Below are 71,895 nucleotides of genomic sequence, written 5' to 3'. Positions count from 1 at the left end.
ACAATACTCTCTGACGCATGTCCCCCAACAAAATGTCTGCTCACTGATTTTGTTGACAGTGGTCAAGTAAGTCTTGTATTTCTCCAGCAAAGGGTCCAGGTCCTGCAGGTACACATCGACGTACGTGTTGATGGAATCAACTTGAGTTTGCCTCAGCCGTCCAGCCTGATGATTCAGTCGAGCCTCGTGGATCAACATCTGGAGGTGGAAGGAAGCTCCATTAACCCAGATTTTAAACCCACGTGAATTCATGTGTCCGTCAAACAGCAGGGAGTTCCTGAGGACGGTGAGATGGCCGCTCAGCTGCGTCTCTAACCTGTTGAGCTCCAGTCGCAAACGCTGCTGATCTTTCATGAATGTGCGATGGCGTCTCACGTACTCTGTCATCGTGTCCCGGACAGACGAACCTTTCTCTTCAGCAAATACTCGTCGGAGCAAGCTGTACGAATCCTCGCTTGCTTCTGCCGTGCTCTTGACGATGATCTCCAAGATCATGGAAATCACCAACGCACCGAGTCCAACAGCATTTGGGACAGAAGTGAACGGGGCCACAAAAGATCCAAATCTGTCAGCGAAGTCCGGCACGCTGTTGATCAGCTCATTCGAGAAACTCTGAAGCTCAGCGTTGGAGTTTGCTCCAGAATATTTCAGCATTGACTGATCGATGCCCACATCTGGTAAGAGGCATGGGTTCTGTAAAGCAACGTTATAGTAGATAACAGAGAATCCATCAATTTCTTCCTGTGAGTATCCACCGCCCATGTTTTCACACTCGATCTCTGAGACTCGGCCCCACGACCACCAGACTGAACAAGTCAGGAAGCATGAAGATAAAGTCCAGAGGCAGCTGCCACGTAAGGAGGACGGACGAGGACACCAGCGACCAACCAGGTCTGAGGAGAGTCAGGCGTATTTGTTGATTCTTCTGTCGAGTGCCAGTTTGTCAAAGTCCAGAAGTTTAGAGCAAATATTAACTTCAACAAAACTCACAAAGTGTGTTTGTATTATTTTTGTGGACATTTGAAAGTTTTCACTTGTCCTGCTGATGATGAAGTATAAAGTATAGAGTTCTATTCAAAGTAAGTATAGTGTGTGATGTATATGTTTATTAGTGTTTGTGTGTATTAGTGTGTCTGAGTGTGTGTTTGTGTGTAGTCAGTGTGTGTGTGTGTGTAGTCAGTGTGTGTGATGAACACGTCCCTCATGTTAATTCAGGACAATAACAAACTTTTCTTGATTTTTTAAATAACGGACGTGTTTGTGTGATTTGTTGTTTTTTATTATCATTAGTCTGTGTGTTTATGTGGTTGTGTTGCTTTTAGTTGTGTGTTTTCTGGATTCGTACTCGTCATGAACTTGGTTGGGTTTTCTTTATCATTATGTTTTTGTATTTTGCATTTTGTGTTGAATCGTTTTTGTTTAAGTGTAAACACGGTTCTGTAAAAGAGAAAGAACATGTGACTTTATTTGTAATTTAAAATCAACTCACAAGCTGTAAAATCAGCAACAAAACTGCACTGACACAATCTTGTTGATTCATGGTTTAATTTTCTTTAATTCAACAATGTTTGTGCCACAGTTTGGTTCATTCATCTGTTTCATATCAAGTGAACCGTCAACAGGAAACAAGTTATCAAGAATTTTCATCAAAGAGACAATTAGTGGAATTAGTTGGAAGTTTTGATGGATCCAAGTAGCCAACACATTTAGTTTTCTGTTTGTGTGACAAATGTTTTCTACATATTTTCCTGTATATCTTCCAGGCAAAACTCATCAAGAACATGATTCCAGAAAAGTGAAAAAGAAGATCTGGTCCAAGGCTGAGGTGGCTGCAGTAATGCAGCACTTCAAAAGTCACATAATCAAAGGAGGACGAGCCACCAAACATGAATGCAGTCACTGCAAGATGGTCGAAGGCTCCGTGTTAGCACAACGAACGGTGCAAAATATAAGGGACTTTGTGAGAAACCGGGGAACAACTGCAAAGAGGCAGGCACAGCAGCAAAAGCTGTAAATCCACTGACTTGTGTTCATTTGTTTTTGTTTGCATTGTGGTTTGGCTGATGCCTTAACGTTTTAGAAGGCACTATGTTTCTAAAAATGTCTTATTGTAAAATGGATACAAGTTATACTTCAGCAGACAAGCTAATGGAAGTTCATAATGGACGTGTTTTTGTTTGTAGCGTGTGTGGCTGCTAAGAAATTAGGTTTTGCTTTATGCAAATCCTGTTTAAAATTGCAATAGTTATTTAAAGTTCGCTGCAAAGAAATGCAAAAAACCTCCAGTTCTGTTATTCTTCATCATGAGGTTAAGCTCAGAATTGAGATCACTTATTTTTAAGTGATCTCTGTTTTATATATATATATATATATATATATATATATATATATATATATTGTGTTCTTATTTGTTCTTATTTGAACAAATATCTAAGGTTTAACCTCATTTTATGGTAATAAATGAGGTCCCCTTATGCTGTGTTCTGTCAGGTGTGTGTTTTATGATAATGAAGAGCTATTTAAAAGGTGACGTCATTGTCCCTTTAAAGTCCCAACATTGTTTGTTGTGTCCTCAAATGTCACACATTTGTCAAAAAGAGAGATGTCTGCAAAAACCACAACCCAGTCAGGGTCGTGTGTATAGAGTTGTGTAGCTCGTATCTTCAGCCTGAAGTGAGCTGATGTGTTGTTCAGATTGTTTGCAGTGTGTTGACCTGACTCCCATAGGACCTCGGGAAAGGGTAGTCCCCGTAAACCACCTCCGGGCTGGTTTGGAGAAAAAGTCTGTCTATACCATATAGACCCGTAGCTGTGTGTGTGTGTGTGTTCTGTATGTGTGTATTAGTGTGTGTGTGTTTGTGTAATAGTGTGTGTGTGTGTGTGTGTGTGTGTGTGTTTGTGTGTGTGTGTGTATTAGTACTGGTATGTTGTGAGACATGTATATGTATGTTTAACCACTAGATAGGGTGTGATCGTGTAGTCGTGTGTGTGTGTGCGTGTAGTCAGTGTATGTGTAGTCAGTGTGTGTGTGTGTGTGTGTAGTCGAGTGTGTGTGTAGTCAGTGTGTGTGTGTGTGTGTGTGTAGTCAGTGTGTGTGCGTGTAGTCAGTGTGTGTGTGTGTGTGTGTGTGTGTGTGTGTGTGTGTAGTCAGTGTGTGTGTGTGTAGTCAGTGTGTGTGTGTAGTCAGTGTGTGTGATGAACACGTCTCATGTTAATTCAGGACAATAACAAACTTTTTCTTGATTTTTTAAATAACGGACGTGTTTGTGTGATTTGTTGTTTGTTATTATCATTAGTCTGTGTGTTTATGTGGTTGTGTTGCTTTTAGTTGTGTGTTTTCTGGATTTGTACTTGTCATGAACTTGGTTAGGTTTTCTTTATCATTATGTTTTTGTACTTTGCATTTTGTGTTGAATTGTTTTTGTTTAAGTGTAAACACGGTTCTGTAAAAGAGAAAAAACATGTGACTTTATTTGTAATTTAAAATCAACTCACAAGCTGTAAAATCAGCAACAAAACTGCACTGACACAATCTTGTTGATTCATGGTTTAATTTTCTTTAATTCAACAATGTTTGTGACACAGTTTGGTTCATTCATCTGTTTACATGAACTTTGTTTGAGTCCAGACAAATAATATTTCTCACTTTATTAAAATCCTCATACATGCAGAGGCGTTCTGTGTCTAACTTCTGACTCAGGATCATAAAGAAATGTCAGAAACTTTGTTCACTTATTTTCATGTTAAAATCATTAACAACAAGCAGCAGAAACAACACAACAAAGTCACAATCACGTTTCTCACATCTTTAAAATGACAATACAGGAAACAAGAAGAGCTCAACTCCACATGTAGATGAGAGGATTAAAGTAAACCAGCTTGAAATGACACTTTGAGTTGATCCTTCCTCATGAACTGGATTCACTCGGTCATGTTGCTCAGTGATTAACTATCAGACGACGTCTTACGATCGTTCTCCTGCTCTTTGCCTCACTACGATGTTACGTTTGCACAGTTAGACGTGTTGACGGTGAATAAGATGAAAACGTAAACTGGCGTAGGAGACTGATCGGAGGTCGTTTACCACAGACTGAATGTGTCGTGTTGGTTGATTAGAACGTTGACGTTGTTCTTGACGTTTATAAACTGACTCTTCAACCCTGCGATTGGTGGATATTTTGAGACAATCTGATTTACATAGGCCTTCGTCAAAGCTTCACCTCCACATGGGTTTCATTCCTCATTATGATGTATATCACAGTTGGACTCACTATTTTTATAAGACAATCGTCTCTGTAGCATCCATCCTTGGACAAGTCATCACCAAACTGATTTTGTTGACAGTGGTCAAGTAAGTCTTGTATTTCTCCAGCAAAGGGTCCAGGTCCTGCAGGTAGAAATCGACGTGCGTGTTGATGGAATCAACTTGAGTTGGCCTCAGCAGTCCAGCCTGATGATTCAGTCGAGCCTCGTGGATCAACATCTGGAGGTGGAAGAAGGCTCCATTAACCCAGATTTTAAACCGACGGGAAGTCATCTGTCCGTCAAACAGCAGGAGTTCCTGAGGACGGTGAGATGGCGGTCAGCTGCGTCTCTAACCTGTTGAGCTCCAGTCGCAAACGCTGCTGTTCTTCATGAATGTGTGATGGCGTCTCACGTACTCTGTCATCGTGTCGACAGACGAACCTTTCTCTTCAGCAAATACTCGTGAGCAAGCTGTACGAATCCTCGCTTTCTACTGCCGTGCTCTTGACGATGATCTCAAGATCATGGAAATCACCAACGCCCGAGTCCAACAGCATCTGGGACAGAAGTGAACGGGTCACACGGTTTCCAAATCTGTCAGCGAAGTCCGGCATGCTGTTGATCAGCTCTTTAGAGAAACTCTGAAGCTCAGCGTTGGGTTTGCTCCAGAATATTTCAGCATTGACTGATCGATGCCCACATCTGGTAAGAGGCATGGGTTCTGTAAAGCAGTGTTATAGTACTGAACAGAGAATCCATCAGTTTTTTCCTGTGAGATTTCAGCGCCCATGTTTTCACACTCGATCTCTGAGACTCGCCCCACGACCACCAGACTGAACAAGTCAGGAAGCATGAAGATAAAGTCAGAGGCAGCTGCCACGTAGGAGGACGGGCGAGGACACCAGCGACCAACCAGGTCTGAGGAGAGTCAGGCGTATTTGTTGATTCTTCTGTCGAGTGCCAGTTTGTCAAAGTCCAGAGTTTAGAGCAAATATTAACTTCAGCAAAACTCACACAGTGTGTTTGTATTATTTTGTGGACATTTTAAAGTTTTAACTTGTCCTGCTGATGATAAAGTATAAAGTATAGAGTTCTATTCAAAGTAAGTATAGTGTGTGATGTATATGTTTATTAGTGTTTGTGTGTATTAGTGTGTCTGAATGTGTGTGTTTGTGTGTAGTCAGTGTGTGTGTGTGTGTAGTCAGTGTGTGTGATGAACACGTCTCTCATGTTAATTCAGGACAATAACAAACTTTTTCTTGATTTTTAAATAACGGACGTGTTTGTGTGATTTGTTGTTTATTATTATCATTAGTCTGTGTGTTTATGTGGTTGCGTTGCTTTTAGTTGTGTGTTTTCTGGATTCATACTCGTCATGAACTTGGTTGGGTTTTCTTTATCATTATGTTTTTGTACTTTGCATTTTGTATTTGGTTTTTGTTTAAGTGTAAACACGGTTCTGTAAAAGAGAAAAAACATGTGACTTTATTTGTAATTTAAAATCAACTCACAAGCTGTAAAATCAGCAACAAAACTGCACTGACACAATCTTGTTGATTCATGGTTTAATTTTCTTTAATTCAACAATGTTTGTGCCACAGTTTGGTTCATTCATCTGTTTCATATCAAGTGAACCGTCAACAGGAAACAAGTTATCAAGAATTTTCATCAAAGAGACAATTAGTGGAATTAGTTGGAAGTTTTGATGGATCCAAGTAGCCAACACATTTAGTTTTCTGTTTGTGTGACAAATGTTTTCTACATATTTTCCTGTATATCTTCCAGGCAAAACTCATCAAGAACATGATTCCAGAAAAGTGAAAAGAAGATCTGGTCCAAGGCTGAGGTGGCTGCAGTAATGCAGCACTTCAAAAGTCACATAATCAAAGGAAGACGAGCCACCAAACATGAATGCAGTCACTGCAAGATGGTCGAAGGCTCCGTGTTAGCACAACGAACGGTGCAAAATATAAGGGACTTTGTGAGAAACCGGGGAACAACTGCAAAGAGGCAGGCACAGCAGCAAAAGCTGTAAATCCACTGACTTGTGTTCATTTGTTTTTGTTTGCATTGTGGTTTGGCTGATGCCTGTAATGGCAGATTTGGCATTTGTGTAATGTTTAATAGAAGAACAGATATGTATTTAGAAGAAGTAGATAACAAATGTCTTTCTGTGACTTAACTACGGAAGTTGCAGAAGGAAGTGTTTATGGCCCTCACATGTGTGTCTTAGCAAATGCTTCACTGCAGGGGTTACTTAGTGTGTCTGATAGAGATGGGTGGGGAACTCTGCATTATATACAGGACTGGGGTCTTTGATGTTGTAAATCTAGATAGGGATCTCGAGACAGATTGTCTCACACCAGAGAGGCACACCAGGTTTAGGACGGAGATCTGAGACAGGAACTCTGCCCAACCTGGTCAGACATCAAGAGACTGAAGTATACCTTTTGCTCCTCAGGGAGGGGCTTCTGATTGTATAAGTGAAGTGATTCTCCTGTGCTCTGTGCTCATTCTATACACGTCACACTAGGTGGCTGTGTGGGGTGAGCCCACCTGCAGGTGATTTAGTTGAACTTTCCTAGAGACAATGTTATGTGTGTATTATTATACAATAGAGTATCATTATTAAACAGAAACTGCCACCACAATTTTGGCGTTGTTGGCAGGGTCACTCGTGTGAGCAGACACTCTGGATCTCAATGCTGAGGAAAGTCTGGGACTCATACCTCAACAAAATGAGGGCCGAATGCTTGAGAGCCAGGAGTGCACTCACTGAGGTGATCCAACGGACCTGGTCTGGAAAACAAGCATTGTCTCTCGGGTAAGTAAAATTAAAACGTTTCGATCTTTAGGAAAAGGTCCAATGTTGTGATCTATTAGGAAAAGATCCACATTTGTTATGACCTTTAGGAAAAGGTCCAATGTTATGACTTTTAGGAAAAGGTCCAGGAAAAAGAGATTCACTCATTCATTGTATTGAGGGACAGACGTGTCTGCATGGCAAGGTTTTGGAAATCGGTGTAGGATCCAGGAAGCTTCGTTTCGATCTTTAGGAAAAGGTCAAATATTATAAATAAGATTGGGCTCTGATGTCGGGCTCATGACTAGTAGTTATTATTAATATATAGTAATATTATTATTATTTTGCAATAGAGGTGTAGCTGGGACGGAAGGACCAAGGCCAGGTCCGGATCGTCTCAGTACAGCAATCTGTTGAAAATCTGATAATTCCAGTACATTTTATACCTGCATGCGAGGTGCTAAAGAGAAGTGTGAATATGAGATTTCTCTAAGGCATTATATCAGGCAGAGTATTTAAAATGTATTAAGGAATCAAAAAGTAGGAACAATAATTGAGAAATTTGCCAAGTGATCAGGAATTACAAGAGGTAATTACAATTGACAACATTATATTGAGATGGGTTTTATTGTTCCTTACAAAGCATTTTTGAAGGTTGGTTGAAGGTTTAAAGCATTTTGGTGTTGGTTGAAGGTTTAAGGTTACTAACACTAAAACACTAATAAACTAAAAACTAAACAAATTTTGTTGATGGATATGTGTGACTGTGAAAGAAGAAACATGTAGAATTTGATGAAACTAAACTGAGTATTTAAGCTGAGGATTTCAGCTGAGAAAGCAGAGGAGAAAAGAAAAAGAGAGGAATCTGAGAATCCTCAAACTGGAGAAAAAGGTGAGTATATGTTTAAATATATTTCGGGTATAATTGGTTTTTTTTAAAGGCTAATAGTAAATGGAAAAATAAACAACCTCATAACAAATCTTAAAATAAATTTTTAAGAGATAGAAACGATTTGGTTTAAAAATTAAATTAAGAGACTTTTAAGTTCTTTTCCCATATAAGCAGAACTTTATTTTCCAAATTTCGTATTCTGCTGAACAAAACCAGAGTTTAAATTTATAAAATAAGAGTCGGGTTCACAATTGCTGAGACAACCTATTTGAGAAAATAGGTTTAAAATAGAGAGGATGACTGTCTTTTCGAGCATGGGAAGTTTGAGTTTAAATTATCTTTGGTAATTCAAAACTAAACTGCGTGTGAAAAGAGAGAAATAAAAGAATAAGAACGAAGTAGAGAGGACAAAGAAAAGGAAAATGAAAGTAGGGATATTTGTGCTGGATTGAAGAGTGTATGGATGTTGTTTAACTGAAGTGAATATGCAGGAACTGAAATAATCTCCAGTCTCAGTGTTTCCGACTAGATTCTGATCTGGACTCCACCAAGAGGTGGGCAAGAGAATGCCCTGGGAAGCAGCGCACACAGTGCGATTGATTAGCGGTGAGCTGGGGACAGTGAAGGAATTCATCTGGTGCGGACACTGAGATGGAGAGAGAGAGTTTCAAGCACGTCACTAAAGTAAGAACACGGTTACACACACACCATGTGAATTAATGTTAGACATAGAACAGATGATTAAGATTGCTATTGACCATTGTGAGCTTGATCAGAAGATCAGTAGAGAGAGGCCTACTGTACTTTATGCTAAATATTTTCACAATAATGTGTATAAACTAATGCCCGAACACACAAATCACAGTGAGTGGTAGAAACATCACATATATTTGTAGATTCAGGAACCGGAATCAGTTAATAAATGTGAAGAGTGTGATTATTACTCCTAAAATGAATGTTGGATATCTCATAATGATTGGAGCAACAGGTCTATCAACAGTGATAGAGAGATGCACTGTACAATTGCTATTTTTCATGATGTGGTTGAAGGAGATTGTTTAAGATTCATTTTTGTTGTTACCACACTGCCTGATAAATCTTATGGGTAAAGATTTGATGTGTTCATTGAGTGGTATGTTAAATTTAAACACCGCAGGGCATTAGAGGTAACTGGAGTCTAAATAACATCTGCATTTGTTAGATAGAGAAAGGGGGATTTGACACTAGCATATCAATGGGAGGTCTAGACTCTTTTCTACTCTCTGGAAGTAACACCCTCTTGCGAAAGGCAGAGGCAGAGAGACTTCAGACAAATGTGAACATAGATGTTATTTACTCAGAGAAGCGGACTTTTAAGTAAGAGCAAATTAAGTTTAAGAAGGTTATAGAGGATGTGAATTAAAGAAAGGATAAAGTAAGTTGGTTGTATTGAGATAGTAAACACTGTGTTGTCTTAGTAGTTTTGATAGACTCATTGGCTAAAAGATTTGTTAAAATATCAACTTTTGATTATAATACTACTGGAGGGGAAAAGACATTTAATACCAATAAGATATTTTAAAAGAGGGTTAAAGGTTAATCGCAAACGATTTTCCATAGTGATAAATGAAATTAGGAATGTTGAACTCATTCCTGAATGTGGTAAATTTTTTGATAAAATATATTACGATTTTTAGTTTTGGTGTGAACATTAATGATATTCCTGAGTTGAAACAGGTACCGTCATGTTTGTGGACCGGGCACAAATATGTTTTGGGTCTGATCAAGGGATAAGACCCAAATAGAAAAGAATATCTGAATCCTCGTATGGAATATGTAAAGATTGTCTGTTAACACACTACTTTTTTCCTGTAAGGAAAAACAAAGGAAGCAGAGCTTCAAACAATGTTTTAGAGTTTCGACAACTGCTGAGAGAGCTGTGATATTTGATGTGTGATATGTGACGCTGTGATATATGACTTTACTGGTGCCAATATGCTGATAGGATGATTTTGCTTGAGCAAAATACCTCCCAACCTTTAACAACCAGGTGGCTCAGATGTGGGACAGTATTGCCTTAGATGATAGACATCACTATTTAGAGATGCAATGTTTTAACTATGCATCTCTTCCCTACATCAGTAGGGATAGCCACATGATTGCGTAGCAGTTTTTCTTAACTAAAGAAAAAAGGTTTTTTTCTCCTAGGTTAGAATTAGATTTTAAGAGATAACCAGCTAATTATGCAGGAGTGATAGTTGTTTGGTGATAAGTTCAGCATCAAAGGATGCAGCAGCTGAGATAACCAAGTGGGTTTACGACTGTGTGATACAATAGAGGCTAAACCACTCCCATCACACTATTGTGCATTGACTGAAGAATGCAAATATGCTAGTGACAAGAGTGTTAAGAGCAACACTAATAGCAGGTTTGCATGGGGTGGCAAATGATTTTGGCCGAGTTGATTGAATAGGAGATTCATGAACCTATTTCACTTCACACTCATCTGTGTGCTAATAGATGCTGTGTTATTATGCAAACTGTATGCAGTCTGCAAATGAGGAGAGCGTATTAAAGATTTTTAATGATAACACTTAATGTAGGTTATAGGAGCTATAAACAAGGGTCAATCGCAATTAAATAATTTTTTTGTAAGAATACAGATTTAATTTAATAAATTTAAGGAATAAATTGTTGGTGGATAACAGTCTGTTTGGTGGTTGACAGACTTATGATGTGGGTCGCATGGATGATATTGTTTAACTTATGTATGTTTCTTCATTAGTTTGAATTGACACATGACTGTAGTCAGTGTGTCAAAATGGAGGAATATAGATAGATATATTGGGGTGTACAAAACAACACTCTAAACAATACTCAATAAAACTTTTTTATCTGAGTCGTGTAATTGAATTACAATTAAAATAGGTAAAGAAATCCAGATTCCACAAAGTGAAAATCCACCAACAAACAAACAGTTTGATCATTTATAGAGGAATTTGATAAAGATTAAATTGAATTGAGTAAGTTAGATAAATAAATAAATACTGTCTTGTTCTTGTTGACATGTATGCTATGCAAGTAGAAGCTTTCCCCACATCTAAACAGGATTCTTCAGCAGTGGCGCAGACACTGCTCGGAGAACTCATTCCACGTTGGGAAATTCGAAAAAGATGTCCACTGATAATGGTACCCCATTTGTAAGCACAGCTTTGAGGATGCTGGTGAGTATGGGTATCGACACGAGGCAACATCGTGTCTATCATCCCGCCAGTGGCGGGCAGTGGAAAGAAACAAACAGTGGAAGGAGACAACAGCACATTGAAAAACGAACTGGTAGATTATTGTGTAAACCTATCCCTGTACTCTTTAATAAAATCCACAGGCAGGTGATGGACTCCTACCGAAATCCATAGACAGGGAACTGCATGATCTGAGACCAGGAGACTGGATTGTGGTGAAGGACGTGAGAAGGAAACCAGGAGAGCACGTCGATGGAACGAGTGCAAACCAAGTGCCTCTCACCACACAGACGGAAGTGAAGGTCAACCTGGAGACATGCAAGCCATTGAAGGAGGATTTCCGAGCCACGAGTGGATTCTACAGGACGGAGCGTGGCGTTGTGTCAGTGTGCGAGCCTTCAGCCTTCAATTGTTTTGTGTTTGCAAGCAAGGAGAGGTGTGGAAATGATGAGGGCCACACGTCTCTAATCTCAAGAAGAGGCAACACTTTGAAGAGGGGGTTGGCGAGGCACTGCTGATACAATAGCGCCGAAGGGGAAAACAACGACACCTGATGGGACGACTGGGATGCAGTTCGAGGAAAAGATGGTTTCCCTGTTCATGAACACCGTCATCGTCGTCCTGCCACCAATAATATGGCATGTGAAACCTTGGCAGGAAGAAAACGCGAAATATAACCTGAGCATCAAAGTCAGGACAAAAGGAGAACTCATGTTCAATTTCCCTGATGAACTGACAAAGCCTGGAGAATGCATGGTTTGAGACCATGAAAATATCAGAGACCCAAGCTCATTTACAGATTCAACTCATTGTGTGTAATCAAGAGATGAGAGTTCCACAGTGTGAGTGTCTCCAGATGAAAGGTTGTGGAGGACTTGCCCCGGGAGCACTGTGAAGAACACACACAAACAGATGAGTTTGCTCTGGAGATGGGAGATTAACATCTTCAGAGGGGGCTGGGTTTTCAACTCTTTCTCCCACTGTCTAGGGTCAGGAATGACTCTGCATCACAGGATGGCTTTGAGAAAAGATGCTAGCCAAGAAGGTGTTTGTCACATAATCAGGACGAATTGTGGCACATACACAGTATTTTTGACAATATGATGCATATCGTTTCAAATTTTAAATGACCTATTGTCCAGAGAAAGAACAAGGACACTTAGATTCCTGAAGGGCGGAATTGATGGTCACGCCTACTTTTGAATGATTGCAAAATATGTTATTGAAGTTTGTTGAAACCTATTTGAATTTTCATGTGTGTACTAGTGTTGTTGAACTGTTGTATTGTCTTTTGAGTTTAAGACTATGGTTATTTCCTTAATCAGTCTATGATTGGACGATATGTTCAACTTCCTGAAACTCATCTATCCTGGATGCTTCCCTTCCAGGATGATGAGATGGTATAAAGATGTATAAAGGATATTGAGCCTTTTAGGCTCAAAGGGGGAATTGTAATGGCAGATTTGCATTTGTGTAATGTTTAATAGAAGAACAGATATGTATTTAGAAGAAGTAGATAACAAATGTCTTTCTGTGACTTAACTACGGGAAGTTGCAGAAGGAAGTGTTTATGGCCCTCACATGTGTGTCTTAGCAAATGCTTCACTGCAGGGGTTACTTAGTGTGTCTGATAGAGATGGGTGAGGGGAACTCTGCATTGTATACAGGACTGGGGTCTTTTGATGTTGTAAATCTAGATAGGGGATCTCGGAGACAGATTGTCTCACACCAGAGAGGCACACCAGGGGTTAGGGACGGAGATCTGAGACAGGAACTCTGCCCAACCTGGTCAGACATCAAGAGACTGAAGTATACCTTTTGGCTCCTCGCGGGGGGGCTTCTGATTGTATAAGTGAAGTGATTCTCCTGTGCTCTGTGCTCATTCTGTACACGTCACACTAGGTGGCTGTGTGGGGTGAGCCCACCTGCAGGTGATTTAGTTGAACTTTCCTAGAGACAATGTTATGTGTGTATTATTATACAATAGAGTATCATTATTAAACAGAAACTGCCACCACATGCCTTAACGTTTTAGAAGGCACTATGTTTCTAAAAAGTGTTATTGTAAAATGGATACAAGTTATACTTCAGCAGACAAGCTAATGGAAGTTCATAATGGACGTGTTTTTGTTTGTAGCGTGTGTGGCTGCTAAGAAATTAGGTTTTTGCTTTATGCAAATCCTGTTTAAAATTGCAATAGTTATTTAAAGTTCGCTGCAAAGAAATGCAAAAAAAACCTCCAGTTCTGTTATTCTTCATCATGAGGTTAAGCTCAGAATTGAGATCACTTATTTTTAAGTGATCTCTGTTTATATATATATATATATATATATATATTGTGTTCTTATTTGTTCTTATTTGAACAAATATCTAAGGTTTAACCTCATTTTATGGTAATAAATGAGGTCCCCTTATGCTGTGTTCTGTCAGGTGTGTGTGTTTATGATAATGAAGAGCTATTTAAAAGGTGACGTCATTGTCCCTTTAAAGTCCCAACATTGTTTGTTGTGTCCTCAAATGTCACACATTTGTCAAAAAGAGAGATGTCTGCAAAAACCACAACCCAGTCAGGGTCGTGTGTATAGAGTTGTGTAGCTCGTATCTTCAGCCTGAAGTGAGCTGATGTGTTGTTCAGATTGTTTGCAGTGTGTTGACCTGACTCCCATAGGACCTCGGGAAAGGGTAGTCCCCGTAAACCACCTCCGGGCTGGTTTGGAGAAAAGTCTGTCTATACCATATAGACCCGTAGCTGTGTGTGTGTGTGTGTTCTGTATGTGTGTATTATTGTGTGTGTTATATAGGTGTGTAATAGGTGTGTTTGTGTGTGTGTGTGTGTGTGTGTGTGTGTGTGTGAGTCAGTGTGTGTGTGTGGTGTGTGTGTGTTATATAGGTGTGTAATAGTGTGTGTATGTTTGTGTGTGTGTGTGTGTGTGTTCTGTATGTGTGTATTAGAGTGTGTGTGTGTTATATAGGTGTGTAATAGTGTGTGTATGTTTGTGTGTGTGTGTGTGTGTGTGTTTGTGTGTGTGTGTGTATTAGTGTACTAGTGTATGTATTACGCGTGTGTAGACACCGCTGTATAATGTAAGTGTATGTTTAAACCACTAGATGGCAGCAATGTGATGTAGTTGACTGCGTGTAGTCAGTGTGTGTGTGTGTGTGCGTGTAGTCAGTGTATGTGTAGTCAGTGTGTGTGTGTGTGTGCGTGTAGTCAGAGTGTGTGCGTGTAGTCAGTGTGTGTGTGTGTGTGTGTGTAGTCAGTGTGTGTGCGTGTAGTCAGTGTGTGTGTGTGTGTGTGTGTGTGTGTGTGTGGTGTGTAGTCAGTGTGTGTGTGTGTAGTCAGTGTGTGTGTGTAGTCAGTGTGTGTGATGAACACGTCTCATGTTAATTCAGGACAATAACAAACTTTTTCTTGATTTTTTAAATAACGGACGTGTTTGTGTGATTTGTTGTTTATTATTATCATTAGTCTGTGTGTTTATGTGGTTGTGTTGCTTTTAGTTGTGTGTTTTCTGGATTTGTACTTGTCATGAACTTGGTTAGGTTTTCTTTATCATTATGTTTTTGTACTTTGCATTTTGTGTTGAATTGTTTTTGTTTAAGTGTAAACACGGTTCTGTAAAAGAGAAAAAACATGTGACTTTATTTGTAATTTAAAATCAACTCACAAGCTGTAAAATCAGCAACAAAACTGCACTGACACAATCTTGTTGATTCATGGTTTAATTTTCTTTAATTCAACAATGTTTGTGACACAGTTTGGTTCATTCATCTGTTTACATGAACTTTGTTTGAGTCCAGACAAATAATATTTCTCACTTTATTAAAATCCTCATACATGCAGAGACGTTCTGTGTCTAACTTCTGACTCAGGATCATAAAGAAATGTCAGAAACTTTGTTCACTTATTTTCATGTTAAAATCATTAACAACAAGCAGCAGAAACAACACAACAAAGTCACAATCACGTTTCTCACATCTTTAAAATGACAATACAGGGAAACAAGAAGAGCTCAACTCCACATGTAGATGAGAGGATTAAAGTAAACCAGCTTGAAATGACACTTTGAGTTGATCCTTCCTCATGAACTGGATTCACTCGGTCATGTTGCTCAGTGATTAACTATCAGACGACGTCTTACGATCGTTCTCCTGCTCTTTGCCTCACTACGATGTTACGTTTGCACAGTTAGACGTGTTGACGGTGAATAAGATGAAAACGCAAACTGGCGTAGGAGACTGATCGGAGGTCGTTTACCACAGACTGAATGTGTCGTGTTGGTTGATTAGAACGTTGACGTTGTTCTTGACGTTTATAAACTGACTCTTCAACCCTGTGATTGGTGGATATTTTGAGACAATCTGATTTACATAGGCCTTCATCAAATCTTCACCTTCACCGTCACAGGGGTCTTGATACTGAATGTAATGATGTATTTCACAGTTGGACTCACTATTTTTATACGACAATACACTCTGACGCATGCATCCATGAAACAACCTATCACCGAAACCATTTCGTTGACAGTGGTCAAGTAAGTCTTGTATTTCTCCAGCAAATGGTCCAGCTCCTGCAGGTACAAAATGACGTACGTGTTGATGGAATCAATTTGAGTTGCCGTCGGTTGTCCAGCCTGATGATTCAGTCGAGCCTCGTGGATCAACATCTGGAGGTGGAAGAAGGCTCCATTAACCCAGATTTTAAACCCACGGGAAGTCATCTGTCCGTCAAACAGCAGGGAGTTCCTGAGGACGGTGAGATGGCCGCTCAGCTGCGTCTCTAACCTGTTGAGTTCCAGTCGCAAACGCTGCTGATCTTTCATGAATGTGCGATGGCGTCTCACGTACTCTGTCATCGTGTCCCGGACAGACGAACCTTTCTCTTCAGCAAATACTCGTCGGAACATGCTGTAGGAACCATCTGTTTGTGTGCTGCTCTTGAAGATGATCTCCAAGATCATGGAAATCACCAACGCACCGACTCCAACAGCATCTGGGACAGAAGTGAACGGGGTCACACGGGTTCCAAATCTTTCACGAAGTCCGGCACGCTGTTGATCAGCTCTTTAGAGAAACTCTGAAGCTCAGCGTGGAGTTTGCTCCAGAATATTTCAGCATTGACTGATCGATGCCCACATCTGGTAAGAGGCATGGGTTCTGTAAAGCAGTGTTATAGTAGTTAACAGAGAATCCATCAGTTTTTTCCTGTGAGATTTCAGCGCCCATGTTTTCACACTCGATCTCTGAGACTCGGCCCCACGACCACCAGACTGAACAAGTCAGGAAGCATGAAGATAAAGTCCAGAGGCAGCTGCCACGTAAGGAGGACGGACGAGGACACCAGCGACCAACCAGGTCTGAGGAGAGTCAGGCGTATTTGTTGATTCTTCTGTCGAGTGCCAGTTTGTCAAAGTCCAGAAGTTTAGAGCAAATATTAACTTCAACAAAACTCACAAAGTGTGTTTGTATTATTTTTGTGGACATTTGAAAGTTTTCACTTGTCCTGCTGATGATGAAGTATAAAGTATAGAGTTCTATTCAAAGTAAGTATAGTGTGTGATGTATATGTTTATTAGTGTTTGTGTAGTGTTCGATATGTGTGTATTAGTGTGTGTGTATGTGTGTGTGTGTGTATGTGTGTGTGTGTTGTGTATTAGTGTGTGTGTGTGTATTAGTGTGTGTGTGTGTGTGTGTGTGTGTGTGTGTGTGTGTGTGTGTGTGTGTGGGTGTGTGTGTGTGTGTGTGTGTAGTCAGTGTGTGTGTGTGTAGTCAGTGTGTGTGTGTGTGTGTAGTCGTGTGTAGTCGTGTGTATGTGTGTGTGTGTAGTCAGTGTGTGTGTGTGTGTGTGTGTGTGTGTGTGTGCGTGTAGTCAGTGTGTGTGTGTGTGTGTGTGTAGTCAGTGTGTGTGTGTGTGTGTGTGTGTGTGTGTGTGTGTGTGTGTAGTCAGTGTGTGTGTGTGTGTAGTCAGTGTGTGTGTGTGTGTGTAGTCAGTGTGTGTGATGAACACGTCTCTCATGTTAATTCAGGACAATAACAAACTTTTTCTTGATTTTTTAAATAACGGACGTGTTTGTGTGATTTGTTGTTTGTTATTATCATTAGTCTGTGTGTTTATGTGGTTGTGTTGCTTTTAGTTGTGTGTTTTCTGGATTGGTACTTGTCATGAACTTGGTTGGGTTTTCTTTATCATTATGTTTTTGTATTTTGCATTTTGTGTTGAATCGTTTTTGTTTAAGTGTAAACACGGTTCTGTAAAAGAGAAAAAACATGTGACTTTATTTGTAATTTAAAATCAACTCACAAGCTGTAAAATCAGCAACAAAACTGCACTGACACAATCTTGTTGATTCATGGTTTAATTTTCTTTAATTCAACAATGTTTGTGCGACAGTTTGGTTCATTCATCTGTTTCATATCAAGTGAACCGTCAACAGGAAACAAGTTATCAAGAATTTTCATCAAAGAGACAATTAGTGGAATTAGTTGGAAGTTTTGATGGATCCAAGTAGCCAACACATTTAGTTTTCTGTTTGTGTGACAAATGTTTTCTACATATTTTCCTGTATATCTTCCAGGCAAAACTCATCAAGAACATGATTCCAGAAAAGTGAAAAGAAGATCTGGTCCAAGGCTGAGGTGGCTGCAGTAATGCAGCACTTCAAAAGTCACATAATCAAAGGAAGACGAGCCACCAAACATGAATGCAGTCACTGCAAGATGGTCGGGCTCCGTGTTAGCACAACGAACGGTGCAAAATATAAGGGACTTTGTGAGAAACCGGGGAACAACTGCAAAGAGGCAGGCACAGCAGCAAAAGCTGTAAATCCACTGACTTGTGTTCATTTGTTTTTGTTTGCATTGTGGTTTGGCTGATGCCTTAACGTTTTAGAAGGCACTATGTTTCTAAAAATGTGTTATTGTAAAATGGATACAAGTTATTCTTCAGCAGACAAGCTAATGGAAGTTCATAATGGACGTGTTTTTTGTTTGTAGCGTGTGTGGCTGCTAAGAAATTAGGTTTTTGCTTTATGCAAATCCTGTTTAAAATTGCAATAGTTATTTAAAGTTCGCTGCAAAGAAATGCAAAAAAAACCTCCAGTTCTGTTATTCTTCATCATGAGGTTAAGCTCAGAATTGAGATCACTTATTTTTAAGTGATCTCTGTTTATATATATATATATATATATATTTATATATATATATATATATATTGTGTTCTTATTTGTTCTTATTTGAACAAATATCTAAGGTTTAACCTCATTTTATGGTAATAAATGAGGTCCCCCTTATGCTGTGTTCTGTCAGGTGTGTGTGTTTATGATAATGAAGAGCTATTTAAAAGGTGACGTCATTGTCCCTTTAAAGTCCCAACATTGTTTGTTGTGTCCTCAAATGTCACACATTTGTCAAAAAGAGAGATGTCTGCAAAAACCACAACCCAGTAAGGTCGTGTGTATAGAGTTGTGTAGCTCGTATCTTCAGCCTGAAGTGAGCTGATGTGTTGTTCAGATTGTTTGCAGTGTGTTGACCTGACTCCCATAGGACCTCGGGAAAGGGTAGTCCCCGTAAACCACCTCCGGGCTGGTTTGGAGAAAAAGTCTGTCTAAACCATATAGACCCGTAGCTGTGTGTGTGTGTGTGTTCTGTATGTGTGTATTAGTGTGTGTGTGTGTTATATAGGTGTGTAATAGTGTGTGTGTGTGTGTGTGTGTGTGTGTGTGTGTGTGTGTGTGTGTGTGTGTGTGTGTGTGTGTGTAGTCAGTGTGTGTGTGTGTGTGTGTGTGTGTAGTCGTGTGTGTGTGTGTGTGTGTGTGTGTGTGTGTGTGTGTGTGTAGTCAGTGTGTGTGTGTGTGTAGTCAGTGTGTGTGTGTGTGTGTGTGTAGTCAGTGTGTGTGATGAACACGTCTCATGTTAATTCAGGACAATAACAAACTTTTTCTTGATTTTTAAATAACGGACGTGTTTGTGTGATTTGTTGTTTGTTATTATCATTAGTCTGTGTGTTTATGTGGTTGTGTTGCTTTTAGTTGTGTGTTTTCTGGATTTGTACTTGTCATGAACTTGGTTGGATTTTCTTTATCATTATGTTTTTGTACTTTGCATTTTGTGTTGAATCGTTTTTGTTTAAGTGTAAACACGGTTCTGTAAAAGAGAAAAAACATGTGACTTTATTTGTAATTTAAAATCAACTCACAAGCTGTAAAATCAGCAACAAAACTGCACTGACACAATCTTGTTGATTCATGGTTTAATTTTCTTTAATTCAACAATGTTTGTGACACAGTTTGGTTCATTCATCTGTTTACATGAACTTTGTTTGAGTCCAGACAAATAATATTTCTCACTTTATTAAAATCCTCATACATGCAGAGACGTTCTGTGTCTAACTTCTGACTCAGGATCATAAAGAAATGTCAGAAACTTTGTTCACTTATTTTCATGTTAAAATCATTAACAACAAGCAGCAGAAACAACACAACAAAGTCACAATCACGTTTCTCACATCTTTAAAATGACAATACAGGAAACAAGAAGAGCTCAACTCCACATGTAGATGAGAGGATTAAAGTAAACCAGCTTGAAATGACACTTTGAGTTGATCCTTCCTCATGAACTGGATTCACTCGGTCATGTTGCTCAGTGATTAACTATCAGACGACGTCTTACGATCGTTCTCCTGCTCTTTGCCTCACTACGATGTTACGTTTGCACAGTGAGAACGGTGAATAAGATGAAAACGTAACCGCAGGAGACTGATCGGAGGTCGCTACCACAGACTGAATGTGTCGTGTTGTTTGATTAGAACGTTGACGCTGTTCTTGACGTTTATAAACTGACTCTTCAACCCTGCGATTGGTGGATATTTTGAGACAAACCTGATTTACATAGGCCTTCGACAAAGCTTCACCTCCACATGGGTTTTCATTCCCATTATGATGTATTTCACAGTTGGACTCACTATTTTTATAAGACAATCGTCTCTGTAGCATATCCCTGAACAACATCATTAAACTGATTTTGTTGACAGTGGTCAAGTAAGTCTTGTATTTCTCCAGCAAAGGGTCCAGGTCCTGCAGGTACACATCGACGTACGTGTTGATGGAATCAACTTGAGTTGCCGTCGGTTGTCCAGCCTGATGATTCAGTCGAGCCTCGTGGATCAACATCTGGAGGTGGAAGAAGGCTCCATTAACCCAGATTTTAAACCCACGGGAAGTCATCTGTCCGTCAAACAGCAGGGAGTTCCTGAGGACGGTGAGATGGCCGCTCAGCTGCGTCTCTAACCTGTTGAGCTCCAGTCGCAAACGCTGCTGATCTTTCATGAATGTGCGATGGCGTCTCACGTACTCTGTCATCGTGTCCCGGACAGACGAACCTTTCTCTTCAGCAAATACTCGTGGAGCAAGCTGTACGAACTCTCGCTTTCTACTGCCGTGCTCTTGACGATGATCTCCAAGATCATGGAAATCACCAACGCACCGAGTCCAACAGCATTTGGGACAGAAGTGAACGGGGTCACAAGGTTTCCAAATCTTTCAGTGAAGCCCGGCACGCTGTTGATCAGCTCATTAGAGAAACTCTGAAGCTCAGCGTTGGAGTTTGCTCCAGAATATTTCAGCATTGACTGATCGATGCCCACATCTGGTAAGAGGCATGGGTTCTGTAAAGCAGTGTTATAGTACTGAACAGAGAATCCATCAATTTCTTCCTGTGAGATTTCAGCCCCATGTTTTCACACTCGATCTCTGAGACTCGGCCCCACGACCACCAGACTGAACAAGTCAGGAAGCATGAAGATAAAGTCCAGAGGCAGCTGCCACGTAAGGAGGACGGACGAGGACACCAGCGACCAACCAGGTCTGAGGAGAGTCAGGCGTATTTGTTGATTCTTCTGTCGAGTGCCAGTTTGTCAAAGTCCAGAAGTTTAGAGCAAATATTAACTTCAACAAAACTCACAAAGTGTGTTTGTATTATTTTTGTGGACATTTTAAAGTTTTAACTTGTCCTGCTGATGATGAAGTATAAAGTATAGAGTTCTATTCAAAGTAAGTATAGTGTGTGATGTATATGTTTATTAGTGTTTGTGTGTATTAGTGTGTTCGATATGTGTGTATTAGTGTGTCTGTATGTGTGTGTTTGTGTGTAGTCAGTGTGTGTGTGTGTGTAGTCAGTGTGTGTGATGAACACGTCTCTCATGTTAATTCAGGACAATAACAAACTTTTTCTTGATTTTTTAAATAACGGACGTGTTTGTGTGATTTGTTGTTTGTTATTATCATTAGTCTGTGTGTTTATGTGGTTGTGTTGCTTTTAGTTGTGTGTTTTCTGGATTCGTACTTGTCATGATCTTGGTTGGGTTTTCTTTATCATTATGTTTTTGTATTTTACATTTTGTGTTGAATCGTTTTTGTTTAAGTGTAAACACGGTTCTGTAAAAGAGAAAAAACATGTGACTTTATTTGTAATTTAAAATCAACTCACAAGCTGTAAAATCAGCAACAAAACTGCACTGACACAATCTTGTTGATTCATGGTTTAATTTTCTTTAATTCAACAATGTTTGTGCCACAGTTTGGTTCATTCATCTGTTTCATATCAAGTGAACCGTCAACAGGAAACAAGTTATCAAGAATTTTCATCAAAGAGACAATTAGTGGAATTAGTTGGAAGTTTTGATGGATCCAAGTAGCCAACACATTTAGTTTTCTGTTTGTGTGACAAATGTTTTCTACATATTTTCCTGTATATCTTCCAGGCAAAACTCATCAAGAACATGATTCCAGAAAAGTGAAAAAGAAGATCTGGTCCAAGGCTGAGGTGGCTGCAGTAATGCAGCACTTCAAAAGTCACATAATCAAAGGAAGACGAGCCACCAAACATGAATGCAGTCACTGCAAGATGGTCGAAGGCTCCGTGTTAGCACAACGAACGGTGCAAAATATAAGGGACTTTGTGAGAAACCGGGGAACAACTGCAAAGAGGCAGGCACAGCAGCAAAAGCTGTAAATCCACTGACTTGTGTTCATTTGTTTTTGTTTGCATTGTGGTTTGGCTGATGCCTTAACGTTTTAGAAGGCACTATGTTTCTAAAAATGTGTTAATGTAAAATGGATACAAGTAATTCTTCAGCAGACAAGCTAATGGAAGTTCATAATGGACGTGTTTTTTGTTTGTAGCGTGTGTGGCTGCTAAGAAATTAGGTTTTTGCTTTATGCAAATCCTGTTTAAAATTGCAATAGTTATTTAAAGTTCGCTGCAAAGAAATGCAAAAAAAACCTCCAGTTCTGTTATTCTTCATCATGAGGTTAAGCTCAGAATTGAGATCACTTATTTTTAAGTGATCTCTGTTTATATATATATATATATATTGTGTTCTTATTTGTTCTTATTTGAACAAATATCTAAGGTTTAACCTCATTTTATGGTAATAAATGAGGTCCCCTTATGCTGTGTTCTGTCAGGTGTGTGTGTTATGATAATGAAGAGCTATTTAAAAGGTGACGTCATTGTCCCTTTAAAGTCCCAACATTGTTTGTTGTGTCCTCAAATGTCACACATTTGTCAAAAAGAGAGATGTCTGCAAAAACCACAACCCAGTCAGGGTCGTGTGTATAGAGTTGTGTAGCTCGTATCTTCAGCCTGAAGTGAGCTGATGTGTTGTTCAGATTGTTTGCAGTGTGTTGACCTGACTCCCATAGGACCTCGGGAAAGGGTAGTCCCCGTAAACCACCTCCGGGCTGGTTTGGAGAAAAAGTCTGTCTAAACCATATAGACCCGTAGCTGTGTGTCTGTGTGTGTGTTCTGTATGTGTGTATTAGTGTGTGTGTGTGTTATATAGGTGTGTAATAGTTTGTGTGTGTGTGTGTGTGTGTGTTTGTGTGTGTGTGTAAGCAGTGTGTGTGTGTGTGTGTGTGTGTGTGTGTGTGTGTGTGTGTGTGTGTGTAGTCAGTGTGTGTGTGTGTGTGTGTGTGTAGTCAGTGTGTGTGTGTGTGTGGTGTGTGTGTGTGTGTGTGTGTGTGTGTGTGTGTGTGTGTGTGTGTGTGTGTAGTCAGTGTGTGTGTGTGTGTGTGTGTAGTCAGTGTGTGTGATGAACACGTCTCTCATGTTAATTCAGGACAATAACAAACTTTTTCTTGATTTTTTAAATAACGGACGTGTTTGTGTGATTTGTTGTTTATTATTATCATTAGTCTGTGTGTTTATGTGGTTGTGTTGCTTTTAGTTGTGTGTTTTCTGGATTTGTACTTGTCATGAACTTGGTTGGGTTTTCTTTATCATTATGTTTTTGTACTTTGCATTTTGTGTTGAATTGTTTTTGTTTAAGTGTAAACACAGTTTTGTAAAAGAGAAAAAACAACAACAATCTTGTTGATTCATGGTTTAATTTTCTTTAATTCAACAATGTTTGTGACACAGTTTGGTTCATTCATCTGTTTACATGAACTTTGTTTGAGTCCAGACAAATAATATTTCTCACTTTATTAAAATCCTCATACATGCAGAGACGTTCTGTGTCTAACTTCTGACTCAGGATCATAAAGAAATGTCAGAAACTTTGTTCACTTATTTTCATGTTAAAATCATTAACAACAAGCAGCAGAAACAACACAACAAAGTCACAATCACGTTTCTCACATCTTTAAAATGACAATACAGGGAAACAAGAAGAGCTCAACTCCACATGTAGATGAGAGGATTAAAGTAAACCAGCTTGAAATGACACTTTGAGTTGATCCTTCCTCATGAACTGGATTCACTCGGTCATGTTGCTCAGTGATTAACTATCAGACGACGTCTTACGATCGTTCTCCTGCTCTTTGCCTCACTACGATGTTACGTTTGCACAGTTAGACGTGTTGACGGTGAATAAGATGAAAACGCAAACTGGCGTAGGAGACTGATCGGAGGTCGTTTACCACAGACTGAATGTGTCGTGTTGGTTGATTAGAACGTTGACGTTGTTCTTGACGTTTATAAACTGACTCTTCAACCCTGCGATTGGTGGATATTTTGAGACAACCTGATTTACATAGGCCTTCGTCAAAGCTTCACCTCTACAGAGGTCGTCATCCTGCATTTTATGATGTATTTCACAGTTGGACTCACTATTTTCTATACGACAATTCTCTGTGCTGCATGCTTCCATCCAACAAACTGTGTTCGAAAGTATTTCGTTGACAGTGGTCAAGTAAGTCTTGTATTTCTCCAGCAACTGGTCCAGGTCCTGCAGGTACACATCGAAGTACGTGTTGATGGAATCAACTTGAGTTGCCGTCGGTTGTCCAGCCTGATGATTCAGTCGAGCCTCGTGGATCAACATCTGGAGGTGGAAGGAAGCTCCATTAACCCAGATTTTAAACCCACGGGAAGTCATGTGTCCGTCAAACAGCAGGGAGTTCCTGAGGACGGTGAGATGGCCGCTCAGCTGCGTCTCTAACCTGTTGAGCTCCAGTCGCAAACGCTGCTCGTTCTTCATGAATGTGCGATGGCGTCTCACGTACTCTGTCATCGTGTCCCGGACAGACGAACCTTTCTCTTCAGCAAATACTCGTCGGAGCAAGCTGTACGAATCCTCGCTTGCTTTTCCCGTGCTCTTGACGATGATCTCCAAGATCATGGAAATCACCAACGCACCGAGTCCAACAGCATTTGGGACCAATGTTAACGGGGCCACAAGAGATCCAACTTTTTCAGTGAAGCCCGGCATGCTGTTGATCATCTCATTAGAGAAACTCTGAAGCTCAGCAGTGGAGTTGGTTCCAGAATATTTCAGCATTGACTGATCGATGCCCACATCTGGTAAGAGGCATGGGTTCTGTAAAGCAGTGTTATAGTAGTTAACAGAGGATCCATCAATTTCTTCCTGCGAGTATCCACCGCCCATGTTTTCACACTCGATCTCTGAGACTCGGCCCCACGACCACCAGACTGAACAAGTCAGGAAGCATGAAGATAAAGTCCAGAGGCAGCTGCCACGTAAGGAGGACGGACGAGGACACCAGCGACCAACCAGGTCTGAGGAGAGTCAGGCGTATTTGTTGATTCTTCTGTCGAGTGCCAGTTTGTCAAAGTCCAGAAGTTTAGAGCAAATATTAACTTCAGCAAAACCAACAGAGACAGTTTATTAATTCAAATCTGAAGAGCACATTCTTATAATTTATTTCCAGGATTCCTTCCTGTTCCTGCTGTTTCACACTGATTCAGATTTCAGTGTGAAACATGAACAAACCTTTTCAGCTTTGACACTGAAACCAAGATTATAGCTTTTATTTCTTTATTTAAATCTTTCTATTTAAATCTAACTTCACTTTTGAAACACATTTGTAATGAAAAGGAAATTGTGTTTAACTACAAAGTCACTAAGGCTCGTACCTCCACCGACATGAAACCACTGGAAATCATACGGAAATTCACTGGAATCCAGATTCTTTATTTGGGTCTGCATCAAATCACACACACTCATAAATATCTGTCTGATTTGTTTGATGAATTAATCTTTGAGTCCAAGTGAATGTTTGTAGCAAATTTAGAGACATTGTCTCAATGAATTCTTGAGATATCGCGTTCACAAGAATCGGACGGACACACAAACGAGTGATGGACAAACCCAAAACATAATAACTTCTGCCACTGGGTGTCGCTGGTGTGGAGGCATTAAAAAATAAGCAGCAGCAAAATAACAACAGGGACAAGATAGACAGACAGACAGACAGACAGACAGACAGACGGACAGACAGATAGACAGACAGACAGACAGACAGACGGACGGACGGACAGATAGACAGACAGGCAGACAGACAGACAGACGGACGGACGGACGGACAGACAGACAGACAGACAGAGAGACATGTGTCTGGTCTTTTTGACCCTGACTGAAAGACAAACACACACAGACGACATGTTTGTGTCTCTGCTGCAGCTGCTAAACACCTGAGACATGATTCTTTCCACAGTTTGGATTAAAGCATTTTCACATTTACACATTTTATCGTCACTGTGTGAAATAGTCAACATTAGTTTCGTAAATCATTCAAACTTATATATAAATCACACTCGTGAACAGTGATGAAGAAAACTCCTGTGCTTTTACTTTTTAAAGGGCACTTTTTATATGAAGCTCTACTTTGCCTTTATTTGAATGTGATTATTGCCCTGCTGAGCTGTTTCCTTCTGTTGAGCCTTGACTGTTCCATCAAGTGGACGTTGAACCCACAGTGTTGCTGTAAACAGCTGTTTCAAACCTCTGTCTCTTGCCCCGGGATGACGACTGTTCGGAACCTGTTGCACCACTGAAGCCTCAGACAGACGCTGCCGAGCTTTAATCCCTGCCAGTGACTTCCAGTATGTTTCAGTGCAACAAAAGGTAAACCACAGTCTGCGGAATCGACCGCACCCACTGGAACTTTGCATCTGACGTCCAGCTCAAACCAACTCTGATTTGACTTCAGACCTTTGGAACATGAAATTCTCTCAGTGAAGTTTGGGAAGATATTGAGACTAAAACCATAAGAGACATTAATGAATCTGCTTCTTTGGTAAACAGTTGTGTTTAGATGGAATAAACACTTGTGCATATCTCAACTATAACATCTGTAACTTAGCTCCGCTCATCAGGTTCAGATGTTGTCATGTGGATTATCAGAGGAAGTGGACATTCAGTCTAAAATGTTATTTCTCTTTAGACGGACATGAAATCTTTCATTTACGTTGAGTAGGGCTGGGACCTTTTATTCCAAATTCGAACATTGATTGTAACGTGGGGCAGCTTGACCTCTTGACCCATCAGTAAAGTTGGTCAGTGATGTTACATTTCAAGCAAAGTGGTCCTGAGTGGAACGATCATGAGAGAAGCAGCGGAGGACGCAGCACAGACGAGCAGAGCAACGACAAGAAACCTCGTCTGACTGGTGTTTCAAATGCATTCGTCGTGGCAAACTGGTTTTAACTTTTATATAGATACCAAAGTTAATCACATAGACCTTAAATGAGCAGAGATATTCTCTATTCACTTTGGGCATGTGAGTTTGGAGCAGGGGCGTGAGAAGCTGAGATGTTAAAGGTGCAGGCTGAGAATCAGGTGAAGTTCAGGGAGCAAACACTGACAGTAGAAGATCTTTGTTTGCACAGACGCAGTAATTCATTCAACCCTGCTCCTGCCCATGCAGGTGACATACCAATGTTAAACCCTCGGCATGAAGGAATTTCCTCCTGCGAACCTGTCATGAGCTGTGGCAGAGAGCCTGAAGAGGAAAAACTCAAAAACAAGACGAGCGTGTGCATCACGAGTGTGTCTGGAAATATTTCTCGTGTATTAAAAACACTTTTGATCAGAAGAAACATGTCTGACTGTAACATGTGGCATCTGGTCCAAACCCACCGAGCAGTGAAGCAACTGAAGCCACTGAACCACATCCAAACATTATTGTTCAAAGTGTATTGGTGAGTGAAGTCGTGCTGCCCACAGGGCGTTTCCTCTCATCCTCCAAGAGCAATGGCGCTGCTGGTGAGTCAGCAACTTCATGCTAACGCTGAATATACGGACCCATCAGGAAGTAACATAACTGTGGGTACTTGTTTTCTGTTTTTTAATTTTCACTGTTTAATTTTCATTTTTTCAGTTTAGTTTTGCCTCAGATTTAATCACACTACTGAGAATCTTATGTTCTTAGTCAGCATCAACCCACCGTGACGTCACCTTCAGTTCGTCAGCTGCTGCTCTGGAGCCTCAGTTTCACATCCTGTTCAGCCATCTTGGTTATTTTAAACCAGAAGTAACCATATTTGGAGGAGCGGGGGGTGGAGCCTGACTGAGAGCTCGAGGACACGCCCACCTACACCTGCCACCTGCACCCATTGGACGGTACTAGCTGTCAATCACACTGTGGTATCCCCCCCCAACACACCCGGTGCTTTATGGTCTGTTTGACTCTAAATGATCATAATTCACTAAATGAACATCAGCTGTTTGAAGAAGACTTGAAACTAGAGACTGAGACAGAAACTCCTGAATGTTTACTGACGTTATAAAGGGAAGTTTTCATCGAGATTTCAGGCTGTGTTGTGTATAAAAGAGACAGAGACCTTGAGCATCTGGAGCTCCCAGAACGCTGGGCTGACACTACACAAGACTTCCTGAAGTGTTACACTCACACACACACACACACACACACACACACACACACACAGCAGAAAATAGCTCTGAGGCAGGAAACGCTGCATCCTGACAATAACATCAAGATGCACAACAAGCAGCCAAACGCTGCTGCTGCACATCAGAGTTTAGAAAGATGTTTGTTCATGATGCACTCGAGTCACAGCGACACAGAAAGCATGAACTCTAGTGGACGACGCTCAGAGAGCTGCAGCTGGACGAGGTAACACAAGCTTCTCTGGTGGAGTTACAAAGTCAAACACTGTCACTGGTTCTTATGTCACTCTGCTGGAGAGAGAGAGAGAGAGAGAATATGACATTATCTTCTATCAGAAAAGGTCAGTACCATAGACCCGCCTCCTCCATGTTAGCAGATGGGACATGGACCAAACTAAAAGATAAAACATTAAATAAATGTTTGTCAAAGATGTTTCTGTCATTTCAGGTCGTTCTTATCTCTCTGATGTTTGTTCAAGTGTTTCTGATCAGATCTGATCAGCTGCAGACTGTTACTGTGCAAGATGGCAGCGTTCGTCTTGAGGATATTTAGGCTTCATCTCTGGAGGAAGTGGAGACACGTTGTCCATCTTTATTGACACACATGGTCGATACCTGCTGTTGATTGGACGGATGCACACACACAAACGTTTTGTGATTGTCCGTGGTGTTTTGCACTTCAGGGCCACCGTACGTTTGGGTCTAAAGACCCAGTATTAAGAGCGATGATCTATTCTCAGATCCACTGACTGTCACACCCAGGGTTAAACCAAACAAACTGTGAAGTGGATGCAGCACACGCAGTAAAGAGACGCCGGGACGCCTCGGAGACATGCAGTAACCACGACGACCCAACAAAAACAACCAGACGTCCCATGACTGCGCCTACATGTCAAACAACAGACAGACGGCTCTCAGCTTTCTATAATCCTCCATGTGTTAAGGTGTTGTGTGCCTGAGATCCGTGGACTGAACGTTGTCACCCACAGAACAACTTGTCTTGTTAAATGTTCTCTGGTGGCTCAGTGAGGACGTTTGCAGAATTTAACTTCAGGGATCAACTCTCCACGCCGAGCCTCCGTATGATTTCCTGTCAGGAAATCCTGCGCAGGGCCTCGGTCACAGGCCGCAGCAGAAAACAATGTGACGGAATAAAAACTCCAACAGACAGAAATATTAACAATGGAGCATCCAAGAAACTGTGTCCCGAAAGAACTGGACAATCATATCACCACACTCCTTTGTTCATTCAAACCCCGAGACCAAAATATCTGTTTGTGCAGGAAACAAAGACAAAATGGAAGATTTTACATTTTTAGCTGAACTAAAGTTTTTATCTGATGATGGGGACAAGTTATTACATCATGAAATGCCATCCAAGTTGTTGAGACGTTCCACTGAGAACAAACATCAGACGTGGAGCTGGTAGGATTCATCCTCTGGAGAAACGATTCCACCCATATGAACAACCTGCAGCATCCAAATGGCAGAGATCCCTTTGTTCACTGTGGGAAACGTCATATTTAACCTGAAGAATTTTCAATACTCCACAATATAGTATGATTATATTAATATGTACAATATATTGAGCTTGAGGAACTGCCTTTGTTTTCAGTTTGGATTTTTGTAAATGTGACAAACATCATCGTGAAAGCTCCAAAATTCAAATTTTCCATTTTTATTATATACTTAAAAGTTCTTCTTACAAATTAAGACCAACATCAACACAGAGTTCACATTCTGCAGATAATAACAAACAGTAAAAATAACAGTTTAAAGGAGTGTTTCTTTAACAATAACCCAAACAAACAGTCAGTTCATGTGACTATTCACAACGTAATGTACATTATACATCGTCTGGCTGATTCAGCGGATAAAAAGCTTCCAACTGAAATAAGCAGTAAACAAAATCACACACATGAGAAAAAAAAATACCAAAATAATGATCACTGTCAATCGGTGTTGCTCCGGTGACGACGGCTCAAGTCTGGATCCTGTATTGCTGAGAATTATTTGGAATTGAGCCAGAAAAACAACTAAAACCAAGTAAATAATACAAATAGTACATACCTGGGTTATATAGAGTCTATATACAAATCTACACACTTAGAAAAAAATATTTATTGTTAAAAATGTACAGCACGAGGAGCCAATCCTCTGTAATAAAGAAACGAATATCAAAAGTACAATGTGTAGGATTGAGTGGCCTCTAGTGGTGAAGGTACATATTGCAACCAACTGAACAGCCCTTCCCTTCCAGGTGTGTAGAAGAATCTACAGCAGCTGTCCGGTAGCGGCGGCCGACACTCGATGATGAGCGCAACTTCGGGTCTGATTCAGTCGATCACGTTTTTCAGTGCACAACAATCGCAACCAGTTGACGACACCGACAGTCCACCTCCATGTTAGCGTTTATTCTTAAGTCACGTTTAATCACGAAAGTTTCCCAAGTCTGTGGAATCGCACCCAGAAATCGTTAGTTTAAAGTGTGTGCTCCTGCGTCTCGACTGGATCGTCTAGTCTGCGAGTTCTCACAGACGTTACGTCACAGACTGGGTTCACATGCTGTGTGTCTCTAAACGTAAAACACGAAAGGCCTTCTTAAGAACCAGTATTTCTGTTTTGTCCGTTCTGGGCTACCGTAGAAACATGGTGGCCTTGGTGGAAAGTTCCTGATGTAGATGCACAGAGCTCAGTCTCAGGTACGACTAACACGACGATTCCGAGGCTACGTCCATACGACTACATTAAAACCATCTCGGCCCACGAGTGTTTTGGTTCCGTGTCAGTTTTCATCTCCGTCCTTACTAACACGCTGAAAACACACGTGACCACCTCACCTACACTGGGCATGCGTGTGCCGGAGCAAACAGGAAGCTTTGGGTAGTTGGGTGCAGATTGTCCGAATAACATCTGGTCTCCACCACATGTAAACAGTTGTATCTTCTATATACAGAGTTCAAGCTTCTCAGTTTTAGTTTGTGTTTTAAACGTAGTCATGTGGGTGTAGTTTACATCAAAATCAATATTTCATTTCATGAATCCTGCACCTTGTGAACATGAAGATTCTTTTACACAAACACTATTTATCTCATCTGCTGGGAACAACTTATTCCACCTATGTAGCGTCAAAATGCACCAAAGACCTTCAGGTCATATATTTACAGCTCAAGATGCAGCAGCAGCAGCAGCAGGAGGAATATTGTTTGTTCCTTGTGGGGAAAGAAAGTAAAAGTCTGCATCTGTTAATTGAACCTTAATTAACAGACTGTTAATTAAATCCTAATTAGCAGCTATTACAAGTCACTGAAGATATTACTGTTGAATGATTGTAAACCTTAAGGCAGGAAGATGAAGGCACATGTTGTTATTACACAATGATACAGGAATATTAAACCTTTAGAATAAGAAGAAAGAAAAGTGTCCGATTCTTCATAATCTCTGTTTAATCCTTTTTCTGTTTTTGTGTGTTACGATATATAAAAGAGTGGAAATCAACTGATTTTCACATTAAGTTCATTCTGAAATCTCCTGTCTGTCGAGGAAAAGGCTGCTTCGCAAATCAGCTGTTTTAACTGTTTCTTTTTTGCAGAGTTTTATCTGAAGTTTAAGATTTCTGAAGCAAGGACACGAGGAGGACATTTCAGTAACGGTTGAACTTAATGAGTTTGCAAGTTGGTAAGAAACTGAGCGTCAACATGAAGCTACTTCATTATTCCTCGTCTCAAGGACAAACTCTCAAATCACTGTCGCCATGTTTGTTGTTAGAAAACTGTTTACTCGGCGCTGCCCTCTAGTGGAGGAATTGCTTAACAACCATTCGAACATAACGGACACAGTATGTGAGCAGTGACGTTTGAAGCAGACTTTTCTTTTCGTACGTAAAGGCAGAATGAGTTAGCGTCGGGCCTGGGCGGAGGGATACGCTCTCGAAGGGCCTGAGTCTTATTTTCTTGTTCAACATCACATTTGAATTTATTTGTTTCTTTCTGAATCTTCTTGTCCGTTAAAAAACTGAATGTAACATTCAGTGTTGTCAAGTTTTACAATTAATTTGTTAATACATTTTTTACAAATTGGTTTTATGATATGACAAGTGAAGGCAAAGAATCTTAATCGCCCCCTGGTGGCTGACTGCACTATATGTCATAAGCCCCACCTCCTCCATGTTAGCAGATGAGACCAAACTAAAAAAAAAAAAAATCGAAGTAGACGATTGTTAAAGATGTTTCTGTCATTTCAGGTCGTTCTTATCTCTCTGACGTTTCTTCAAGTTTCTGCTTTGGTTTTATTTAGTTATTTAATGATATAAAAACAGGCTAAGACGACATGATTGACAGCTGAGACTGACTCCTGATTGGATGAGTGTATCACCAGGACCTCGATACGTCATGTGTGGTACTTGTGTGTTTTGTGAGTCTCATCACTTCTGTACTTGTAGTAAGTCGTCACGACAGGAATCAGATGAAAACTCTGTAATGGCTTGATTTCCACCAGGCATCATCAGAAGTGTGGAAGCAGAAGAGAAACTGACATAACTTCAAAAATAGTCCACGGAGACGTTTCTCCTGGTGGTGACGTAACAAGAGACACCAGAGATGCAGAGGAGGAGAACGTTCAACATCTCGTCTGATGAACCAGTCGCCGCTCGACGGCCTCTCGCCTCAGTTCGTGCTCTTGAGCTCAAAGCGGCTGTACACCTGCTTGGATTTCATCTTGTTGTAATGGTTCACCAGGTCCAGTTTGCTGTGGCCCAGCGTCATGCGCTTCTGGTCCGTCCGGCTCATCAGAGCGACTGGAGAGGGCGGGGGAGGCGGGCTCTGCTGGCTCTCCGGCTCCGGTTGAGAGAGGTCCGGCCCTCCCCAGGGCGATGAGCCGAGAGGGGACGGTGACCTCCAGGAGTTGTAGGCGTCTTTGTCCTTGCCGGAGGTGGGCAGGAAGAGGTCGGAGAGTTTGTTGAGGGCTCTCTGCTTGGGGGTGAGTTTGCTGTCGTTGACCGGGGACGGCGTCTGGGTCCTGGGGTTCAAGCTTGAGTTGGGGGTGCCGTGGAACATGCTCGGTTTGTGGTCGTACAAACCCAGTGCCTGGAACTTGGAGGAAGTGCCGCCGATATTCGACCTCATGACGTCCACCGCACTGGGCTTGTTCCACTCGATGCCCATTGGCTGACCAAAGGCCGGCGAGGGTCGCTCAAGAACTGGGATGTGATTGGCCGCTCCGTTAGCAGACAGCCGCGGTCCTGGTGGCAGGATATGTGCCGGTTCTCCACCCCCACCCCTCCTCTCAGGGCTGAGGGGAGAGTTGCTGTTGGTCTCCTTCTTGTCGTGACCTTGAGTGACCTTATAGATGGCGTTGGCAGTCATTCCAGGCGCCACCTTCACACTGGAGACACTGTTACTTGATTGGCTGCTGGAGTGTTCAGAACAAACTCTGTCCCTCTGCCTGAAGAAGGAGAGAAAGTTACGATTAGTGTCCTGAACATTCTTTAAGTTTAGGTCAAAACTGTTCTTTAATGAACAAATATTTTCTAAGTTTAATTTATTCCAAAGCATGATGTCTAAGAGTTAGTTGTGGTGGAGCAGCAGTGAGGGATGATGGGAGTTGTAGTCTTCTTCCTTCAGTGTTGATGGTTCAGGAGGTTTTTATCTGAATCCTCCTCCTCAAACACAAGCAGCTGATTCACTCCAGTAAAACAGTGAATGAAGCAGCTTCCTGTTAAAACTCTGTTTCTCTGACTCGTCTCTGATTGGCTGTGAGTCGAGCTGCCGCTGACGTTTGCTCAGCTTGTTTCTCTAAAAACTTCCAGACGTCCGACGACTAAAATCCTTAATCTGCTTCAAATACAGAGTTAAAAACCACCAAGATATAAAAAGTGTATCATGAAGTCACTTTTGACTCTTCAGACAAACAACACGACACACGACACACACACACACACACACACACACACACACAGGGGATGTGACGCCACCAACAGGCGACCAACTGGACTCCAGTTTTGTACCTGTCGGCGTGTAAATCCAGCGCCATGACCGGGCCGGGCCCCATGCCAGGGGCCATCATGGCCTGGTACGACGGGTAGTACGGCATCCCCTCATCCTCTGGGTTGTAGAAGCAGTCGACGATCTGCGAGTCTGCGTACAGGCAGCGAAACTCCCGGTCAAAGCTGTCGGCGATGCGCCCTGAGAAATGCATCACCATGTTGCTGTGCACCTGAGCCGACAGCCAGGTGAAACTGGAGAGGAAACAGAAAACAGGGGGCAGACATGTTGTTAGAGGGTGGAAGCAGTGAGATGTAGAACAGGCGAACCTGCAGATTTGAACACAGCAGAAACTTTGAGGCCAAATGTGGCTCCTCAGCAAAAACATCAGTTGAAACACGAGCAGGGAAACTAAAGATGACGTCTTCCACCTCCAGCTGACGAGTCACTGTGCCGACTCGTGACTTTTACCTGCAGCAAGATCTAGTGAATGAAATGTAAAACGCATCAAATAATAAACAAGCAGCCAGCGGAGGAAACCGAGGATTCTAGATTCAGACGATGAGGAACCAGACAAGTCCGAGTCCGGAGCGGAGCGAGGGAGGGAAACGAGGGAGAAGCTAGAGCCACCTGAGGCCGACACAGAGTTAACCCCCTGGAAACAGACGTCTCTGAGCTCGCAGTATTTTAACACAAAACTTGATGCATTAACGTGCACTCATGAGGAGAGCTGCATCAATGACTGTGCATCATTTACACATGTGGGTGTACGTGCACTCTGCAGGCTGGAGAAACAACATGACGTTCAGAGGAAACAAGGAGATATTCAGAATATACATAATGTTCAACATTCAGAAACAGAAGATCAGTAGCATGGTGACTGCAGAACTTTCCGTCTCAACGCAACCGCACATTTTGGGCTCGTCCGAGGAGTCGGCATCGACTGCAGGTAAAGATGGACGATGCATCTCCACCTCCTCCGGAGGGGAAGTGAAAGGCTGAATTCACAAGACACATTCAGTAAATTCTCTCCAGGTTGTTCTTGAGACATCGTGTTAACAGGACGGATGACAACATAATGCCTCTGGCCACTAGGTGTCGCCGACGCAGAGGGATACAAAATCAATGTACAAATGAAGTGGCCTCCCGCATGTTCCTCTACGTTCTCTGATCTACAGAAAACCCAGCGACAGAAGCACCTCAACAATCCCCATGTGACTTGACCAGCTAGTTTTAAAAGAAGAAGTTAAACTCGACATAAAACACGATCTCTGCTTCTACAACATTTTCTTTGCACGGTTAAAGCTGCGAGTCTGGAGACGTTACTGATCAGAAAACAGGAGGAGCGTTTCTCAGGTTGAACGTATCCTGGTTTGAAGAACTATGTGGAGACGCTGTTTGGATTTATTCTGTCCCCTCAGGACAGTTTCCAGATTTCCCTCCAACTTGTCTCAGCAGCTTCTCAGAATCACCATAAAGAACTTGACTCTGATCCTCGGAGCGTTTGAGACATTCACATTCTTCTGTGACAGTGAGCGTGTTTCACAGCAGCTAGAAACCTGCAGGACGGCTTCACTCAGCGCTCAGGTAGGCTGGACACATTCACTGCAGAACGACGCCTCCTTCACACAAACCATAAATCAATCATAATGTCAGTTTGAATCGCCGGGGGCTGGGGTCGGGAGGGCGCCCTTTTGGCCACGCCCACATATAATACCCATTTCAGATTCGTGGGTTGACTAGTCAGACAGATAACAAATAGATGTATATGTGTTATATATGAAAACACAGAACATGACACACAAACACAAATGACCAGTAAAAACAGTATAAAGAAAATCCTCCGTACACAACTGGTGAGAAGAGAAAACAAAGAATCCGTTCAACAACGACACCGACCTGTTAAATAACTGTTTTATAGAACTGTTGTGTTGTCGCTTAAAATGTGTTTATAATATCATTTTATCTTCATACCAACATAAACACACAACATGCGTTCACACACCACAGACAAACATGCAAAGGTCAATTCAGTTAAAACCTGAAACAAATCGACTTCTGTTTTTAAACCTGCACTGTTAAAACCAATATTAAACACAAACTGACATTATGGAGTTAGTTTTAGAAGTTTTGTCATAAAGTCTTGACAGTTGTTGGTTATGTTTGCTCACAGGAGGAATTATAGGTTTTAATATACATAAACAAACACTGATAATGAGGTCGTTTTATGTATTTAAAGAGCTAAGTTAACAAATTATCGACTTTCTTTTGCTATTACCTAGATATCTCTGCATCAGTGTGTCACTTGCTTCACAAATAAAGAATCTGATGCCGCGACTCGGGAACGCCCCCCGGTATCAGAAGGTGACGCAGCAGTTTTCTGGGTTTTAATATCGCAGGCGGTTTGAAGATAGCGTGGGAGGGAGGGAGGTTGTGCTCAGGTGATAGAACCTCGTCAGACCTCGCCCTTCATTCCAAAGTCAGCAGCACAGTTTGGTGTCGGCCACGACACACCTGACACCACACCCCGCTGCAGCTGATTCATGTCACTGCTAACCTGTGCTTTTTAGAAATGATCAAAATGTTAAGCCTTGTTTTTAAATGACTAACTCTGGGTCACTCTGTCCCAATCAATTGGTATCAATTAAATGTTTCATCTATTGTCTCTTGCATGACCTTGTAAATTTGGAGAACTTTGTGAACCTGCACTGCATAAATACAGTTTCTTAAATTTTAACTGTGAACAGGAGAAAACACGGACATAGGAAAACAATCAGACTGGAAGGAATTTGATGTGAAAGAGGGAGAAGGGCAGAGAAAATGTTCTTTAGCTGTTTTCACACCTGCACTGAAGTTCTGACATGTTCCTGACATGTTCTGCAGGTTCTACATGTGAGAACAAATGTCTGAGTCTGTGTCTCTGGACATTTCTAGAACTTCTCCTGCAGCCTCCTAGTAAAATGTCCTGAAGCTTCCCAGAGAGCGAGTGGACGTGTGGACGAGGTTTCTAACACGTGAGACGGACGTGAAACTGGAAGAACACAAAGATCTCAGGATGAAGAAGAGGAGCCGTACACGTAGAAGACGAAGACGTCCACTTGGAAACACGAGGAGGTTCCAGATCTTCTGGTGATGAGGGCCGACGCCGGTGTGGATGAGCTGTAAACAACAACACTGATCTTTCCACAGCAGAGTTTATACGTCATGTCCGGCCTCCTGCTGCTCTACAGGCTCCGCCCCTCTACAGGCTCCGCCCCTCGCCTGGATGTTCCCCACATGTTCCTGTTTGAATGAGTCGGACCCGACAACCTGCTGCTGCTGCTTCACAAACACTAACTACACAACATGTCCAGAAACAACCTGCTGCTGCTGCTTCACAAACACCAACTACACAACATGTCCAGACAACATTTTCCAGTACAACCACTGAAACTAAAGCCTAAAACGTGACATAGTAAAAGAGGTTTGTGAGTTGTAGTGTAAGTGTGAACGCATTTAGGTTTACAGAGAGTTATAATTACACCACGAAGGAGGGTGACAAAGACACACGATCATTATCATCCACACTCCCTCTCTGTGACACTAAGTTGTTAAAAATCCCCAGAGTTTTGCAGCAGTGTGTGTCTGGCACAAACCAGACACACCAACACACACACCACACACACACACACACACACAGTCACACACAGTCACACACACACTCCCTATGGGAATAAGGTGCAAACAGCAAAACAAAACGGAGCCAAGTCTGAGCTGAGTCAGCGACAGCTACTCTCTGAGTCTGTTTGTCAGCTCCTCTGTTAAATTCACTCTTTGTTTCAGCTCCGGTTTAAAGCTGCAACAATCTGTCCTTTGAGTTTCAGTCGACTCACAAACTGGTGATGATCGATTCAAGGCTTTAGACCCGTGTTGAGAAAGAATCTCCGGTTTCCATCGGCTGAACCTCGAGATTTGGATGCTTTTGTCAGGTATGGTAGTAAAAGTTAATAAATGAGAGATATGAATGTGTCGTGAGAAACTCGGAGCGTTTTAAAGAATGTGTTCTGACGACACATAAAGGAATCTCCTGCCTGTCTGTTTCTGTTCCTCCTCCAAGTTCCTTAACCTCTCACATGATCGACTTCACACGCGTGGCCGAGGTCACGAGGAAGAGAGTGTGAAGCTCTTTGGACAAACTGTTCTCGAGAACACACCAAGAGAGAAACATGCAACGATCGGCCGTCGTTCTCTGCTGGATTTAACCAAAGAAACATGTCATGATGTTTTATGTTCTCCAATTATGACAATACCACTTTTTGTTGACGTCTGTTTTGTGGTATTCTCACACTGAACATCTTTGGTGCATTTTCAAACAGCTCTGCTCGGCCCCACTTTGTTTAAGAGCATGAGCACAGTGGGAGTTTTACACCGATTATGGTTCATCAAATGTTTTAAATGATAAGAATTTTATTGGATCTTTACTGAAAACAGAGTAAAAGACCCTTGAACAGCAAAGAAGAGACGTTTAGGTGCGAGAAAAGTGAAAAAGAAATAATTTAGTTCTTGTAAAGAATGAGTGAAATAATTAAAGTGATGTTGTTGTGTACTGAAATCTACTCTCTGCCTCGCAGCCGTAGTTCACAGGTGAAACACAAGCAGCTCCTCCTCCTCCAGCATGTTACACATCTTATCTACACACACATTAACAAACTCATGATGAGGCCGACTGGCTTCCTCCTGTAGATGCAAAGTAAATGTCAGAAGGCTGAATGTGAGCAGGCTCTGCTGACACCTATTCTTATTTTCACACGTGCTTTTCACTGCGACAGTCTGAGTGTCTCTTTGTCTCTGGATGTGTTTGCTGTCTCATGAAGGAAGAGTCCACCGACACACATTAATAATATCTGGATATAGATAATCTCATAAGTATCAGGGGTTAAGGCCAGACGCCATTTTGACCCGGATAAAAAAATGGACGACACATTTCCTCTTCCTCGAATTCTGCCATCATCCGACATGGACGTCATTTGGAGTCAAAGTTCACGCTTCCTGTGTGTGTGTGTGTGTGTGTGTTCCTTTCTAACCTGTATGACCCCGCGATGACCTCTTCACAGTCAATGATCATGAACTTCTCCAGGACCTGACCGGAGAACTTCTTGCCACTCTTGGTGCAGTAAGTGTCGCCGCACACACTGCGGACACGCATGTTCTGCACACAAACACATATTTCACTGTTAGCAACACACACACACACACACACACACACACACACACACACACACACACACACACACACACACACACACACACACACACACACACACACACACACACACACACACACACACACACACACACACACACACACACACACACACACCTCAGAGAGCAAGAAGTTAGAAAACACGAGTCTAATAAAAATACAAACAAGGTACAACAAGTAAATATGCATCAACACAAACGGGTCGGGGCTAATTGAGTGTGAGAGCATCTCAGAATCTGAAATCTGTCCTTACAGTCAGGTGAGAGTTCTGGATGTCCAGCGCCGAGCACATGTCCGTGAAGTAGCCGAGCTTCTTCTCGTCCAGCAGGATGTAGACGGGGACCCGGCGTTTGTTGGACGCCTCCATGAGGTCACAGAGCAGGTCAACGTCCGTAAACACATCCATGACCACGGCTATCACCTGGAGCAGGAGGACACGAGGGACAAGAGAGTTTCAACGTCTTCACAGCACAAAGACACACGTGTCCCCTATAAATACGTCCCTGTGGAAACAGGAGCAGATCACTGGGATACTTTTCACAGCTCGTGAGAAAAAGAATTTGAGGCAGAGGGAAGATTAGATTTCTAATCTGTGGACTGTAATGATGGTGAAGATTTTCATTTTAACTGTGCATTATTTATCTGAACAATTTCAATTCCTTACATGGTTTATAATTAATATTTGTATAATTCGCTTTACACTGCATGTTTAATTATTTTATACTTTTTGACAGATTTTTATTTTTACTCTTCCTTTGCTGCTGTAACAGAACATCATTTTATCTTATGTCGTTAATTAATTGTCATCTTATTGTTACTTGAAGTGGGAAAAATTATACAAGAATTAAGTCGTGATACGAGTGGTTGACCAATCACAACAGAGTGGAGCAGCTGGCCAATCAGAGACTGGGCTTTTTCAGGAGCGGGGGTCTTAAAGAGACAGAGGCTGAAGAGAGGAGCTGCAGCGATGGACAGGCTGAGGACAGGGATGTGTTTTCTGAACCTCAGAGCATGAAAACATTTTACAGTCATAACACTAATTAAAGTGATCAACCTGAATATGAGCAGAATTTCTCTCCTTTAATGTTTTGCACCAAAACACCAGAGCAGTTTCCTCACATGTGAAAAACCTACTTGGCAACAAACCGGATTTAGTTTCCTGAGTTTGACAACTAAGCCTGATGAACCTGTTTCGGGCCTCGGGGCCAAACCTTTGCTGCTGGTCCCCGGAGCCTCCAAGTTCCCACAGAGTACAAACACACAAAGAAGCAAACCGCAACACAGACTCACAAACAGGCAGCAGCTGCACTGTTCAGGTGTTGATACGTTAATATGGACAGTCTACACTTTTAAACCAAATATGAACTGAACAACCATCTTAATAAAAGTTTAAACTAACAATTTAGTAGCACTTACATGTCACTTACTTATCGTACTTTGCAGAAATTGTACTTTCTTGATTCTTGTGTTTGTTCCCTCATGTATATAATAATATACAAACTCAGATTTACTAAATTGTTTGATATTTTTTGGCAACAACTCACAATATTCCATAATCAAGAAACTAGACAGGCAAAGATTCTTTACCTTCCTTTGTATGAAACATCTTTTGGTCAATTTCCTATTAAATATTGTGTCGAGGTCTAATGGAGTAAAACTGTAGATGTGTTGGATTCCTCTGTGTCAGTGTCCAGGTGCAAAAACAGAATCAAAGAGGCTTTTTAAACATTTGAATTGTGATGAAAATTAACTCTTTTACATTTATTTAGTCAAACTGTAATAAAGCACATTCATTTTTTCCCTCTGCTACTAATATATGTCCAATTTTCACTTTTATTCTAATACACAACCTGTGTTTAAGATTTTGTCAGTATGTCATTTTTGTTATATGTGGGTTCAGTTTTCATATCAGACTTCGTTTCTACCACATCCCACGTGTATTTTTACATTTCCTCTATGTATTTGTGTTGTGAAATAAACTAAACTATTATCTTTGGTGCACAAACTTGCAAATAATAAGATTTCCAAACGGACACAGAATAAACCCGGCCCCTGGAGGGCTATATACTATTTGTATATAGTATACAAATAGTAAATATCTCATTTTACACAAACACTTCATTTGCACTGAAGAAAGAGCACGTTACGTTGAAATGAATTCACTTTAAATATGTTTCTACAAAAAAGAAAAATTACCTTTGTCACAATATTTATTCATTTATCACCAGTTTGCATATTTCAATTAAAAACATGTTCTGATGGTGTCACCTGATTATCATGTCATTTTCTAAATTTGTATCATTTATTCTATTTATATATTTTATTATAATGAATATTATTTATTTTATCGTACTTGACTTTAATATATTTTATAATTATTATTTTGAAAGTTTTCTACTTAAATTAAGTTGAATCCTGTTTTATGTTCTATGTCAGTGAAAATACAGTTTATATAATTATTATTATTATTATTATTATTATTATTATGCGAGGGCCACAGGACGATTGTGACGAGCACAGAAGTGGAACAAACATCTGTGTGGACCAGCAGCCGTCTATCAGCCGTCCATCAGCCGCTGTGTCCACAGACTGATGAACTGCATTCTGGGTCATTTGATCCGAAGACGTGCTGACTCAGCAGAAACGTGAGAACGGGGTCAGCGTTAACAGGTCCGACAGAAAACCTTCCTCCACTCGGTTGTATTCCGACATCATGTGGAACGTGTGTGTCTGTGTTGTGTGATCACGATACGACTTCACGACAAACTCATCATTTACAGTCATGAGCGCAACGTTTACAAGCATCAGCTGAAGTTAATGATTACACATCAGCTGCTTTCATTGGGACTGAATCCCAACGGCCCCAGCGGTCCCCTGGGTCAGGGAGGGACACAGAGACACAGGTGGACTTCAGAGAGACACAAAACAGCCAGAGAGACACAAAACAAACGTTACAAGAACTGCAAGGAGACACACAAACAACCACAAAGAGACCGACAGAGAGAGACGACCACAGTGAGTGTCTCAGTGGGGTCTGTACATGTCCGTCCCCAGGGCCCGCTGTCTTCCTGTCCGTTATCTGACAGGACGTTATCGGATCTGAGGTCAGCTGCTACACGTGTGACAGAGCAGTCGATGGACCGTGAGGACAGACCAAGAGATAAGGTCCTGGGGGAGAACGTACGAAGTCGACTGATGGACACATGAAAAACAGTCCAGAGACAGGACGAGACAACGATGTCCTCATCATGGTGTTTGACAGAATAATGATTTATGCCACAGAAAGTAAAGATCCTGTCTGAACAAGTTCATCATATAAAATACTCTGATTATAATAAGTAAAGTTCAGTTTGTTTAAAGTTGAATTCACACAAAGACCCGACTTCAAGAGCATGAACCAAAACTTCAGACTGTTTCTATGATTGAAACCACAAAGAGACAAAACCACAAAGAGACAAAACCACAAAGAGACAAATTAGTCAAGACTTTAGACTATAGTGGTTATTAATTATCATTATTAAACTAAATCATTGTACTTTCAATGATCACTCACTTCTTACACTGCACTGGTGTCGTCACTCATATTTAATGATGAAGCTTAAGAACAGACGTCACCTTGTTATTGAGTGAATATGAGACACATTTGATATTGTCTTTTCTTTTTGTCTTGTGTCACTTTAACAGTTTATGATGCTTTTTACCTTTGAGCTGCCTCGTTGTTCACGTGTATTATGTAATAAACTTTATTAGATATCATTATGTATTAAATATTATTATAGATTATTATCAATCAAATTGTATTTGTATAGTCTCATATTCACAAATCCCAGTTTGTCTCAGAGGCTTTAACAAGGTGAGACATCCTCTGTCCTTAAGAGTCAAACTACTAAAACCTCTCCCAGGTTATATTATTATATATCATTATGTATTAAATATGATTATAGATTCTCCTGTGTTATCACGTAGTACGGTGACCTCGGGATGCACAGACCGGTCCGGGTCTCACCTTCTTGGCCTTGTTGATCAGGGACCGGACCAGGTCCTTCATGTTGTGGGACTTGTCCCTCTGGAAGTAGATCTGAGTCTCCGACGGGCCGAACCTCGCCGGGGAGTCGGGCCAGCCGAGCTCCAGCATCGGTGGCTCCTCGTCGGACATCATGGGGAAGTAAGTCCCGGAGGTGAGCTGGGACACGACGTCCGCGTCCCCGAAGTCCCGCTCGTTGGAGCCGTTGGTGTCGGGGCCGCAGGTCTTGGCCGCGTGCTGGCTGATGTAGCGGATCTCCTGCGGGGAGAGGAAGTTGAGCTCCCGCTCCTCGGCCAGGACCCGGCGGTACTCCTTCTCCCCGAGCTCCAGCAGCGCGTCCGTGGCCAGGCGAGCCGCCTCGTTGTGGCTCAGCTCCAGCGTGGACACCTGCCGCCACGGGTTCTTCACCTCCTCCAGCCGGGAGGCGAGCTTCCCCAGCGGCTTCCTGCCGCTGGAGCTGGGCCGGAGAGCCTCCGAGCTCATCATGGTGCTTCCGTCACGGGTTCTCTAACAACACATCTTGGGTTCGACCCGAGAAACTGCGGATCCGAGCGGGATGCGATCTGAGAAGGGATTCAAGTATCAACCCGGCGGAGAGCGGAGGATCCTGATCCCGGGCGATGAGCTCCGAGTCCGGGTCAACTGCAGCGGAAGCTCCGGGGAACTGAAATGGTCCAAACTTCTCTAATTCCACAGAGTGTGTGTGTGCGTGTGTGTGCGCGTGCTCACCTGTTGCTACCTGTCCTGTCATTGGTCATTGTCATTGCTCGGGCTCCTCCCCCTCCTCGCGTCACTCTGTTGTCAAGCCAACCAGCTCACAACACGGAAGTCCCACTCTGGTTAGGAACTTCAAAATAAAACCATAATAATAATCATAATAAAAAAGCCAGATGAGAAGCAGAGAGACGGAGACACGTAGAGACGAAGGCGTGTTTGGATGTTTCTGTGATTTTTGATCCAGACACTTAGTTTAATCCTGTGTTCAAAGAAATATGTTGTGTTCATATTCAGGTTGATCATTTTAATAAGTGTAAAAGCCTCTGTTTCTAACACTTGGTTTTACCTCCTGACCCCCCCCTCCTGATGAAGCCCAGTCTCTGATTGGTCAACATCTTCCACCAGGTGTAGGAAACTCACACTTTACTTGTTAAACAGCAGAACATTAAGTTAAAAAGTAAATGACGCGTTGAACACTCTGATGTGACACACGTGTTGTAACCACGGCAGCTGAGGAGGTCGTTCTGTCGGGGTTATATATCCCATCAGGCCGAGCAACGCCTCGGGATCCACCAGGAGGAGCTGGGTGTCTGTAGCACCCTGATTTACATATTGCCATGGCAACCCGAACCTCAGATAGGTAGAAGATTGATGATAGACACATATTCTATAACAGCAGTTAATGAATCCATTACATCTTTAAAACACTCAACCCCTGTTTATGATAATAATTAAACTTTTATTTTGAAGGCCGTTCTTCTGGCTGCCTTCTCTTCCTCTGAAAACTAAAATCATGCATTCATTGTGTCCTCACCACTTCAGTAGAATTTATTAAAGATCATTTATTGAAGGTATAAAAGTCATTTTTATGACCTGCTTCACCTGAACGCTGCCACAGGGTCCTCAGGGTTAATAAGACAAGGTGTTAAAGGTCAGAGGTCAGAGACAGACTGCTGCTGGATAAACACACACACACACACACACACACACACACACACACACACACACACACACACACACACACACACACACACACACACACACACACCTCCATCTGCCACACAGGGATCAAGTCATTACGACAGATTACTGCCTCGACACGTGTTTGTTGCTGAATAGCAGCACAAACGTTTTCCAAACTGAAACTTTTCAAAAGGACACAACAACAACAGAAGTTTTAACAAAGTGTGAAAACGTTTCCAATGAATCTGACGAACAATTACAATTTATGAATCAGGATTTCTCAGGAAAGTCTCAGTGAAAACTAGGTTTGATTCCATAAAGTGCAACGTGGATTTCCTGAGTCAGAGAGACAGAGAGGCAGAGAGATAGAGAGACAGAGACACAGAGAGACAGAGAGAGACAGTCAGACAGACAGAGAGACAGACAGTCAGAGAGACAGAGAGACAGAGAGTCAGAGAGACAGAGAGACAGAGAGTCAGAGAGTCAAAGAGGCAGAGAACAGAGAGACAGAGAGACAGACAGACGGATTAATCGTCTCTGCTCCAACAGGATGAAGAAGAAATTAAAAGACGAATGCAGGACGTGTCTGGTTCGTCTCTGTGTTGATGTGGAGGTGAAACTGTCCCTGTGTCCTGACACTGAGGAAACCAAAACCTTTATTAGCATCATGCTAACATTTACAGCAGCGTCACCACAGAACATAAACTAACTCAGTTAAAGAGGAAGCAGATCTGCAGCTTCTCCATTCTGACGAACAGCTCCGTGTGGTTCCCTCGACATTAGGTTCTGTAAGTTGTCACCAGCTGGACAAACTACTCACATGTTAATAAGTGAAATGTGTTAATAATTCCACAGCTGCAAATTTTAACCAAATAGATTTTAGATAAGAGGTCAATCAGTCGACCGCAGTCGTTCCAACCTGCTACTCACAGGTAATGTTAATGCTTAGAGCTGATCTCTATAAGTAAATGACATAATAATCATGAATAAGATGAAAAGCAAACAAACTCTTTATAACTGGGGCCTTATTTAAACGTGTTATCAGCAGTTCACTGCAGGAAGGACTGAGGAAGGTAAATAACGTCCGTAACAGGTCGTAAACATCCGTGTTCATAAGAACGTCTGACTTCATATTGACACGGCGGGGTGAGGCGTCGCCGCTCAGACCAAACGCCGCTGAGCTGCAGGTTCTGATGTTTGACTTCCTCACTCTGCAGCATTTTAAATAAGTCAACATGGTGCAGAGCAGAGCGACGCTTCTTCTGGTTGGTTTCCATGCAGCGTGTCGGAGGCGGGTGGAGAGAAGGAGTCCCACTGGCCCGGCAGGTTGTGACATCATCTACTGTGTGATAACAGCAGTCAAACCTTGTGTTGGCGCTCTGCCTGTGTCTGGAAAGTAGGTCACAGTTATCTTAAACGGCACGGAGGGAAAATATTTACACAAAGGATACAACTTACTTTCTGTATAATTTCAACAGAGTATTCATGTGATTATTCCAGTTCTGTTGTTTCAGATCATTGAAGCTGCTCATTGGGCTCTGGTGTCGAGTTTGATTGGTCAAACTGGAGCTTTCTAGTTTTTAACATTTTTTACTGTGAAACAAAAGTTTTCTGTCTGAATGACACAGGTCACACGGACTCGTTCACACCTGGTTTGGTTCAGAGCTTCAGACTCTTCAGTTCAGTCTGAACCTGAACATCAGGTGTGAAAGGTTCCTCAGAGCAGAAGAGGAGTTCTGGGTCTGGATCAAACTGAACCTGGTTCTGTTGGTTTGCAGTGAAAACACTTTGTGGATAGTTTGGACCAATCACAGGAAGTAGAGACAGCATTAAACAATAGAAGAAGAAGAAGAAGAAGAAGAAGAAGAAGAAGAAGAAGAAGAAGAAGAAGAAGAAGAAGAAGAAGAAGTAGTCTTCGCCGCCGGTGATAAAATGTTTGAACCACGATGATGTTCATTTGGTGCATTTGAACTAGTGTGGAGTACTGTAGTACTGTAGTACTGACTGTAGTACTGTGGAGTACTGTAGTACTGCGCCTGAAGGTGCTGATGCTGCTAGTGATACCATCACGATGTTACCATGGCAACCTGTCAGACAAAGTTCTTTAGTCCCTAAATTCCCATGTGAAACCAGAACTACCAGATCAGATGAAACATGGAACAAACACCTGAAGCTGGTTCGCTCTGAACTCACAGCTGCTGCTGTCACGTCTCTTTTCTGACACTTCAGTGGTTTTGGATTTTCTCTCCATCTCTGCTCACAGGAACTCAGTACATATGAAAGTCAGAGTTTTTAGGATGAAGTAATTTTTAGAAACAAAGGTCCCAGTTAGTTTGGCAGAACTGGGACGGACTCAGTTATTTAGTTGAAGACAATGGAGAGGTCCCCTGTTTGTCATGTGTTCCTGTTCGCAGGTGAATAACTATATGTTCATGATCACGTGTTTGAGCTGAGTCACTCGTCACCTTGATGAGTCATGTTCAGCCCTGTGGACACACACAGGTTTACAGTATCTGCATAAATAACTGTGAGGTGGAAACCAGTGGGTCATGATGGTGCCGCTTCACCAACAAGATGGAGGAAGTGACAGAGAGAGAGGGGAAACTCCTGAGGGAGAAAATACTGCGACGCAGAAGGAGAGGAAGCAAGTGAGGGCGAGTAAATGCTGAAGGCAGCAGGAGAAGTGGAAGGACTGGTTATGAACTGCAGAGAAACTGAAACACTGCCTTGTGTTACTGCTCAGGCCACCTTTGGCTGACAAAGAGGAGCAGACCCAAGTGCCATCGTTCCACGTGGGCCAGTGGAGAGCCATTTTGTGATGTGGGATGAGAACATTAAAAAGATTCAATATTATATACCAGCTATTTTCAGATGAGATCCAACTAAAACTTCCTCTTAAGCCAAGCGAGACTTTTAGGTGATATCAACTTCTGTTCTTCACAGCTTTCAGAGGATGGAGCAACTCAACGCTGAGAAGTTCAGATTTAGATAAATTCTGGATGTTGCTCCAGATAAACTCGTCCCTCTGATCCAACAGAATTTAGGGTTTTATTGGCTCAAATTCAATATGAAAAAATAGATATAACTTGATTTCCAATTTTTTATTTAAAATTAAAAGTCATGGAAAAAGATAAGAATGAAATGAAAAATGAAAAAAATTAGAATAATTAATAAAAAAATATAATAATAATGGGCCCGAGCACCGACGGTGGGAGGCCCTCTTGAAATTGTAAGGATTATTCTTATTATAGTGACCCAGATGAATTGGCTTTTTGAGGCTTTAACATGCTCAACTTCTTACCAAACTTTGCAGAAAATTAGAAAGTGGTGAAAATGTACGTATTCTGGAGTAATTTGAAATGGGCGTGGCAAAATGGCTCAACAGCGCCCCCTGGAACGCAGCCCCTAGGTTTCCCTTTGACCGATCTTCACAAAAATCGTAGCCCAGGTGTATCATGACCAGACAAACAAAAAAGTCTCAAAGAGCATTATGAAAAACGCAACAGGAAGCCCGCCATTTTGCATTTAGTGGCCATTTTGGCCATATTCCACATTTTTACTTTGACGAACTTGATGTATTCCTCCTCATCCACTTACTGCAGCCATATCAAACTGTGTCAAACGGGTCTCAAGACTTTGATAATGACGGCATAAGATTACTGAGACTTTTCATCAAACGCCATAATAGTGGCGTGGCGTCAAAGTTCATCAACTCGCTGTGACACACGAAATTGCTGTAACTTCAGTGTCCGAGGTTCAACCTCCCTCAAACTACATTTGTGTATCAACAGCCCCCCCCCTGAAAATATTCATATGGTTTTAAGGAATTATTAAGTTATTTTGCCAATGGGCGTGGCAAAATAACTGACTAGCGCCTCCTAAAGGGCAGCCCCGACACCACGATTGGCCGACATGTACAAAAATCGATGGGGACATGTGTCTTTTCATAACAAACAAATAAGTCTCTTGGATAGATATGCTAGACCAAACAGGAAGCCCACCATTTAGGCTTTAGTGGTTTTTTTTATATATATGTTTTTTTTTTCATTTTTTTTTCTAGGAACAGTACAACAACAGTACGGCTTTTTTGTGCCACTTTGTATACATATTCATATATACAAAGTGGCACAAAAAAGGCGTTAAGGCGGAGCGTTATGGAACAACGCAACAGGAAGTCGCCAATTTTTGACGTTACACGTTTACACGTTTTGACGTTACACGTTCGTTCGTTAAATGACGTCATCTCAACAACATGGAGATTTGTTGTTTTTGACAGATCGGTCTGTGCGTAGTGATGCTGACAGCGCTGCACGTGATGGCGTGGAATGTAGTGCGTGATTAGTGGCCGTGGTTCGGAGCCGTTTCTCCCGGTCCCCCCCCACCTCCGCGGCCCAATCAGTACAACAACAGTACAACACTACCACCTGGTGGACAAATGCGGAAACTGTAGAAACAGTCTGTCTCTAACAATTACTATAATAACAATTATTTATAACAATAATATCTAAATTCTTACAACATATTTAATTTAGATTGAAGTTAATGTTGGCTCTTCTTATTATTATTATTCTAACCCAAATGATTTGGCTTTTTGAGCTCAACCTGCTCAAAAGTGGTGAAAATTTAATCTATATTGACTCATCGTCACAGCGCCACCTACTGGCGACAGAAAGTGACATGTTTTATACTTTGATGCACTGCTCCTGGCTGCTTAACAATAAACAGCTCAAGTGAGCTGAGACACGTCATTGGACCATGGTCAGAATCGTGACATTTCCTCAAACCGTGTAAACATTGCGTTGCGGCGAAGGTCCATCCTTCGCCAAAGGACACGATGTTGTCATAACTCCAGTGTGCATCGTCATATCACTACCAAACTTCTGTCTCATGATTATAGTCCAAGGCTGAACAGCTCTATGTGTCAATATTTCCTCAGTGTCATAGCGCCACCTACTGATTCACCATGAAACAAGAAGTACTTTGTAAATCCGACAAAAATCGATCTTTGAGTTATTTTTTATCTCCGTCTTGTTTAGATGACACTCATCTCAATTTGAAGTTGATCAGATGAAAGCCCTGGGACAAGTTCGTCAAAGTAAAAATGTGAAAAATGGCCAAAATGGCCACTAAATGCTAAATGGCGGGCTTCCTGTTGCTTTTTTCAAATTGCACCTCTAGACTTTTTTGTTTGTCTGGTCATGATACACCTGTGTATGGATTTTTGTGAAGATCGGTCAATGTGAACTCAGGGGCTGCGTTCCAGGGGGCGCTGTTGAGCCATTTTGCCACGCCCATTTAAAATTACTCCAGAATACGTACATTTTCACCACTTTCTAATTTTCTGCAAAGTTTGGTAACAATTGGAGCATGTTAAAGCCCCCAAAAAGCCAATTCATTTGCCTGAAAAATAATAATAATCCTTACAATTTCAATAGGGCCTCCCTGTCTCACTGTCTCACTGTCTCACTGTCTCACTGTCTCACTGTCTCACTGTCTCACTGTCTCCCTGTGTTTGGTGCTCAGGCCCTAACTAGTGATATATACCACTAAGGCACACATAATATAAAAACACAACTTTACTCTTTAATAATATAATATAATAAGAGAACGCAAACAGTGTGGCAACAAAGGCAGTCGCCTTTAAACAGTGTGGCAACAAAGGCAGTCGCCTTTAAACAGTGAGGCAACACTGGTGAGGAGAGGTAAGACCACATTGTTGCTCTTTTCAATAGTGTGTTAAAACGTGGTAAAAAGAGGAGGTGAACGAGAGGGGGAGGAGCAGAGATCTGGTTCTGTTCAGAGGAAGTGAAACTGTTCTACAGTCTCTGGCACCAGCTGAAATGGCGCAGCAAGAAAATCAACTGGACAGAGAAATGTTCTGCTGTTCGATCTGTCTGGATCTACTGAAGGATCCGGTGACTACTGGCTGTGGACACAGCTACTGTATGAGCTGTATTAACACCCACTGGGACAAAGAGGAGGAGAGAGGAAGCTACAGCTGCCCTCAGTGTAGACAGACCTTCACACCGAGGCCTGTCCTGGGGAAAAACACCATGTTAGCTGATTTAGTGGAGGAGCTGAAGAAGACTGGACTCCAAGCTGCTCCTGCTGATCACTGCTATGCTGGACCTGAAGATGTGGCCTGTGATGTCTGCACTGGGAGAAAACTGAAAGCTCTCAAGTCCTGTTTGGTTTGTTTGGCCTCTTATTGTGAAAAACACCTCCAGCCTCATCTTCAGTCAGCTCCATTGAAGAAGCACAAGCTGGTGGAGCCCTCGGAGAAGCTCCAGGAGAACATCTGCTCTCGTCACGACGAGGTGATGAAGATGTTCTGCCGCACTGATCAGCAGTGTATCTGTTATCTCTGCTCTGTGGAGGAACATAAAGACCACGACACAGTGTCAGCTGCAGCAGAATGGACTGAGAGGCAGAGAGAGCTCGGGCTGAGGAGACAAACAATCCAGCAGAGAGTCCAGGACACAGAGAAAGATGTGAAGCTGCTTCCACTGGAGGAGGAGGCCGTCAGTGGCTCTGCTGATAAAGCAGTGAAGGACAGTGAGAAGATCTTCACTGAGCTGATCCGTCTGCTGGAGGAAAGAAGCTCTGATGTTTATCAGCAGATCAGATCCCAGCAGGAAACTGAAGTGAGTCGAGTCAGAGAGCTTCAGGAGAGACTGGAGCAGGAGATCACTGAGCTGAAGAGGAAAGACCATGAACTGAAGCAGCTCTCAGACACAGAGGATCACAACCAGTTTCTACACAACTACCCCTCACTGTCACCACTCAGTGAATCTACACACTCATCCAGCATCAGGATCCGTCCTCTGAGGACCTTTGAGGACGTGACAGCAGCTGTGTCCCAGGTCAGAGGTCGACTACAGGACATTCTGAGTGAGACAGAGACAGAGATTTTACAGATTGTGTCTCAAGTGGATGTTTTACTGCCACAACCAGAGCCAGAGACCAGAGCTGACTTCTTAAGATATTCACAGAAAATCACACTGGATCCAAACACAGTAAACGAAGATCTGTTATTATCTGAGGGAAACAGAAAAGTAACAGTAATGAGTGAAGAACAGTATTATTCTAATCACCCAGACAGATTCACTGGTTGGCCTCAGGTCCTGAGTAGAGAGAGACTGACTGGACGTTGTTACTGGGAGGTGAAGATGAGGAGAGGAGGAAGAGTTGGTGTAGCAGTCACATACAAGAATATCAGAAGAGCAGGAGGCTCAGATGAATGTGGATTTGGATTAAATAATAAATCTTGGTCATTATCTTGTTATGGAAACAGTTATGACTTTTATTACAACAGCATCAACACTCCAGTGTCAGGTCCTGTGTCCTCCAGAGTAGGAGTGTACCTGGATCACAGTGCAGGTGTTCTGTCCTTCTACAGCGTCTCTGACACCATGACTCTCCTCCACAGAGTCCAGACCACATTCACTCAGCCTCTCTATGCTGGAGTTGGGATTTATTATGATGGAGACACAGCTGAGTTCTGTAAACTCAAATAGACTCGAGTCATTAAAAGCAGTGATTTAGATTCTGTGTGTAAATCTTTAACTTCTTTTGTCTCCATGTTTGTTGATCAAAGTTCGTCGTGGTGACGTTTCTGCTCCGCACAGAGATCAGCTGTCAATCAAACACTGACCTTCCTTTATCACACATATTTAGTTCTCACTTTGTAAAGACAGAAATCTATAATTACACTGACATGAATGTGTTTGAAAGAACTAATGTTGCTGTTGTTTTCTAAATCAAAGTAGAAATCAGGTTGTGTGATGTTTTAGAACCTGTATTGATCCTGATCCTCATCAATGAGCTGATTCTTTGTTCTTTTCTTTTCCACATGTGAGACGGAGGTGAAACAAACTGATTGTGTGTCCATGAAATCACTGAACAAGAGTCACTGAACAGACTTTACTGATGAAGTGATCAATGAACTCAGAGCGTCAACATGTCCAACAGACCAACTGCACTCTGGTTGGATTTACAGAGCATCAGTGTTATGGGATGTTTGGTCACATTGTAAATGTGGAACCTGGTTTGTTTTTATCACGGCTCATCTCTGTAAAGTGTGAATCCACTCGTCCTCGTTGTATTTACATATTTAGTGAACGGGCATATTGATCTGCTGCTGCGTAGGTTTCTGTTCTTTTTGATTTTCCTGATCTGAACCAGCAGTTCCATTGGAGAGTGTCCTGATCGAGTCCCTGAGGGTTTGTCCTGCAGCTCTCATCACATGTGTTTCTTATACATGTCTATATACATTTAAATCTCTTATATATTTATAAGGCAATAAAAATCCCAATGTGTGAAGAAGCTGAAATAAAGAATAAATCCAGTCTGGATCAACAACAGACATTCCTCTCCACAGCCATCTTATCTTATCTGCTGTTATCGCAGCGTATCTCCAGGTTGTCCAGCGTCAGGTGGGATATAAAACCCCTCTGCTGTGTTCTGCAGGGTTTCAGCTAAATGTGCCTGGAATACCTCCAGAGGGAGTCTTCAAGGCCCAAACCAACTGAACTGCACGGGTCAATTCAACTCCAGACTTCTCTCAGATGTCCAGGCTTTTCATCCTGACCCTTAAAGTGAGCACAGACTGCAGGAGGAGTGAGGATTCTGCTGCCTTCACATCATACAAGACGGATGTTAGAGACACTTGTCTTCACACGCACAGTGCACGTTGAAACACTTTGTAAGCACCCTTTAAGAAAGATTTGTAAACCCCACAGAGAGAAATCACATTTGTGAATTTGAGCAATGCAAATAAACTTTGATTGATTGACTTGATGAGTGATGCTGTCTTTTTAATACTAATGTGTGAAGTTATCGAGCTATTATTTCAGGTATCGTAGAAAAAAATCATACGAAATGAATGTGATTATTGAAAGTTTATATCTCCATCTTGTTGAGATGACACTAATCGAATTTGAAGTTGATCTGATGAAAGCCCTAAAAGGAGTATGTCAAAGTAAAAATGTCTAAAATGGTCAAAATGGCCACATAAAAATGGCCACTAAATCCAAAATGGCGGGCTTCCTGTTGTGTTTTTCACAATGCACATCCAGACTTTTTTGTGCGTCTGGTCATGATACACGTGTGTCCCGATCTTTGTGAAGATCGGTGAAAGCTAACTGAGGGGCTTTTCCTTAGATGGCGCTGTTGAGCCATTTTGCCACGCCCATTTCAAATTACTCCAGAATACGCACATTTTCACCACTTTCTAATTTTCTGCAAACTTTGGTAACGATTGGAGCATGTTAAAGCCCTCAAGAAGCCAATTCATTTGCCTGAAAAATAATAATAATCCTTACAATTCACTGTCTCACTGTCTCCCTCTGTTCGGTGCTCGGGCCCTGATGATACTAGAGATGTTTTCACTCCTGTTTTTCATATAATTTGTACGAATTGTTGTTTTCTTTACTCTAGAATGTGGCTTTTATATTTAACTACTTTAGTATTTATCCCTTGTGTTGTTCCTGGGTCGAATTGACCCAGAGTGTGTGTGTGTCTGTGTGTGTGTGTGTGTGCGTGCATGAGTGCGTGCGTGTGATCATACACAAGCCCTGGCCGGTCAGGGTTCGGGTTAGGGTGACCCAAGGATTGTCATTATCCAACTCTCCTGGGGTAATTGAGACCAATGGATTGTCATTCTCGATTGTCATGGGAGGGGTCATTTAGACCCAGAGAGGGCGCTGTGGTGCTCTGTGGGGTCATTTAGACCCACACCTGATTCCAATTGAAATCAAGGGGGGGGTACATTAGACCCACATATAAGTCTCAGTGTGCCACTCTCTCACGGACCATGGCACGATGTCGCGTCAGGAGCGTTTCACCAGAGAACAGGTTCTCCAACAGCTATTCTCCCAGCAACCATCCTCTGAACCCGAAGAGGACGCGAAAGAGCCAGACCGAGAAGCAGACAGAGAGGACGGAGACGGAGACGGAGACAACGGCGATAGCGAAGAAGACGACGGCGGTGACTACGAGAACGACGACGGTGGCGAAGACTACGACCCAGTGGGTGATGCTTCTGCAGATTCTTCATCCTTGGAAGAAGAAGAAGAAGAAGGACAAGACCACGGCGACACCACCACCACCGGACTCGTGGAAAGAGAGACCTTCCCTCAAGAAACGGGGAAATAACATGGTCCTCGAGGGCGTACGGCCGAGAGGAGGGCCACTGCTCCTCCTCCTCCTCCTCCTCCTCCTCCTCTTCCTCCTCCTCTGCTGCGGCTCAAAGCGGGGTCCCGGGGCCCCACGATCCACGCGACGTCCCGCACCGGTGACCTAGCCTCGACGTTCCACCTGTTCATCACACCGACGGTAGAGAACATCATCCTGGAGATGACGAATCGGGAGGGTCGTCGAAAATACGGTGACGAATGGAAAGGGATGGACGAGACCGACCTGCGCGCCACGTAGGGCTGCTGATCTTAGCGGGCGTGTACAGGTCCCGGGGCGAGGCCGCCACCAGCCTGTGGGACGCCGAGAGCGGCCGGGCGATATTTCGTGCCACGATGCCCTAAAACTCTTCCACACGTACTCCAGACTGCTGTGCTTCGACGACCACGAGGCGAGACGCACGAGACGAGCCACGGACAAATTGGCGGCCGTGCGAGAGGTCTGGGACGCGTGGGTGTCGCTACCGCACCTTTACAACCCCGGGGCCCGAAGTGACCGTGGGACGAGCAACTGGTTCCGTTCAGAGGTTAGTCCTTTTTTAATATTATTATTATGTTATGTTATGTTATGTTATGTTATGTTATGTTATGTTATGTTATGTTATGTTATGTAGATAGCGGCTGCTAGTCCTCGTCCTCATCTCATCTCCTCTCATCTCTTCTCCTCCTGTTTTTCTCCCTAGGCCGGTGTCCATTCCGTCAGTACATGCCCAGCAAGCCGGCGAAATACGGGATCAAGTCGTGGGTGGCCTGCGATGCGAAATCAAGCTACGCTTGGAAGATGCAAGTGTACACCGGAAAGCCGAGCGGCGGACGCCCAGAACGGAACCAGGGGTTGCGGGTAGTGCTCGATGTAACGGAGGGACTGCACGGTCGTAACGTCACGTGCGACAATTACTTCACCTCCTACGAACTCGCGGCAGCTCCTGGAGAGGAAGCTCACCGTGGTCGGCACTGTTCGGAAGAACAAGCCCGAGCTCCCGACCGGGCTGCTCGCGGTCAAGGGAAGAGAGGTGTTCTCATCCAAGTTCGCATTCACGCCCACCGCCACTCTTGTGTCCTACATCCCAAAGAAAACAGGAATGTGGTGCTCCTGAGCACACGGCACCCGAGGCCGACATCAGCGACCGCGAGGACGGAAACCGGTCATCGTCCTGGACTACAACTGCAACAAAGGTGGCGTGGACAACCTAGACAAGGTGATCGGAACGTACAGCTGCAGGAGGATGACCGCGCGCTGGCCCCTGGTCGTCAGCTGCAACATGACACTTCACCACTAGATGTCACTACATTCTACACACTGAACCTTTAAGGGTTTCTTTCCTCAGCCATGTTTATTGTGCAAAATGTGCCGTATCTCTTTCTTAAATATAGATTTTAGAGTTTGAGAGGATGCAGTGTTGTGCAGTCTGATGGCTGCTGGCTCCAGGAGGTCGTCTGTGATCCATGTCACTGGGTCCTGACAGAAGGTCTGGACCTGCCTGAGTGGATGAACATGATCCTCGAGGTTCTGTGGCGTCTCCAGGTGTGAGTCTGCTCTGTGTGACGCCATCATCCACCTCGATGTCAACCTGGTTAACAAACGACCCTTTAAAACACTTTGTGACTCTTGTCTGTGAAAAGTGCTTTAAACCACTAAACTCTACTAACTTACAGTAACTGATCACTTTATGAGGAACATACCATCACATCATTTCTGAAGTCAGTGACTTTATATATATCGATGGACGACATGTATCCACTTCCTGTCACTGTACAAAACTGAAGCCAAAATATCTTGAAAACAGGGAAATCTGTCTCTGTTTGGACCTGGGTTGTTTTTTTTTGTCACAAATACTTTTGTCTAAATGATGACAGTAACATTTCCCTTGGCTGGAACCAGGAGGCCTTTAACCCGACAGAAGAGAAGCCTGAGATCACAGCAGCATGTGAGTGAAACGAGTCAGAGGAATCGGCCACAACGAGAATGTGGAGCTACCGGATGAGCGACTGGTTGCTTCGAAGATAAGGATGATTTATTTGCTCCATAAAGTCTTTGTGCCGGTTGGACGACTCGTTGGTTTGGATCCAGATCAAACGGCCCAGTGACGTGTCGATGCCTCGTGTTTCCACTGTGATGAAAGTTACGTGTTTAGATCAAGATGTGATGCATCCATCAAACTGTAACGAATCTTTGTTCCCTGGATTTTCTTCTTCCATCGACTGAACCAGAAACAAGAAAAACACATCTTAGATTAAAACTGAGCTTCTCATGTGGCTGTTAACTGTCATCACTTTAAACCATTGACTGTAAAGATGGACGACATGACAGCGCTGAAAAGTGAAGCCCAAGCGTCTGGATCGCCCCCTTGTTCCTGGTGCCTCAAAACTGGTTTTATTCACTCTCAGCAGATATTCGATGGCGGTAGCGGGGCTGCATAGGCACAGAGTGAAAGACAAGTTCTGACGTGAGAGAAAGAGCCGTGTTGATGCCACTTGTGGGTACGAACACAACTTCAGATGAAACTATGAGGACTGACGTGTGCGTGGATGGTAAACACTTTATGGATGATAGCTCTGCACAGATAGACAATACAACACCGGATAAAACCCACAAGTTAGAGGATCTGGTTCATCATGTGGCAGGATGAATGAGAACATGGTGTCAGTGGAGACAATGAACGAAACACAGGTTTGACCTGGAGGGACGGGACATGGCGCAGGTTCGTGGTCACGGAATGTTCTTCTAGTTTGTTATTAGATAAAACACGTTGTTCTTCTTTATTTAGCTTCGAACCAGATCCCAATAACAACTCAGATTGTCTTGTGTGCACCGGGCGTATGTTCGAAAACAAGGACTCACAACTGGTTGTGTTAATATGACCACAGTGACTTGTTGACTGTGTTGTGTAAGAAGTTTGGTATATTATTTTAAACCACGGCCGGCGACACACCCACTTTCTGGAAACCAAGCAAATACTTGAAATGCCAACCGTCGATCTGGCCTCCAGACTCCAGAACCAGGATCCGTGTGCTGTCATCACAAAGGTCTCCTCTCTCCTCCCTTCGTCTCGGCCTCACTCGTCCGTCATCCCCAATCTGAATCTTCCAAACAACAGCTTGTCAAACGTTTCCAGCTCAACTCTTCTCTTCCCTCGACGCTCACGTCACTTTGGATTCAACTCAAACCTGAAGTTGCTGCATCAGCACATTTCAGAACAAGCAGCTGCAGGCTTACTGTGTGTGTGTGTGTGTGTGTGTGTGTGTGTGTGTGTGTGTCACTGTGTTAGGGTGTGCACAGATCCCACATACCTGCACTTCAACAACAACTTCAACAACAACACCCACAAACACACACTCATCCAAAACTACTGTTTCCTTTTTCAAGAGCAAACACACAATGTCACTATTTAACTGCAGACTCGAGTTACACATTACGTCTGTGTGTGTTGTTGTGCACACCCTAACACACACACACACACACACACACACAAGACGAAGTGAATGAGTGTGTTACATAACCACCATCTAGTCGTGCGGTGACGTAGTGTGAACACGAGCGGCTGCGGTTAAAAAAAGAAACAATGATCTTTTTATTTGTCGTCTGAAACAGGAAACAGTTTCAAAATGTCTGTGGTGGAAACCGGGAGGAGCTCCAGTCTGAGGATTCAAGTTTTATATGACAAAACAGGATCTGTGACACATCAGGTGGATGGTGAGGATCATCACAAGACGCCACAGATCTCACTTCCTGTTTTGGACCAGCAGAGGTTTTCAGTGGGAAGTAATCAACGTTATTTATCCCACATTATTCAGGGAGATTATTATAATGAGGGAAAACTCTTATTGACAGTTATTAACTCGCAGGGTTGCAGCAGGGGGGAGGACACACACACACACACAGACACACACACACTTGGAAACTGTTATTGACAGCCACAGTGTTAATTCACATGTTGCTTTACGACTTCAGAACAGGATCCGTCACACGAGGACGTAACTTTCCTAAACTTGTAACTTTCATAAACTGTTGAAGAACCTTTGACCCTGAGCTGCTCAAAGGTTCTGAGGAAAACTCAAAGTATGTGGAACTCCAGGTCTCTCTGGTTCTCAGTGTGTTGTGTTGAACAGACACGTTTACATGTTCACTTGTTTGTGCACCTGCTGTTATTCTTTTATTTTGTCCTGATAACATGTAAGAGGTCCAGAGGCTTCTTAAGATAAATGTTAAATCTTTAAGGTCCCTTCAACACGATGCGTCTGCTAAATAAAGATGGACTCCACTTCCTCCCACTGTTCAAACAAACATCTGTGATACCAACGCTGCTCTAATTCAGCTCGAAATAGAAGCTTCTGTTAATTTGTCAAATATAAATTGAAATGATTTGTATGTGTCCGTCACATTTGATCCTTTCTCTTTTCTCTTATCATTTAAATATCGTAAAGAGTTTGAACTCTGAAAACATAAATGCGACTTCACAGCAAACTGAAGTTTCCACAGAACACGTGTTTCTTCTGCTCGAGCACAGACAGACTTTCACAGTCGCTCTCCACCCACAGCTCCGTCACTCACACTGAGCGGCTCTGATGAGAGTCACAATGTGAGACACTGTCACAGGACACTTTGTCCTCTGGGACAAAAGAAAGGGACAAAACTAAAGGTTGAAATTTAAATAAACCATTTCTGAATAAAAGCTGCAGTGACACAAGAGGACGACACAGAAAACCCTGTCACTGCTTCGAAGTTATGAAGAGAAAATGTGAGATGCATCGAATACTGAAGAAAAATGTGCCGGCAGCAGAATGTGATGTGAACATTAAAGCAGTTATTAAACAGCTGTCACCTCAAATAACCACGTTCACTTCTTCTACGATGACGTTTAGCAGATGGTTGTTTCTGCTCATTTCACTCAAACAGGAAACTCTGGACTGGTGCAGGACATTTGCATAGTTCATGTTATTGGTGCAGTTTTACATCGAATAAATAACATTTAACTTTGAAAAGAAACAGACGACGAAGCTGCAGGATGATGAGTGAGCGAGTTCAGTCTCACGTCAACAAGCTGTGGGTGTGATGGAGGTGGCAGGTGAAGCCCTGTGGGGGGGGCATGGACACACATTCACTGATGTGTGAGACCGAGGTCGGACAGAGAATCTGCTCTGACCTGCTGCAGCTCCTCAGACGTCAGAGAGCGACTCGGCCACCAGGGATCCTGATGAACCGGGCGAGGACCTGGTTCATCTCCTCCTGAGACACTTCTACTGCAAACGGAGTTTCCAACTGAGCTGATGTGGTTTCATGAAAATCTGTATCATGGTCCACAGAGGATGGACCTCACTGAGTGTGTGCTCATCTAACAGCTCAGCTTGTTCCTGCATGTTGTCTGTTCTCACACACACTTGCCGGATCATTTGCTATTCTGATGGGATTAAACCTGATTCTGTACTGAGGCAGGAAGAACCTGCAGACACACACACACACACACACACACATGCACGCACGCAGACACACACACACACCGGAAGAAATGGTTTCGTGACAAATGGATAAAATCGTTTTCACAGCACATCACGTTTGAACTCATACGTGACAGACACATCAGAAATAAAACAACACAACAGTTTGAATAAGACTTCACACTTTGTTCATCTTTGTGTGACTGTTAAATGACAACAAGTCTGTTTCTACGACACACGTCACCATTTACTGGAAAAGATAACATTTGAATTAATAAAAATAACTGTTTGTTTGGGACATTTTGTGAAAAGTTGAATAAAAAAACAGATGAAAAATGTATCTGCATGTTGGAAGAAATAAAAAATAAAAATTCTGCCTGTTAAAATAATGTTGGATCCGTTTCACTGAAGATATTCTCTGTACAATTCAGTTTAAACTGTATATTATTTCTATTATATTTAAAAATTTTTATTGCACATTTACTTATCACTTTACTGATGTTTATCTTTTGATTATGCTACGATAATCTTATCTTAAACTTGTTTTTCAGTTGCTCAATGTTTTGATCAACTTTTATTCAGCGTAATAAAAACAGGTGGATAAAACCTCCTCAGTGAATTGTCTTTGATCCGCTGCTTTAACACATGTTTAAAACATGTTAAAGAACAAGTCTGTGTCATGATTTAAATTATTTCTTCCAGAAGCTGCAGAAAGATCTGAGTTTCCTGCTTTAAACAGTGGAGTGTGGCGCCATCTACAGGCCACATGCAGAATGTCAGAGTAGGTTCATGTCACAGCTCTATTTCATTCACTGGAGATAAACAGCGCCCCCTGCTGCCACACGTGGTGACTACTCCCATATTTGTGTATTTTACAGTGAGATTTACTCCCGTTTTCATTCAGTGTGACTTCGTGTCCTGGAAATTTAAAATTAAAGCCCCGGGACTGAAACCCTGAATTAGAGCCTGAGACTGGAGCTGATGTTCTGTGTTTGTTATTCATCAAACTGTCAAAAGCAGCTGAATCCACCGATCAGCTGCTGTTTGCAGTGATTCAGTGACGCTCAGTTCAACTCACTGAGTCACGGCAGCTTCTTTTGCTTCTTTTATTCTGTTGGTGACAGTAGATTTCTGGAGGTTTATTTTGTAGGGGCAACAGATGACAACATCCTGAGGAGGAGGAAGTCGCTGTGACTCAACATCGACCTGTCGAACACTTTGAATAAATCACGAACTTTAAACATTTAAAAACAAAAACAAAGCTCAACAGTTTCATCCAGAACATTTTATTTTTTCCACTTTTTAAAAACAAATCAAATAAACAAAAGAACCTCGTTTCTGTGACACTGACGTACGAGTGTTTGAGGCTCAGCTTCCTGTTCGGCTCCGAGAGCGTCGAGTCAGACGGACAGAGACACGGACACGTTTGACCATCTGTCGTCACCGGACCTCCCCGGAAACTTCACTGAACGCACAGTGAGGGAGCGGAGACAGACGCCCAACACCTCTGCGGGAGGAAGGTGTGAACACGGAGGTAAAGAAAATACTTCATAAATACAGCACGGCTGGCGTTCATGGAAAAAATGAGAAAAATATAAATACAGTGCGTCTGTTTGCAGAGACGCTCTCAGAACCGACAGGACGACGACATGTTTCCAGCTCCACCCTGTTTTTACTGCTCCTCCTGAAACTAACTTCTGATCGGACAGATCATTCACGAGAGGAGGAAGAACAGGGGGAGAAACAGGTTTTGTGAATTCAAGGAGAAATGAGAAAAATAAAGGAGGAAGAGAAAGCTACAGCAACAGATCTCATGTAAATTTAAAATCCCACCGTATAGGACAGCAGAGGAGCGGAGGACAGGGACGGGAGACAAACAAAGATGGCGGGTGAGATGGCGGGAAAAGGAAAACAACACGTGAAAACAGGCGGGCGAAGAGGACGTCAGTGGAGGAAACAGGAAGTCCCTCTCTTCGTCTCACAGTCCAGCGTCGTTGTACGTGGGTGTAACCACCTTCAGGATGCTCTGTGCGTTCTCCTCCACCAGAGGGCGCCACTTCACCTCGCCAGTCAGGAGCAGGTCCTCGCCGTCCAGAGCGTCGATGAACTGCATCTGAAAACAGCAGCAGCACGGTCACAACACTGGTACTGCACTGAGGCCTCCTGAGGGGGGCGCTGCCTTCACCACGTTACACACAGGTACAGTTTAGACCGTCGACCTCGGACACACCGGAGGAGTCGTCACGCGATTACACAGAAGAAGAAGAAAACCTGTTTACATACAAAGGTTGTCTAGGAGACACATGACGCATCACTCTGTCACGTCACTGCATGTTGCAGTTCAACACGTTAGCTGTTAGCTTAGCACCTGCACCCATTGGACGGTGCTAGCTGTCAATCACACTGTGGTATCCCCCCCCCCCAACACATCCGGTGCTTTATGGTCTGTTTGACTCTAAATGATCATAATTCACTAAATGAACATCAGCTGTTTGAAGAAGACTTGAAACTAGAGACTGAGACAGAAACTCCTGAATGTTTCCTGACGTTATAAAGTGAGAAGTCACTTTCTATAGACTTCTATAGAAACCACCAGAGGAGTCGCCCCCTGCTGGTCACTACACAGAAGACAGGTTACAGCATTGTTTATATAAAACAGCTCTGACGTGAATTCACCTGTTTGCGTACGTACTCCACCATGAGCTCCAGCTGTTTGGGGTCTTCACACTGACGATTGAACAGGTTCCTCCACAGAGCAGCAGCCAGCACGCAGTCGTCAGACAGGATTCCCTAAGACACACACACACACACACAAACACACAAACAAACACACACACGTTAAGTGACAGCACAGCATTTCCTGGAAGTGGTTGGCCAATCAGAACAGACTTTATCGGTCCTATGGAGATCTTACAACCCACCAACTCTCCAGCAGTTAAACTCAGACTAGTCTCGTGTTCCTCGTGGGGATTTTACATTCTTACGATGTGATGTTGTTTTGTTACTCGTGATTAATTGTTTGTTGCTATTTGAGAATGTTTCTCGATCTCAACAAGACTCCCTGATAATAACGATTAAAATGCTCAGCCTGAATATAAGTAGAACACGAGTCCTTGAAGTCAGGACATTGGTGTTTTGGCTGCATCTCTACAGAAAACCTTCGGTCTCCTGCAGACAAACACACGACTTCTACAGTTTGGGCTCGTAAGACATTTTCCATAAAGCAGATATGCAGCTCATTTACATGTGGCAATATAAACGGTTTTATTACCGCATGACGTCTTCTATCTGCCGACCGACTATGTGCACATTACGGTCGCTAACATTTATTAATGCATATTTTTCTCTCCGCTTTCCAACTCCACCAACTTCTGCTAAATGATGATCGATGTGCCCAGCGAGGGTCTGCGGCTGGGAGCCATTACATCCCCCTGTTCACTCATTCTGAACGTCAGTGCGACCAATCACACGCCACAGCTGTTGTCATTAACTGGACTTTGTTGATTTTGTCAGACGACGTCATGGTCGTAAAACAATGATGTGATCGGCGGCGCTGGAATGACTCCTGGTTGACGTTTGGCATTTATGAGCCACGATTAAATCTGCGCTTTATACCGACTCACAACAGCGGCAGAAAAACATGTAAATAAGGACGAGTGTCGTACGAGGGGACAGCGTCTCCGTCTGTCTCTTCGTACTGAGACAAAGTCAGGAAGGAATAAAGTTCATCAATAACTGGATTGTTCTTTATTACTTTTCAGTGTTGTATTATTTTAATATCTTACCTTTGATTTTGTCTAATATCACTGTCTGTCTTTGATCGTTTTAATTTATCATTATTACTAAATTCATACAGCTCTTCTATACGTTGAACCTTTTCTATCACACATCACTCAAACACTGTCTGCACATCAGGGGCACTGTGGGGCTCGGTATGATTCCAGGGACACAGAGTGAAGGAGCCGGGGATCAAACCACCCTGGTTAGTGGACCACCCGCTCTACCTCTAGAGACCTCAAAAGTTAATTTGAACTCAACTGACTAAATAATAAGCATATAGAAACCTTTCAGACACAAACTGCTACAATAAGCTGGACTGTGTGTGTGTGTGTGTGTGTGTGTGTGTGTGTGTGTGTGTGTGTGTGTGTGTGATCTCACCTCGTCGTATCCAAATATCGCAGCATAGAAAGTCTCTGTCATCGCCTTCAATGCTTCCTTTCTGTGGATGGCATCAATCTACACAGAAAGAGAATAAAAAGCTCAGCTCATATTTCAGGAAACTGTGAAACAAACACTGCAGAATAAAACTCTCCTTCTCATTTGTTCTCTTCATCAACATCTGTTTCTTTAACTGCTAAACTTAAACATGTCAGGTTAAAGTTTTAAAATCAGAAGTTCAGTCTGTGTCCTGTGTTGAAATGAGGAAAGTGCAGCATCTTGTTCAGTTTCACAAATAACAAAATCCTTGATGTTTTGACTCATCGGCTCCACGAGATCTTCAGTTTAATGTGAAGACAGAACCGAACAGACCTGAAGGAAACTGTCTCTTTAGTGGACGAGGACACGTTTGGTCCACTGGGACGTTCTCGTCGGTCACATCTGCGTCGTGCTCAAAGAGCTTTCAGAGTTTCTACATAAAGAATCTGATTGTTCGAGAGTTGACGTCCAGAAGGAGAGAAACTCCAGAGAACCTCCTCCGTGGGAATTTCAGTAATATTACGACTCACTTCGTTTGGCTCTATACAATTGAAAATGTAACTGATTCAAACCAAACTGATCAGAAACACTTGAACAAACCGTCTTAATTTAACGTCTGCTTTGATTTGTTTAGTTTGGTCCATGTCCCATCTGCTAACAAGGAGGAGGCGGGGTTTATGACCTATACTGCAGCCAGACACCAGGGGGCGATCACTTTTTATGGAGCCGTCATGTCGTCCATCTTTACAGTCTATGGTGCAGATTCATGCTGTCACCTTGTTGTCTCATCAACGTGTTTCATGTATGACGTGTCCGTGTTCAACCGCCTCAGAGACGTGTGATTCTCTGGATCACATTTAATACAGAAGTTAGATTGAAAGTTCAGATTTGAATTCTGAGCCACGTGTGTTCTGGTCAAAGGCAAGTGTACGAACGCATGCTGACAAAAGTTCACATGTGCAGCTGTGAAAACACACAACACCCCCCCAACACACGCACACGCTTCCCCCTGTACTCTGCCCGATGCATGCGTTCACACACACTGAGCGTGACCTCACAAACCGCACTGCCATTCCTCATCTCTGACCTCTTTCTGTCACACGAGGCTAAATAAGCTCAAACTGGACTAAAGGCCTCAAACTGAAACGCCGGCTGAACGCTGCTGCCTCCGTCACAACTAACATCCACGAGATCCTTTTCACCAGCATCTGACATCAACGCCTGCCGAGCAACACGTGTAGATTTTCTGCTTGAGGACTTTCATCCACACAGATGAAGCCATTTAGACCTTTTAACACCAGGTGCAATGTTTGAGTGCTTCTCTATTTATCTGCAGCAGAGAGATCCACTCCTCTCCTTCTCTCTCTCTCTTCCATCACATTGACGTCAGACTCGTTCGCCAGTTGGATCAGAAGCATCGACGGAAACGCCATCGGCCCATCGGCCCGTCGCAGAGACACATTGGTATCGGGATAAATGTTGCAGATGGATGCATCTAAAAGTGTCTGCACAAATACTTTACATTTTTAGGAGTTTTACTCTTTAGGTTTTTAAGAAGTGAAAGAAAAAAAGCATGTTTTTGTCTGTAGGAACTCATTAGATTTGATTCCAGTTTAATCCGAGTAGGAGAAACTCTCTCTGAAAGTCGCATGTGGACAAAGACTGAACGCTGCGATGTCAATGAGCGACACTTCCTGGAGCTGCTCCACTGACAGAGAATAGAGGAACGACTCTGTGGACACGGCGACCGCAGCCAGGCCGACTCTCTGGGGACCTGGCTACGCTCTCCGCTGGAGAACTGCTGCCGCAATTATGCTGATGTAAAACTTTAAATAAACAAAACCTGCATCTATGCAGCAGCATGCAAAGGCAAGAGTAAAACTTAATGCACTGTTGCATCAGCCCGAAGAGGAAATGTGGCTTAAATAATGAATATTTATTTAACAGAATGACTTCAGTCGTTTTCTAGCACAGAAAAAGTAAAGACGCTGCTTGTTTCATATGTGACAAACCAGATAAAACTGACTAAACAAATAAACAAACTAAATATTAAAACTGCTTCAATGGAGTAGAAACAGTGGGAAAAAAAATCTAAATTGGTGAAACTTGACAGGAGAAAATGAGACTTTCAGTTTCCCCAAAAGTAGAAATACTACAAAAGGAAGAGATACTACTACACCCAGAATGCACCAGGCTCCCAGGTCCCTCTCCTATTGGATGCTTGACCCGAGTTCCGGTACGTACAAATACTAGCGCCAAAGCCAGAGTCAATACACCGCTTGTAAGAGTAAGAAGTTCGTCAACATCGGTTTGTGAAACCAACGCTTTTAGTCACTGTGCTCCCGAGTGTACGGAGCAAAGAGGAAACGTGTGAGATTAACCAGAATCTTTAAGAGCGGACTTTGGTCCCCGTGAGGTCGACTGGTCCTGACAAGGTTTATTCTGGAAAAGGTGCTAAAGAGGAAACAAACACGAGTTAAAACACACAAAGAACTTACCCCCATGATTTTGCTCCTCTGCTCCACATCCTCCCACATGGAGTGCACGATGTAACGGCACATGTACTTTCCTGCTCTGCCCTCTTGACGCATCCGCACCAAACACATCCTAACAGACGACAGGTCGGATTAGAACAAACGTTCAGAAGTAATCTATGAGATATGTGTGATGTCAGCATTTACTTTCTCTTTAAGTTATGTTATCGTTGGAATAAGTAGCTCATTCATTGGAGAGTTAAGAGTTCCAGTAACTTCGGTGTTTCCTTATCGATGCAGTAAAGTATAAACATCGACTTCTCAACGTCAAGTTTCTCAGGTTTTGTTCTCGACCTTTTTTCACTAATGTGCTGCGTCCGCTGCGCCATGTGAAAAATGAAAAAGCACAAGACTGAGGTACACGACATTATGGAAAAACAGTCATAGTGTGTGTGTGTGTGTGTGTGTGTGTAACTCACCATACATGCAGCTGTGCTACCAAGAACCAGGAGTTGAGTGTGTCAGGGAGGGCGCACTCTGGAACAAACACAAAATGTCCACACGTCTTACAACACATCACATGTTCACTTGTGTTCCTACACACGCACACACACACAACTGATCAACAGAAAATGTAACAGCAACTGTATAAGAGAAAACTTTTAAAGATTATTTATTAGTTATTCTTGTGACTTAAAAAAATCCCGAAACGAGCTGAAATGTTGATAAATCAGAGTCAATGGACGATTGAAGTTTTGTTTCAAACTCTGGTTATGATTCAACGCTTTTCTTTGATCCTGGTGAGAAAATGAGAAGTTGTCACTTTGCTCTCAGGGCGTCACAGATTATAACTGAAAATAATGTTTGATGGCAGAAATATTTTCCACATATTGTTAATAAAGTGAAACCAAATTAAAATGAGTGTGTGCGAGTGTGCCAGAAAGTAAAGTGTCAAATAAACGTGTCAGGGTCCCTGGACGCTCATCAGCTCCAGTTGGACCAGAACAAATACATGCGCCTTAATGGTGTTTGGACCAGGACAAATACTGAAGTGTGTGTGTGTGTGTGTGTGTGTGTGTGTGTGTAGTATTACTGAAAAAAAACATACTTTCTCTCCCGCCGTCAACAATAGTGCTCTTATTTTGAAAGGTTTTACCATATAGTGGATGTAAATGTACTCTGCCGACAGGAAGTGGTGCTTAGCCTCACAACAGGAAATAAATCAGGTGTCTTTAAGTCTTAGTTTGAAAGAAATATGAACTATTCAATAAGCGTTGTTGGCGCTCGACACCTAGTTGGAGATTTAGCGCTCTGCGAGCACACTTACTTTCAAAGAAGTCGTCGTAATTGATTCTCTCTACACAACATGTGTACATGCGCAAGGCAGCAATCTTGATTTTCTGTGAAGACAAAAGACACAAAAGAAAAATCGGTTAAATCAGAAACGTACGCTGTGCGATATGTCCAGTAAAACATCGTCAACTCGCTCGCGGTGAATCCTCCAGATAATATCGTGCTGTATTCTCACATGAGCCTAGTCGGGCAATATCCAGACATTTTACTGGGAGGCTGGCAGGAGGAACTCTGGAGGAACTCTGAGATTTGTGTTATCACATGGAGCCCCTCCTGAGAACGTCCGAACTGCTAAAGCGTTTCACACCCGAGAATAGGAAGAGATCAAAAACATTGTTCCAGGATGTTTTGTGTCTTTGATTCCACACACAGCTCCATCAGCTCTGGTGTCACGACACAAAGTTCAACTCCCAGCAAGTGTGTGAAGAACCACACACTGGACACGAGGTCAGAGACGTGCTCAGGCCAAACTCTGCCAACCTGGTGTGGAGCCCAACATTTCGCTAGATGACAACAGCCCACATTCCTGTGCACATACGCCACCTCCAGGTCTTCAGCCAGAACCTCCCACAGAACCAACCCCTGCCTGTAAATGTTTATTCTTTAATGAGGTCATTCTAGGAAAACATTCACTGCAACAGTGTCATCACATGAATGTACAAAAAACACAGAGACGTCCCCGAACAATATTAACATCTCCTTTATGATTTAATTAAAGAGTTTTCTGCATAAAAATGATATCGTGTCAACACTTTTTCTTTATTCACCTCAAACGAGGCCAAGTTCGTTTGACTGTAAATCTGTAAAACCAGACGTTTGAAAGACGCATGTTCAAGACTAGTTCTCCAAGTAGTGGAGGATCTTATATAGACTGTAAATAACTGCTCTCAGATGAGAAAACCACATTAGTTTGATTGTAAGATAAAATGTAAATAACCACTGCACTTTGTCTGGCACGTTTCCCACTTTGGTTTTTAAGTTTTAAAGCCAGTTTCTGTTTTTCTTATTATATCCTTTTAGTGTTTTATCATTTTAAGTGTTTTTAGGCCAGGTGCAATATTCAACTCACTTTTATTCTGGATTATTATTCTGGCTCTTGCGTGATATGTCCTACTGTCCTATGTTGTTGTACAATGTACTGTTCTGCAGCTGCTGTAGCACTTTGACCAAAGACAAATTTCCCTATGGGACAATAAAGTATATTTGATTTGATTTGAATAACTCCAACTTCCCAACGAGCAGGAGCCACCGTCCTCACGTTGATGTGGAGATCATCCTGAGGTTGTTTTGTGTTTTTGCCACCCCCCCTCACCACTCACCCATTTGTTGTATTTGAGCGGTCCTGTGAAGCCGATGGCCTCAATGAGCTTTGTGAAGGCCCCAACTTCTTCCTCCGTGTGTTGAGGCGTCTCCTTCACATTACAGAGCTGCAGGAAAACACAAAACAGTGAGTGAGGGATGGGGGGGGGGGACAAAGAAATGAGAGAGGGAGACGCAACAAACACAAGGATGAGGGGATGAGTGCCGCCTTCACATGGAATCATAATGAAGATGAAAACCTGATGTTCATGACCTCGGAGCTTAGAAATCTGAGCGCTCAGAGTTCATGAGGTAAGATGTGCGTCTTAGCATTTTTCAGAAATGACAGGATTACTTTTTGTGGAGGTGAAAGCCAATATTAAGTTTTTCTTTCTAAATTTATGACACAAAAATGTCGACATTGAGCCGTCTCATCTTTGCCCTCTGTCATCACGTCTTTGTATTTCCTGCGTTAGCCTCTGTAGCCTCTGGACACCGGCTGGTCCCTTTTGCCAGAAATCAAGTTTGAACGGATTTGACTTGACAACAACATCACTGCATCCCTCCTTGGATGTAGTCAGACGGGATCGAACCCCGACGTTCTCCTGGGTGTGGCACCGTGTCCGCTGCAGGTGAGCTGACACGTTTGTTGTCGTTGAAGAGTAAAACACAACTGCTTAGTACGAAGTCGACAAACAGTCTTCTCCTTGTTCACTTCCACGTCACGATTGTTCCGCTGAGGGCGACGGCTCGGTAGCGTCCCCCCGAAACAAGGCAACATCACCGACTTACTTTACTGCTCAACAGGGTTTTGCCATATTCACTCAAGGTCCGTTTGAAGAATAGAGTGAAATAAAAAAAGTGAGGAAAAATGGGGAAGACAGACCAGGCGGGAATGAAAACAACTCTGGCACAGACACACACTCACAGTGTGACGACACACACCTGGGGAACGTGGCCTTTCCCGACTGAGTGCAGCTGTTGAGCACATGAATAAACTGACCTTTTCTAAGCCGCATGTTGTCTTGACAGTTTCATTACAGCCTCAGTGACCTCAGTTGCCCTTCATCACGACCTCTGCTGTAAAAAGCACTGCTGTCACTTTGTCTGCTCAAATTCAACCAACGTTAAATGACCAAACCAGCTGAAGTGTCCGTGTGCAATATGCAGCGATAAGATAAAATACTGATGCATTAATGTTCAGACTCGTCCTAAATGGCCCCCGATGTAACGATGCGCATCGCTGAAGCTTTTTCAATGTTGGTCTTGACTCAGTGACAGAGCGAATGTTCTAGATATTTTCCTGAGGTTGTCTTTTACATGTGAAGCAGCAGCAGCAGGTTGTTTCTGGACATGTTGTGTAGTTAGTGTTTGTGAAGCAGCAGCAGCAGGTTGTTTCTGGACATGTTGTGTAGTTAGTGTTTGTGAAGCAGCAGCAGCAGGTTGTCGGGTCCGACTCGTTCAAACAGGAACATGTGGGGAACATCCAGGCGAGGGGCGGAGCCTGTAGAGCAGCAGGGCGGAGCCTGTAGAGCAGCAGGAGGCCGGACATGACGTATAAACTCTGCTGTGGAAAGATCAGTGTTGTTGTTTACAGCTCATCCACACCGGCGTCGGCCCTCATCACCAGAAGATCTGGAACCTCCTCGTGTTTCCCAGTTGACGTCTTCGTCTTCTACGTGTACGGCTCCTCTTCTTCATCCTGA

The 71,895-nt window shown here is 42.7% G+C and overlaps 4 protein-coding genes across 4 annotated transcripts in view; 1 reads left to right on the top strand and 3 right to left on the bottom strand.

Annotated features, from left to right (window-relative positions):
- Positions 1-14,868: 14,868 nt before the first annotated feature.
- LOC124851327 lies at positions 14,869-25,171 on the bottom strand. Its single transcript, XM_047338775.1, has 2 exons — positions 24,183-25,171; positions 14,869-15,523 (listed from the first exon to the last, which is right to left on the bottom strand). The coding sequence occupies exons 1-2, from the start codon at positions 25,044-25,046 to the stop codon at positions 15,416-15,418; spliced, it is 972 nt and encodes a 323-aa protein (XP_047194731.1). The 5' UTR covers positions 25,047-25,171; the 3' UTR covers positions 14,869-15,415.
- Positions 25,172-32,545: 7,374 nt separating this feature from the next.
- On the bottom strand, positions 32,546-44,266 carry fam83c (family with sequence similarity 83 member C). The gene is made up of 5 exons (XM_035152689.2): positions 43,540-44,266; positions 39,787-39,954; positions 39,355-39,479; positions 34,315-34,545; positions 32,546-33,752 (listed from the first exon to the last, which is right to left on the bottom strand). Exons 1-5 carry the CDS (start codon positions 44,041-44,043, stop codon positions 32,975-32,977), a joined length of 1,806 nt encoding a protein of 601 aa, XP_035008580.1. The 5' UTR covers positions 44,044-44,266; the 3' UTR covers positions 32,546-32,974.
- Positions 44,267-48,610: 4,344 nt separating this feature from the next.
- On the top strand, positions 48,611-52,754 carry LOC124851567 (tripartite motif-containing protein 16-like). Its single transcript, XM_047339419.1, has 2 exons — positions 48,611-48,638; positions 51,073-52,754. The coding sequence occupies exons 1-2, from the start codon at positions 48,611-48,613 to the stop codon at positions 52,752-52,754; spliced, it is 1,710 nt and encodes a 569-aa protein (XP_047195375.1).
- Positions 52,755-62,136: 9,382 nt separating this feature from the next.
- LOC118105054 (ubiquinol-cytochrome-c reductase complex assembly factor 1) overlaps positions 62,137-71,895 on the bottom strand; it is a 12,677-nt gene continuing 2,918 nt past the window's right edge. The window contains exons 3-9 of the mRNA XM_035152434.2: positions 70,210-70,317; positions 68,865-68,937; positions 68,017-68,074; positions 67,562-67,670; positions 65,025-65,102; positions 63,543-63,656; positions 62,137-62,979 (exon numbers count right to left, since the gene is read on the bottom strand). Of these exons, the coding sequence (XP_035008325.1) occupies positions 62,845-62,979; positions 63,543-63,656; positions 65,025-65,102; positions 67,562-67,670; positions 68,017-68,074; positions 68,865-68,937; positions 70,210-70,317 (675 nt within the window). The 3' untranslated portion in view covers positions 62,137-62,844. The remainder of the gene's footprint in view (positions 62,980-63,542; positions 63,657-65,024; positions 65,103-67,561; positions 67,671-68,016; positions 68,075-68,864; positions 68,938-70,209; positions 70,318-71,895) is intronic.

This window comes from Hippoglossus stenolepis, chromosome 3 (assembly GCF_022539355.2).
Source record: "Hippoglossus stenolepis isolate QCI-W04-F060 chromosome 3, HSTE1.2, whole genome shotgun sequence".
Taxonomy (NCBI): Eukaryota; Metazoa; Chordata; class Actinopteri; order Pleuronectiformes; family Pleuronectidae; genus Hippoglossus; species Hippoglossus stenolepis.
Note: the sequence above shows the minus strand (reverse complement) of the source record. Positions and strands in the feature narration are given on the sequence as shown.

What these genes read in the sequence shown, in the direction of transcription:
- fam83c (XM_035152689.2), bottom strand. Translation starts at nt 44,043, where the DNA reads ATGATGAGCTCGGAGGCTCTCCGGCCCAGCTCCAGCGGCAGGAAGCCG. An exon ending in TCCAGAACTCTCACCTGACT is followed by an intron (nt 39,480 to 39,786) that starts GTAAGGACAGAT and finishes GTTTGTGTGCAG; the next exon opens with AACATGCGTGTCCGCAGTGT. An exon ending in CTGGATTTACACGCCGACAG is followed by an intron (nt 33,753 to 34,314) that starts GTACAAAACTGG and finishes CTCCTTCTTCAG; the next exon opens with GCAGAGGGACAGAGTTTGTT.
- LOC124851567 (XM_047339419.1), top strand. Translation starts at nt 48,611, where the DNA reads ATGGCTCAACAGCGCCCCCTGGAACGCA. An exon ending in ACAGCGCCCCCTGGAACGCA is followed by an intron (nt 48,639 to 51,072) that starts GCCCCTAGGTTT and finishes CTCTGGCACCAG; the next exon opens with CTGAAATGGCGCAGCAAGAA.
- LOC124851327 (XM_047338775.1), bottom strand. Translation starts at nt 25,046, where the DNA reads ATGGGCGGTGGATACTCGCAGGAAGAAATTGATGGATCCTCTGTTAAC. An exon ending in CGAAGGCCTATGTAAATCAG is followed by an intron (nt 15,524 to 24,182) that starts GTTGTCTCAAAA and finishes TATGTAAATCAG; the next exon opens with ATTGTCTCAAAATATCCACC.